The sequence below is a fragment of the Castor canadensis genome, chromosome 18 (genome assembly GCF_047511655.1).
Source record: "Castor canadensis chromosome 18, mCasCan1.hap1v2, whole genome shotgun sequence".
NCBI classification, from domain to species: Eukaryota; Metazoa; Chordata; class Mammalia; order Rodentia; family Castoridae; genus Castor; species Castor canadensis.
In genome coordinates, this window is record NC_133403.1 from 36,147,223 (window position 1) to 36,219,311 (window position 72,089).

At 46.6% G+C, this 72,089-nt stretch overlaps 1 long non-coding RNA gene across 1 annotated transcript; it reads left to right on the forward strand.

The window, feature by feature from the left end:
- Positions 1-22,065: 22,065 nt before the first annotated feature.
- LOC109700128 (uncharacterized) lies at positions 22,066-46,930 on the forward strand. Its single transcript, XR_002213678.2, has 3 exons — positions 22,066-22,409; positions 45,941-46,021; positions 46,725-46,930. It is a non-coding gene; the product is annotated as an uncharacterized lncRNA (long non-coding RNA).
- The last annotated feature ends 25,159 nt before the right edge of the window (positions 46,931-72,089 follow it).

The window sequence follows — 72,089 nt, forward strand, 5'->3', positions numbered from 1 at the left end:
AGCCACTGGCACTTGGCACAGAGGTCCTTAAAAGTAAAAAACAAGGGCAGGAAGAGAGGTCAGAAGGAACTAAATGTGGCCACTGAACTGCAGTGTTGCTGGCTTTGAGGATGGAGTGAGGTGGAGCCAAGGAACACGAGTGGCCTCTAGAAGGTGGAGAGGGCCAGGGAACGCCTTCGTCCCCAGAGCCTCCAAAAGGAACACCACCAGTCTGCCTTATCCTCACTGAGGCCATGTTGGAATTCTGGATTATAAAAACACCAAGCCATCACACTTGTGGTAATTCATTAAAACAGCAATAAAAAATTAAGCCAGGCTCATGCCTGTAATTGTAGCTACTTGGGAGGCAGAGATCGGAGGATTGAGGTTTGAAGCCAGCCTGGGCAAACAGTGTTGGAACTCTATCTTGAAAGTAAAGGGCTGGCGGAAATGCAGATAGTGCAAAGGAAAATAATGTCCAAAAGGGAGCTAGGCAGGACCTGATGTTTGCGATGGGGGAGAAACCACTGTTAGACATGGCGGCCAGGAAAATCCCTGCCAGAAAGTGATATTTGAAGAAGGCCGTGAACACAGGGATACAGAATCTTCAAGCTACACTGATGTCTGCAGAAAGAATCATTCAGGAAGAGAGAAGAGCTAGGAGAATGGCTGGGAGGTGGGGGTTGTCAGCAGTGTGCAAGGAACAGCAGGGAGTCAGCTGGGGTGGAACAGAGTGAGAACAGGGAGAACAGCAGGAGAAGATACGTGTAGGCCAAGGGGACACCAGGTTGGGAAGTGATTCTGATGGAAGCCGTTGTGAGACTTTGCACAGATGAGAGACATGCTATGATTGCCCCAAACTTGAAACAGCTAGAAGTTGGGGGTGGGGGGGTGCTGTTTGAGCAACTGCAAATACACAGACAAGAGGTGACAGTGGCTTGTCCACAGCTGGAGCAATAGAGGCTGTAAAAATTGACCAGAGTCACACAGACCTGGATGTGACTGATGCATAGAGGCTGGGAAGGGGCTGGCAGGAGCTAAGACTCAACAAGAAAGAGTAGCTGAAGTTCTTATGTCCTGAATAGTTGCACTAATGTCAAAATCCTCTCAATGTCTTTACATAGGTGACTCAACCCTTCTCCTTCTCCCCAACCCCATCTAGGGTTTCAACTTGTAGCCTTGTTCCTAGATCAGCTGCTTTCCGGGGACCACCCTGCTGTATCCATCCATGGCTGGGGTCCACCTGGGTTGTATGGGGCAGCCAAGTCACATCCCCACTGAGAGGCCACCCGCTGCTCTCAGGAAGTCAAAAGGTCCTGTATTTATAACTTCGAGCTTGCTGCTCAGCAGTTTCCAAAGGACTCGGAGCTGTCTGCGCCCTCCACGACGAGGGATTGCATCAAGGAAATGCATTAAGAAGGTTCAGCGGGAGGCAAGGGTACACTGGCCAGGCTCCTTACTTTTCAATTATTTATTGTACATAATTTCCAGCAAATCACTGGCTGTTTATTGGCAATCATTCATTATTGAAGTACTTCCTAGAGCCGGGGCCAGGTTTTCGGGAGCCAGAGCTGGGGCGTACTCTTGAAAGCTGTTAGACAACCCCCAGGGAGAATGGGGGGCCTCCAGAGTGGCCGGCCATCCGCTGAGGATACACCTTTTAATTGTTGGTTTTTGTGGGAGCTTGCGATTGGTCGGGATCCAGAGTGTGGTTTTACCATCGGTAATTGACTTAGCCGTGGTGTTTTAGAAGTGTGTGTGTTAAGTTGTCTCTACTAGAGGAATGACTCTGGACCCCCAAGGTGAGCTGTGGACTGTTCCAGAGAGCTCAGTGTACTGTCCTGGACTCATGGGTTACTCCACATATCATTATTGCTTCTTGTGACATTGTCTGGTTTAATAATTTGACAATTGAGTCAAAAAAGAACAGCAATTATAGGTAAATGTAGTCATCGGAGGACCTTCCTGACTCTTTTAAAAAATTTTTTTGGTAGCCCTGGGGTTTGAACTTAGAGCCTCAGGCTTGCCAGGCGGGAGCTCTATCACTTGAGCCACTCTGCCAGCCCTTCCTATATCTTAATAGACCACATTTCAACCTGAGATTTTACCTTGATTTCTTCCTTTCCCATCTATTTCAGGCACACCTCACCCATCAACTCAGCTCAATCAATGTTTTCTTCTTCTTTTTTTTTTTTATTGTTTGAGGCAGGGTCTCACTCTGTAGCCCAACTTGGTTTAAAAGTCTTGATTCTCCTACTTCTGCCTTCTGAGTGCTGGGATTACAGGTGTGCACCACCAGGCCTGGCTCTAAAACCAATATTTCTATATTTCACATCTGCCAACATCTCTACTTTTCTGCCACCATTACTTGGCTCTAAGCTGCCAGCACTGTGTCCCATTTGGGTGACTATGACAGCCTCACTTCTGGCCTCTGTTGACTTCCTTTAATCCCTTTCCTGTTGGCAACTAGAGGTAGAATCTAAAAATCTAAATCAGGTAACATTAGCCACATAGTCTGAAATACTATGGTGACATTCCTTTGCAATCCACACACACTGTTGTGTCTGCTTTATAAACTATCTCTTCTCCATTTCACACAGAGTCCTTGTCCCATGACCTCAGCCTCGCCAGTCTTTGGTGAGTTGCTTGAGCAAGCTCTTCCTGCACCAGACTTCTCACACAAGCTCATCCATCCTCCAATTCCAGATCTTCTCAGGGCTTGCCCTTTGTCACAGTTGACGCCTCAGCCTCAAGTGTCACTTCCTCAAGGTGTCATTTCCTGACCTTCCTGTCCTGGGAAAGTGGACTTCCACGCCTTTCTGTTCTCCATTATTCTGGCTTCTTTCTGTGCAAATCTTTATTATCAGCCAATGCTTTCATCTGTTGATTTGCTTGTTTTGTTGCAAAATTCTGACTCCATCACTAAATTGTAGACTCTAGCAGCCCAGCTGCAGAGCCTCACTTTTAAGGCTTGGTGTGCCACAGACGCTCAGGCAATATTGGTTAATGAATAAATAAATAAACAAATAAGGCAACTATTTATGATCCCTGAATAGTCCCCATGATTCCACAAGGGACATGCCATCTCCTTCTAGACTCCTAGTTTCTTTTCTTTCTTTTATTCTTTTTTTTTGGCAGTATAGGATTTGAACTCAAAGTCTTGCACTCAAGCACTCTACAAATTAAGCCATGCCCCCAGCCCTTTTAGCTCTAGTTATTTTTCAAATAGGGTCTCATACTTCTTTGTTCATGGCCAGATTTGAACCCTGATCTTCCTACCCTTGCCTCCTGAATAGCTGAGATTACAGACATACACCACTATGCCTGGCTTGATTTCTGAGATAGGATCTCCCTAACGTTTTCTTTTTTTTTTGCCCAGGCTGACCTCAAATCACAATCCTCATCCTCCTTCTAGCTCCACTTCCCAAATAGCTGGGATTATAGGCATGAGTCACTGTGTCCAGCCTAAGGTCCCAGTTTCTAATTACCACCCACTCAGTGCTACCAAATGGTGTTTCCATGGTTATTAGATTTTAGGATGACTAAATCCAAGAGATCTTCACTCCTAGAATATGGACACCATACAACAATCATCCATGATTGAACACTACAAGCCATGGGCAGCTCTTACCATGACCCATGGACACTCCTTTGTGGGATGATCTTGACTTCTTCAAGTTGTCCATCATCTTGTTTTATTTACAAACAAGATGCCCAACCAGGGGCAGTGGCTCACACATGTAATCCCAGCTATTTAGGAAGTGGGGACAGAAAGGTCACAGTTAGAGGGCAGCCTAGGCAAAAAGTTAATAAAACCCTTTCTCAAAAAATCCAGCCAGACGTGGTGTGCACAGCTGTAATCCCAAGTACACAGGAGGCAGAGGTAGGAGGATCCAGGTCTCAGGCTGGTCCTGGGCAAAAGCATAAGACTCTACATGAAAAGCAATAAATAAATAAGTAAAAGGCTAGGTACATTGCTTAAGTATTAGAGTATCTAGCAAGGCCCCGAGTTCAAACCCCAGTAGCATCACAAAAAAAAAAGAAAATGTGGACTCTAGCGTTTTCTCTACTTGAGTTGGAGGACTGGGCCCTTCACCACTAGCCATATGTGACTGACCTTGTGAAAACCTCAAGGTCATTACTTGTAGTATAAAAATAACATTATTATCACACCAGGTATGTAAGTGAGACAGCACTTGTAAAATCCTTAGCACAGATCCTGATTCCTTTGTCAAGATATTTTCTTCCCTCCTCTTTCTAGGTGAAAAAAAAATAAATGAAATCTAATCCCATCAATACAGATGTTTCTAAAATAGAAGCAAAATGTTCTCCTAAGAGCCTCCCTTGCCGAAAGATCCCAGAATGCTTCAAGACCCAAGGCATTGCTCTCAATATGACAAAACTATTTCTCTTCCCCCTACTCCTCCCTCCCAGACAGCATGTGCGGGGTTTAGCTCAGCAGAGGGAGATGGCTAAATAATTACAAGAGTAATTAGCCCTTCGCAATAGTTTCATTGTTTTAATACCCTTATAATTTGATGAACGATACAAACTCCATTAGCTGAATTACATTCTACTATTAAGGCCAGCTTGGCAAAGAAGCTGATGAAATTCTTCCTCCACATTCTCCTCTCTGCTTTTTCCTACATTTACATGAGAATTGACTGCAGAGACTTGTGTCTTCACACTGAGTTGGGGCTGTGTCTAGTTATGTAGCATTTAATGCAAAAAAAGCCTGTGGAAATTCAAATATAGCTTCCTTTCTCATTGGTTTCATCCTAGATCAGAAAATCTAATCCTTACCACCCCCCAACTTAGCACTGATAGCTGATAGGTAAAGAAAATACTAATTCAAGAATTAACTAATTGCTTTTTTTCAATTAGCTGATCTTTATGCATTGACTGGATTCCTAGTAAGTCTCTACTTAATCATATATGCATGACAGACGATGTAGAAACCTTTGATGTGAACTCTGTCTAAACTCCCATGAGTCCTCAGGAAAGTCCCTTAGGGCCCAGAAAAATCTGGCCAACAGGAAAGAGAATAAGCATTTCAGATTTTTCTCAAACATATACAAATGAGTAAGCAGGGGACCCTGGGTTGGTTTTGGTGATGTCGCAAGCAAAGAGTTGAGAATTGCAAATCTAAGTGTTCGCACGCCATCCTTGCATCTTCTTCCCTGCTTTTCTAGAGACTCTGGGATGATGGTCCCCAGAGTTCATTTCATCTTCTTCAGTGTGCCCAGGAAGTTAGTTAGTGCTGACCTATGACTCACAGCCCTGCTCTGTCTACCCTGAGGCAAGTGCCCCGGACTGACTCAAGGACCCGAAAATTCCAGAAGGGACAGGGCAAGGTCCACCCAACACTCAACTCTCTTTGGAGTTTTGTCATGACTCATGATGCCCAAGTGCTGGGCCAGAGGTGATGAAAACGCCTGCTCCTCCTGCCCAAGCATCTCTCCCTGCCCTGGTCTTGTCTCTCTCCATCTTGGCTTGCCCAGCTATCTGTGTAGACGCCTCCTCATCCCCGCTCTGAGTCTCCATCCTTTTATCTGGTCATCACCTCTCAATGCAATTCTTTGCTTAGAAAACTTCAGTGACGCTAGGCAGATCCACGTGATGGTGGACAGGAGAACCAGACTCCATGGGTTGAACTTGTTCCCTGGCTGTGAGATGCAGTGAGTTCATATCTAAAGTCAAACCCATGTCATCAATACTGAGCCAGTGGTAGGACCATGAATCTTGAAGGCTTTAGGATGCAAAGACACCAAGGTTGGGAAACTGAATCGAAGTATATCCAGAAAAGAGAAATGAAAGATGGCGGGCTGGGTGGCTAGATGATGAAGGTGCTATGGTTTTGATCAGGAATTTCCCTAAAAGCTCATATATGAAGGCTTTGTCCCAGAGGTAAAGCCTTTGGGAAGTGATTGGACCATGTGGATCCTGACGTCATTAATGATGTAACCCATTGATTCAGAATTTTTTGGTGGTACTGGGATTTGAACTCAAGGCTTCCTGCTTGCTGGCAGGGGCTCCTGACTTCAGTCAATCACCAACCCTCTTATTATAGTTATTTTTCAAAGACGGTCTCAATTTCTGCCCCAGGCTGGCCTTACTGTGATCCTTCTTCCTATGCCTCCCATGTAGCTGGCACCACCATGCCAGCTTATCAAGATAGAGTCTTGATAAATTTTTCTTGCCTTAAACCCAGATCCTCCCAATCTTCACCTCCCAAATAGCTGGGATTACAGGCATGAGCCACCACACCCAGCCCATTGCTTCATAATTTGATGGGCTATTAGGACGTAATGGAAACTCCCAATGAGGAGATGAAAACTGTTGAAGGAAGTTGGAGGTGCCATCCTTGGGGGACTCTATCTTGTCCCCAGCCCCTTCCTCTCTCTCTCTCCTGCCCTCTGCCTCCTGTCAGCCGTGAGGTGAGCACTATGTTTCTGCCTTGTTGTAAGCCTAGAAGCAGCAGAACTATGTGGACCATGGGACGGAAGCCTCCGAAACCTGGAGCCAAAATAAACCTTTCCTCCTTTAAGTTTTTGTCACAGGGACAGAAGGTGACTTTACGCAAGAGGGATGGATGGACAAAGCAAATGCAGTAAGATGTTGGTTGTGCTAGCTAAGTGGTGGGCGTGCAGGTGTCCATGGCTCAATTCTTTTGGCTTTTCTCTATTTGAGGGCTGATGGAGGGGCTCAAGTGGCAGAGCACCTGCCAGCAAGTTTGAGACCCTGAGTTCAAACCCCACCCCCTCCAAAAAAAGTCCTCTATTTGAAAAGTCCCATGATAAAATTTTGAGGAAAAAATTCAGAACCAATTAACCCATATAATCAAAAATACATACACCAGGGCATACGCACATGCATGCCAAAATCAATAAAGCCTTGTCCATTCACTTCCCTGCTAAAAACCCTGGCATGAATTTTGTCACCTGCTGCGTTCGCTCTTACCAAGCTGGCATGAGCTGCGGTCCACTTCCCTCTTCCGGTTCACCTCCTCTCACTCCCTGTCTCAGGGTACCCATTAGCACGTGGGAAGCCCTTGTCATTCCCCCAGCCATACACCGGTCCCTACCTCCACTCCTTTGTTCATGCAGGGCCTTCTAGGTGGGACACTCCACTGTCACGCTCCCCTCTCCTCCAGCCTGGCCAACTTGTACTCATTCCTCACAAGCCCAGCCTGGCTTTGGTCTTTTGCACTTGACTTTGGGAGTATGAAAACTTAACTCCATATATCCTGTCTACCTGGTTCTCCATGTCACCCTGCTGGTCTGTCATTCAGACTTCTCGCTGGCTCCTCCCACCTCTGGTCACAGCGCAGGTGCATTGGGCTTGGGCCAGTTCTTTGGTAACGATGGTTCCCTTGGTAACCATGGTGAGCCGGGCAAGATTGCTGATGGAGCCGTGTGGTCTGGTTTACGGTCACATTCCTGACTCTCCAATTCTCCTGTTGTCACTACCGGGTGAGAATTATTCACCCTGTGAAAAAGTGCACACGTCTGTATGGACACCCTTTCTCCATCCTCCCCAAACATGTCCTATGGAGGAGGACAGTCCACCATCCTCCTGTTCCAAAGAGAAAGCATGACATCCATGGAGCACAATGGGAACCCCCAGATGTACCCTTCTCGTAATGGCTGACTCGCCTTCCCCAAAGAGCAACTTCTGTGTCCCTCTCTATCATGTGCTCCCTGTGCCCTGGCTTGGCCCATGTGGACTGTGTCACTCCACCCCCCCCAGCCCTGCCCCCACATGTGCACTTGGGTGGGGCAGTGGGGGGCACCGTCAGGAGGAGAGTGCTCCCTGCTGTGGAGTTGGTGTTTGTCCCTCTCCGCTTCTCCAGCCCCTTCCCCTGCCCCTGGAAGATGGCAGCCCTGTCTCTCCCATGCACTCTGGATCTCCAAAATTTGCTCTGATAGACCTGGAGGTGGGAACACTGGGGAGGCCAATCCTGGGGCCATTGCTGCTCTGGTTGGTGTCCCTGTACCCAGCTGCACCTTTGTAAAGCTCTGTTATGTTGCTCCCGTCATATGACCCCATGTGAAGAGGCCATGTGTGCACTGCTGAGAGTCTGACCTCTCTCTCGCCTGCTTTTAGCCCGGGCTATTTCCTGGAGATGATGTCTGATGGGGGTGAGGCTTCTCATCTCTATGCTGAGACCAACGGGGGTCTGAATTCCAAGTCAGTGAATTTTGAGCCTAAGCTCCTTTGTGCTGCTGGGTGCTTCAGAGCCACCTGTGACGATGGCACATCACATTGTTTCCACAGATATTTTGAGGCCATCCGCATGGCTGGGAATGTGTGAGTCGATGAGCAGGTAATCCATGTGGCCAGGGGTTCTAGAATAACCCACAGCCTGGTGGGGGAGTATCAAATTTAAAAGTATAATCATAACACATCGAGTTGGATGTGCAAAGAGAAGTAAACAGTGTGGCCCTACACCAAAAGTCCCTAACTCACTAAAGAGAGGTTGGAACGGAATAGGAAACCTGACGGAGTTATGGGTATTTGACCTAGATTTTGACGGTTGAGTAGGAATTTTTCAAGCAGAAGGAATGACGTTATAAAGAGCTATGACAGCCCTGCACCCTTCAGTTCTAGACTGAGGGCTGCGCAATTGAGAGAGTGAACTCTAGGACTCATGCAGGAACTACTTGGAGAGATGCTCTTTTCTCCTGGGTGACAAGGACTGAACTCTGGTCCCTAAGGGAGCTGTCGGAGTCACCAGTGGGTGACTGTGCAACCAGAATGGCTGCAGAAGACAGAGTGAGGAGACAGAGAAAAACGGCACCCACGCCCCACCTTGGTGGAACTGCTGGATCAACCCGTACTTGAAGCCCACTGTGTCCAGACTTGTGAGTTACATGTGCCAATATATCTTCCCTGTGGTTTAGTGTTATTTACTATTAAAATATCTCAAGTAACAATGAGTATCCTTCCTAGGATGTTGAGCAACTATGAAGTAGATACACTCTGGGCACAGAGAGCAGCAACCTAAGTGAATATATGAGATTACATATACGAGCAAGACACAAGCCATGCATAAAAGAAAGAAGAGGCCCAAGGAACAAAGATAGACTTGACCAAGTTCTGCAGGCTCTTCCGTACCCTACTTAGCTTGGTGTTTCTTCCCTAGGCAGTAGGGAGCCATGGAACGTCTTGCACAGAAGGATGCCAGCAGCAAGTGTGGGTCTCAGCACAGTCACCCATGGGGTCCGAGCCGATGATGGCTTCTTCCATATAAAGAAAAGGCTATTAAAATGTATTCTATCGATTACCCTTGGTGTGCAGAACCTACGTGAAGGAGAAATTTCTCCCCAGCCACTGGCTCCTTTCTCCTGATGGGGGGGGTGGAGGTGAGTCCTGGGCACCGGGAAGGGGAGCTCCTCATTTTGGAGGTCAGGGGATGGGAGCCCCCCCAGCCCCTCCCCGATGGCTTTTCCTATCCATCAAGCCTGGCGGTTTCCTGTTCTAAATGTTTAACGGGTTGTTGCCGTGAGCCCCCCAGTGCAGGGCTTGCAGGGCTGTGATTTATGACTCTGCCTGCAGGAGGGGAACAGGCTCCATTTTCCTGAGTGGGGCTGGGGCCCAGCTCTGCTCTGGCTGCCTTTGAAACCAGAAGCCCCCCTCCCCGAGCCCCACTCCTGTTGGCCTCCCTCCCTCCCTCCCTGGCCAGGGACGGCTCTGGGCCATGGCCTTCTGGGGAGCAGAAGTGGATGAGGGGCTGGGGGCTGCATTTAGGGGGTCCGGCAGGTGCGTGGTCAGGTTTACATACGTGTCTGTGCTCCGTCTCTGGGTCAAGCATGAGGTTTTTTTGTTCTGTTCTTTATGTATTTTTGTAGTACTGGGGATTTGAACTCAGGGCTTCCCACTTGCTATAGGCAGGTGCTCTCCCACTTGAGCCATGCCATCAGCTCTTTTTGCTCTGGTTATTATGGAGAAAGGGTCTCACTTTTTGCCCAGGCTTCCTGGACCACAATCCTCCTATTTTCTCTTCTTCCTGTAGCTAGGATGATAGCCATGTGCCACTGCACTTACCCACGGGTTGAGATGGGGTCTCTTGTACTTTTTATTGTTACAGTTGGCCTGGAACCATGATCTTCCAGATCTCAGCCTCCCAAGGAGCTGGGATTACAGGTGTGAGCCTCCATACTCAGCTGTTTCTGAGTACCACGTTTGGGAACTTGTCACTTGTCACGAACCTCCCCGGCACATTTTTTTGGGGACAGGGTCCTGGAGCGGAAGAGAGACCAGTGTCTAGTGGCAGAAGTTAGCTGAGAGACGAGACAGGGTCTGAGCGTCCCACAGAGAACAGTGGGGCTCACAGAATTCACTTATGGAGAGAGGTAGAGTGGCAGCTCCCCAAGACCACGGCTTTGTGAAATGCAGAGTCGGTAGCAGAAGTGATGCCCCAAAACGCCAACAACCAGTATGGCACAGAAACAAACCAATCGGTGCAGACAGCAGCAGTTGGCACGAATGAACCTGTGAACTCTGGGATCCCCGGAGTCTGTGACGTGCACTGAACAGAAAGCATCTGGAAAACCAGGCTTGATAGGCTTATGACTGTCATATTGTCATTCAACAAACAGAATTCACTGGCTGTCTCTTTTAGATATAATACATTGTTATTCGTAGTAGCTAATATTTATAAAATGTTTACCATGTGCTGGGTACCATGCCAAGGGTGTTCATCTCACTTAATCCCCTCAGCAACGCAATGGAGTTATTATCTTTATTTTACAAATGAGGCTCAGAGAGGTTATGCGGCTTGGTCAATGTCACACAGCAAGAATCAGAGCCAAGAGCAAATCCACACACACAACTAACTCTAGAGGCAGAGATGGGCCACAGAGTGAGTGGCCATCAGGAAACAGAAACAGGTGTAGACTTACAACTACACCTCTGCCATCAGCCTGCTGTGCCACTTCACACAGGCACTTACCTTCTGTCACCTCCAGGCTAGTTTGTGCATGTCATCCTGGGGATCGAACCCAGGGCCCCAAGCATGCTAGGCAAGCACTCCACCATTCAAGCTACACCTCCTTCCCTTTGTTTTTTGTTAGCTTTGCCTGGGCCAACCTCAAACTTGAGATCCTCCTGCCTCTGTTCCTGAGTAGTTGGGATTACAGACGTGTGCTATCATACCAGGCTGGACCTCCATTTTCTCCTTCTTTCCTCTCTCTCTCTCTCTCTCTGTCCACCCCCCCCCCCCGTCTCTTTCTTTATGTCTTTCTTCTTCTTCTTTTTTTTTTGGCACCCGTTCTATCCCTTAAGCCACACCCCACCACGACTCCAGCCCTTTTTGCCTTAAGTATTTTTCAAATAGGGTCTTCTTTTTATGCCTGGACCAAGTCCTCCTATTTACACTTCCATGCAGCTGGGATGATAGGCTTATACCACCACGCCTAGCTTTAATGGTTGAGATAGGGTCTCAAAAGCTTTTTGCCCAGGCTGCCCTCGAAACCACGGTCCTCCTGATCTCCACCTCACCTGTAACTGGGATTACAGGTGCGAACCACCACACCTCTGTTTTCTTGCTCACAAAGTTGACCAAAAAAAAAAAAAACAGAGTTGTGCTCTTGGGTCACATCAAAAGAGATGCAGGCAAGTAGAATCAGGAGCGTACTTTGGCTCATTTACTCATTCATGTTTCCATCCGTGGGTTCAATACCAACCTTTGAGCATAGATACGTTACTATCTGTAGAAATCCCAAGTGCATATGAGGGTCGTGTGAAAAGTTTTTCTGAATCGGAAGTCCAGGCCAGCTCCCGGCTTTGCAACAAACACACTGTGTGACAAGTCACGGCTCCGTGGCTCAGTTTCCCTATCTGTAAAACAAGGGGTAAAACTGACAGGCCTCCCAACTGCAGAATTTCCCAAACTGGGTGTAAGAGATCTTTCATCTCAAAACCACTGGCGATGCTTGTTGAGTGAATATTCATGGCGCTGATGCAAGGCCTGCTCAATTTTCACTTCTGGGATGGTGACACCCGGCTGTAACCAGCAACCTGGTGAATCTATACAGCCAGTGACGTGAAAGGTTTATTCCGAACTGCAAATTCACGGATAGCCTTTCCTTAAAAAGCTATCGTTTTTCTGTACAAAAGTGGGGTACACAGCCACAGTGAGCTGGGAAAGCTTCACCCAGATCCCTTTGGGGCCTTGAAGTGTGTATTGGCACAGCCATGGCCCTGAAAGGTCCTGTGGTAGAGAAATCTGATGAAGCTGAGCACATACCTGCAATCTCAGCTACTCTGGAGACAAAGTCAGGAGGATCACAAGTTCAAGGCCAGCCCAGGCCAAACTGAGCACGACCCTGTCTCAAAAACAAGAAGTAAGATGAAAGGACTGGGGTGGGTGGCTCAAGTAGTACAGCATTTGCCTAGCATGCTTGAGGATCTGGGTTCAATTGCCAATGCTGAGAAAGAAGGAGAGAGAGAGAGAGAGAGAGCAAGAGAACTCTGTTGGAAATTTTCCTTGGGAGCACTTCGGCTCTCAAAATAGCATCCTTAATCCTCCCCTCCTGGCTCCAGGGCCGGCAGCGAGGGTGATTCAACATTTTGCTCCTGGTGAAACTGTTGACTTTGCCATCTGCACCGAGTTTGCTGAGCTCCACACACCAGGCGGAGACTCTGAGATTAGCTCCGTGACTCACGCCCTTGCCCTCCACTCACAGGTGTTGTCCTAGAACAGGATCCGGGCTGGCTGGACGGCGTGTGAAATCCCTGGGTGCTGCCCAGACCCAGCTGGTCAGGTGGCCTCATCAACGTAGCCATCTCAGGCCAGCCCCGAAGCTCACGGCTCAGCACCAGCCCGGACACCAAGGCTCTGAGTCATCATGGTGCAACCCCAGGCTGCTTGCTCCCCCTTGGCCTTGATCCTTCAGAGCTCGTGGCGGACCTGACTCAGCCTCAAGGGTTAGGCAATGACCTAAGCCCTGTAATGTGCAGACTTGGAGGGGAAAAAAGAGAGGAAATCCACCCCTGCTATTGCAGAAATTCTCAGAGGGGGCCTTCAGCATGGGTGTGGATATCCAGTGAATGGAGACCAGGGTGGGAAGAAGGCTCAGTCAACCCTCCTGCTGCAGCAAGATGGTTCCACAGAACTTCAGCATTGGTTGGAAGCTGAAGACAGACTAGCCATTCCCTGTTTCTCTCTCCAGCCCACGGATTCCTTAAGCTACAATGCAGCCTTCCAGAATCCAAGCTTTCTAAAACCTTGATTTTTTTTTCCTTTCTTTTAGCAGTATTAGGATTTGAACTCAGGGCTTCACACTTGCTAGGCAGGTGCTCTACTATTTGAGTCACTCCCCAGCCCTGTTGTTTTAGTCATTGCTCAAATAGGGTCTCATGCTTTTCCCAGGGCCAGCAGCAGCCACTGTCTCCTGTGTAGCTGGGATCACAGGCCTGTGCCACTATGCCTGGCTTAGTGATTGAGAGAGGGTCCTACCAACTTTTGCAGAGGCTGGCCTTTACCACCAATCCTCCTGACCTCTGCCTCCGTAGTAGCTGGGATTACAGGTAGCAGAATGCTTTTCTATTTAGTCATCACTGTGCGTTTAGCTTAGTGTCTGGTATACAGTAGATGCTCAACAAATAAATATTTGCCAAATGTGTTCAATCAACAACCGACAATTTGTTAGATCAAAGATGGTCATAAATTACAGGACACTTTTCCATGAAGAGGTGGTGTCTCTGTTCCCCAAGCCTGAGCCCTAGGACTGAGCATATGGGGTAGAGCATAGTGTCAGGACTTCATATGGGGGAGCTCAGAGCTCTAAGCAATTCAAGAGAGCAGTTGTAGGGTTTCTTATGACGGAGCCTGGGATATCCAGGGACTTACTTCCCCCACCTTCTACTGGCTAAGAGAATCTGGGTCCTGGGGAGGACCCATTCCCCAGGAATGTGACTACGTCCCCCTGGGGAGGAGAGGCAGGGGATCTGGGCACATCTTTAATGGACCCCACCCACCTTTCAAGGTTGTTGAGAGGATTAACACTGATGATTTATCGCAAATGCCTTTTTGCCCATTAGGAAAGGTCCCCCTTCCACTGGGTGGGGACAGGAACTTGGCAAGTTTGAGTTTGGATTGGGATTTAGTGGCTCTGTGCCTCCTTAGTGAGGTGGCCTTGGGCAGGACACAACCTATACAACTGTACACAGCAACCCAGCCCAGCACACGATAACTATTGTTAAAAATGCCGGATGCCATCCCTCCACAGGCATTGGCTGATTTGGCCAACCTAAGATCCTGTACCCTTTCCTGGTCTCGGGACACTGGCTTCCCCTCTTGGAAGCTGTCTTTGTCCACAACCAGGTTGTGTGGTCCCAGGAGGACAGTCACTCAAGCCTGATCTGTCTTAAGACAGGAGGTCAGAGGGCGACCCAAGTTGAGCTAGTGGATATTGTCACTCTGGATTCTGAATCTCAAGCAAAGTGACTCAGGGTGTTCATTCATCCCCACGGAAGTCCGTGGGAGAGACTGCCTGCTGCCCAGGCCCTGACTGATGGCTTCCAGTTCCTTCTCCCTCACTTCTGCATCCTATGAACCATTCTTACGACCACCTGCAGCCAGTCCTTTACCTCCCCGATCTGTCTGTGGCAGGCCCCACACTAAGCAGGAAGACCTTGGGAGAGTGGAAGGCAGTGGCTAAAAATACTGATTTGCATTTGCTGATGATCACTTCAGACTTAGGAAGGTCACCTGAGGTGGGGAGGGTGGTGCTCCATGGAAGATGGACTAGAGGAAGGGGGGATGTGGGGAGAGGTGTAAAGAGTTGCTGAGGTCATTTGGGAGAAGACAGGCAGGGCAGAGCCAGGCCAGTGGCCATGGGGAAGTAGAGGACATGAAGGAGGCCATGGTGTCTCCCCCCCACACCCAGAAAACACTAACAACCATCCCCCACTCATCAGGCGACCGTGTCACATCTCCCCTACACCCACAGAAACCATTAAGCTACAATCTCTTCCCCAGGCCCCAAATCCAGAGTCAGGGAGCCATAATCCCATCAAAGAAGCATTTAGAAGCAAAGGGTGGAGCCCAAGGTGCTTTTTACAAGTTAAAAGGGGTAAAAAAAAAAAAAAATTAAATTAAACACACACACGCACATACATACACCCTCAGCTACACCCGCAGGGAAAACATAGCAATTACTGTTTACTCCCCAAATCTGGAGTGATTTGTGGGCTGGTGAAGGAGAGAAATTATTTATGGCATGGGGCTGGGAGCGACTTTTAGCTCCCGCGTCTCAGAGAGGGTAAGTCATCCCTTAGCCCGAGGGGACCTTCTTTCCCTGCCTTGGAACCACCTCCCCCCAACAAGGGTATTAGTGGGAAAGCAAACTCCATGGGTGCCAGGGAAAGAGGAAAGAAATAAATAATTAAAGAGGAGCCACGAGGGCTCGTGGTTGCTGCTCACGTGGTGCCTGCTTTGAAGTCATCGGGCTGGAAGCCACTATAAATTTTCTGGTCTGTGACATGACGATCATCAATGCAGCTCTTAACCATAGGGTTTTTCAGTTCACGTGGTATCAATTAGCACCCAGGAAGGTTCTCTGCTGGCGCCCCGGCTTTCCCCAGCCTTCTCCAAGCCACCCCATATTTTAAGAGCAAGATACTCATTGCCACACTTGGCCAGGGGCCCAGAGATATTTTTTAATGGAGTCACTGCCTTGTGATGTTCTTCCAGCTTCTGGGGTCACACGTATCCAGGCTTTCAGGCTAGCCAGCTGTGGGGCTCGGGCTCTTTGAGTCTTGGGGTCACCTGTGGTCAATGGCACTGAAGAAGAAGGCTCAGATGGTGTAAAGATGAAAGAGCTGGAGGGTGGGAAAGGGGTGTGAAAACACTAAGTGCCTAATATATGCTTCTATATCGATCAAATCAAGCCCCCCATCCTGGCTCAGGTGTCCTGGAGAAAGCTTTCCCGGGAGTGTCTGCAGGTGTCCCAGGTGATTCTGTGGGGCCACTGTCTTAGCATGGCGGTCACCCAGCATGGTGGCTGCTGGCATCACCCAGGGTAGATCCTTCTCTGTACCCTCCTTTGTCCTGAACCAGCATCCCAAGAGGAGGAGCCTTGCACCCTGCATTCAGGGCGCCTTTAGGGCTCCACTCCCCCACCACGCGCTCTCCACCTGGCCATTTCCAATCCACATCCAAGCTTTTCCGGCTCCTCTCCCTTGCCCCTGACTGGTAATGAACAGTCTGCTCTCAGGGAAATAGTTCAGCTCAGGAGTCACAGACTCCATCATTACAAGCTGTGTGACCTTAGGAAAACCTCTTCACCGCTCTGAGCGTCAGTCCCTACTTCTCCAACAAATCAAATCTCAGGGTTGCACTTGGCATTGACTGACGTCGTAGCAAACATTTCCCAGGTTCGTGCTCTGCTTTGGATGCTAAGGCTTGAGGCTAAACCCCTTGAAAACTGAAGGTCATCCTGTCAGTTTGGTATTGTAACAGTCACCAGGATACAGGAATAGGTGGAAGAAACCTTTAGTCACTTGTGTGAGGTCATCAGCTAGTTAATAGTATTTGCAAAGCACCCAGCCCAAACACCTGGATGGCGACAGAACTCAACACTCATTCCTTTCCTCCCCCTCCTTGGCTCCATCACCCACTGCTACCACCACATGGGGGAAAATCAAATTTCTTGGGTGCTGATAACTAATGGCTCAGGAGTCCCTCTTCCCTGGCATTCTCACCCTAAACACCACTGCTTCTGGCCTGGAGGCCTGAACACAGCCAGGAAAGACCTAGAGAGTTCTGCTGTTCCAGTGGGGACCTGCTAATGGAGAGGGGTGGTCTCTTCCCCCCCATGCTGCCCGGGTCGATCTGCATTGATCCCTGTTCAGCTGAGCGAGAGCCGTCTTTCAAAGTTTATTCTGTTGTCAATTTTTATCGTTTCCCCCCCAACAGATCAATACTTTGCAAAACATTAAGGCAAACTTCGTGAAAGCCAATCGCTCGATGAGTTTTATGAATGGCTCCTAGCCCTGGTTCTAGGCATTTGGAAGTAAGTGGTACCTTTAATCAGATGAGTGACAGAAATCTGTCAATACACACTGCTTTCTGAGCCCCCGGGAGCAAGAAGGTCCACGATCACGGACTCTCTTGTCAGAGGAACTTCTTTTCCACAGCTGGGGAGGTGCTCACTTCCCAGCTCTGATGCTAAATAAACCAGTTTTTAAAATATGAAACACAAATAACAGCATGCATTTCACAGCTGAAGGAAATCCAAAGGGCCAGAAGATATAAGTGAAGATGTTTGTCATTAGTACTGGGCTAGGGGGTGCCAAATCTAAGAAGCGATTTTTTTCTATAGCCCTCTGGTAGGCAGAAAATGAATAAAATAGCATTGCTGAGTGACAGTTTCAGACTCTGTCACTGGTAATGTTGATTTCAATCTGATTTGTGGGGGGTGGAGCACAAGGGTTGGAAACGGGGTTTGAACTCAGGGCTTCATGTTGGCAAGGCAAGCGTTGTACTGCTTGAGCCACACCTCCAGCCCTTTTTGGATCTGGTTATATCAGAGATAAGCTCTCAATTTTGGCCCGGGTCAGCCTAGAACCATGATCCTCCCAATCTCAGCCTCCCTTCCACCTTAAGATGACAGGTGAACTCCACCACACCCAGCTATTGCTTGAGATGGGGTCTTGCAAACTTTTTTTCCCCAGGCTGGCCTTGAACTGCACTCCTCCTGATCTCAGCCTCCCAAGTAGCTAGGATTATAGGCGTGAGGCAGTGGTGACTAGCTTGACTTGAAGAGCGGCTTAGAATTGTCGTGTAAATCCAAAGTGTGAGTATCCTGTGACCCAGATAGACAGGTGTGAGAGACACTCCCGCGCCTGCCGCAAGGGACAGACACAACGCCGTTCGTTGTGGGGTTGTTAAAATTAAAGCAAAGTTGAGGACAGCCTTGACACATGTAATGAAGGAGATAATCCAGCCTGCGCTCATGGTTTGGAATAATGGAATACTGCACGACAAAATACATCCACAGGCGTGGCTTGAGGTCAGACCACTGAGTGACAAAAGCTGTGGGTGACGAATGTTTAACAGTAGGGCATCACATACAAAATGCCTGAAATTGCACAGAGCAATGTGCATGAATATACTCAATATAAAAGTGTGAAAGCACGTGTGGGAATATAGCTGCAGATATCAGGGTGGTGTTTACACCCCAGCTGAGAAGGAGAGAAGTTCGAGCAAGAGGATCTACCCATCAAGCTTATTTTACATTAGTAACCTGAAGTTCTTTGAAGAAAAGACCATTATTAAAGCAAATATGGTAAAATGCTAGTTCTAGACTTCTCCCCAATAACCACAACAGAGCCTTGCACATACAAAGTACTTATTGAATGTTTGTTGAATGAGTAAATGATGGACTTCAAAACTCTGCATTTGAATACATGCTACCTTTACATTTTTCTCTCTAATTTTATTGGCTTGCAGTATTTCATTGGGAAAGGGGGAAAGGAGAAGAAAGCCAGACAGGCTTGACTTCAAATCCCAACTCTGCTTAGTAACATGACTGTTTTTTTGAGTCTTTTTCCACTGATAAGTTGCAGGTACAAGATTTTTGCTTTTAAAATCAAAGGGCTGAGGGATGGGGTGATGAGTAGTGGTAAAGCAGACAGATCACAATGAGAGTGTGCATTTTTATTAAGTACTTAGCCTGCAGTGGCCGATCACCCGTGATCTCAGACCCAGAACGCAGTGCAAATCATTGAAGCCTTTTAAAAAATGTGGAAGTCTGGGTCCCAACTGGACTGATGTCTGAATACTCCAAGGAGTGGACCCCACGTGCCAGCATTCCACTCGGTCTCTCCTGGCCACGTGCAGTGAGGGTTGAGACCCACTGCCTTGGTTGCTCTTTTTACTCATCTCTACCTCGGGAGCACCTGGTCCACAGTGGGCGACAGAGTAGTCATCTAACATGTTAAAGAATGAAATCAAAAGAACTGACCCTCCTACGAAGCGGCCATTTCTACCTCCCTCCAACAGGCAAAGACACTTCAAAGCAGTGACCCACCCAGCACCGCACACTGCTGCCAGAGGCGAGGAGCCCAGACCTGACGCTAAGAGCAATCTGGATGTTTTACCACTGGAAAACGTCTTGTTTTTCTTCTTTTCTGAGCCAGGCACTGGTCCAGAGGAGTCTGACGTCAGCTTTGTTCTTGTGGCCGTCACAGCCTTGTGGGTAAGAGGTGACCCCACCCAGAGTGGGAGAGACGAAGGCTCTCCATCACCTCCCTTATTTTCTGTCAGGACATTTTTCTATCTTGAGAGTCTGTGCTGTGTCAAAAACACAAAGTGAGACATCCCCGTCCTGTCTTAGAGGGAAACCTGCAGAAAAGTGAGCAGTTATGATCCAGGGCCTGTCCTGGTTGTAGCCTGCAAACCTTTCTTCAGCACCTTTTGGTAAGATCTAGAAAGTACCAACAGGCCAGGCACTGATGACTTGTCTGTAATCCTAGCTACTTGGGAGACTGAGATCAGGAGGATTTCAGTTTGAGGACAGCCTGGGGAAAAGTTCACAAGACCCCCATCTCAGTCAATAGCTGGGTGCATGCATTTTCACACGCCTGTCAACCTGGGTAGTTGGGAGGCTGAGGTTAGGAGGATTATGGTTCCAGGTCAGCCCAGGCAAAACAGTTTGCAAGACCCCATCTCAATGGAAAAAAGTTGAGTGTGGTGGCACACGCTTGTCATCCCAGCAAAGGCAGAAAGCCTAAAATAGGAGGGTCACGTAGCCCAGATCAGCCTGATCCCCATCTCCAAAATGCTAGAGCAAAAAGGACTGTAAGTGTGCCTCAAGTACTAGAGTATTGCCTTGTAAATGCAGACCCCCTAAAAAAAGTACCAGTGATACCACTTGTAGAGTGGGTATTTCCTTAGGAGAAAATTCTGGAAAGAATAGGGAAGCACTTTCTTATGATAGTTTGCACGATCTGTGTCCTTGATAGAGACTAGAATCCTGTGAAAAACGCAAACATTGATCACTTTGATTTAAAGAGAGATCAGAAAAAACCTCACTCTCAGAATTGGAGAAATTTCAGGAAATTCTGAACCAAATGTATTTCATTTTTATTTCCCTTTTAAATTATGTATCAGAGACGTGTATGCTAAAAGCCAGAGCAACTTTGTCTCAGTAAATGAAAACTAGCTCTTCGAATGTATGTGAAATAAAAATTCTCTGTGGCGAGGGAAGGAAGCGTGAGTTGAGGTTAATTGAGAGCGCTGATTCTCGTTCATTACTGAGATATATATTGGAGCACCACAGTCAGGGGTCCCTTATAGTCTGTGAAATACGGTAGTTTGCCAGGCTTCCCCTCACCCCAAGCTGCAGGTCTAGCCAGCCACACTCACGTGTTGATTGACATCCCATCTGGCCAATCATCTATGCTTATTTTTCTGCATCATCAAAACAATAATTATTTCAATTTGATTTTATTGAACACCTACAAGTGCCACGGATCAGCAGCTCAGCCGTGGGGGAAAGCAAAGTAATTTAGACATGTTTTTTGCCCTCTGGGAGTTCCAAATGTCCAGAAAAACTTTCAAACAAGGCCAAGGAGCTGGCCTTAAAGCAGAGGTGTAAATAATGCCCTGTGTGAGGACAGAGGAGAGAGGATTTCTGGGCAGGAGGAGGAAAATTCCCTAGAGGAGGTGTGATCTTGTCTGCAAATAAATACAACATTCACCCATCGCGTTGGAGGCTGCTGTGAACCTCCTGGGGCTCAGCACCCCTGGGACACACCGTCCCCATGTGTCTCCAAAGCGATCGAGTGTCCTCACTGAAGCGTCACAAGGAGCCATTTCACTAGGATATTCCAAGCAGGAAGTGAGGGTTGCAGGAGGGACTGTGGAGCGTGAGGGGAAGAGAAGGTTAAGTGTAGAAAATTCTGAGTCCGAAGAACCAAGTTGACAAATTCTGGGTTCCAGAATTCATGAGCTGCAGGGTGTGCTTTATGCATAGCTCCCGTGCAAGCTGTGCGTGTGTGCTTTCCTACAGAGGGCTGCACAGGAGCAAGGTGCACGTGTGTCCAAGCATGGCCATGAGCGAATGCATGTGTAAGCATGTTTGCGTGTCTATCTGTGTAAGTGGCTGTGTGGGGAGCTTTGCTACGTGTGGATGCAAATGTGCACATGTGTATGGGAAGATACGTGTGTAAGTTTGTATACCTGTGAGTGTGCAATTGCTTGGATATCTCAAAACCGTAAGTCTGGTGTTTTTATGCCAGGCTCCGCTATAGGGACGTGAGTTTGTTATGTGCACTAGGTAGGCGTGTGTGTTTGCTATGTGGGTGTGCCTGTGGCCGTGTTGGGTGGGAATGCGTCTCAGAGTGCAAACGTGTACATAGGTGTAGTATGAAAAGTGGGGGGCGTGGATCCATGGGTGTGCAATGTGTGTTAGCGTGAGAGTGTTGCATGAGTGTGTGCAAGTGTGAGAGGTTTTGTGTGAGTGTTGTGTGCGTGACTGTGTTTTGTGTGAGCGTGTTCGAGTGTTGTATAGTGTATGAGAGTGTTGTGAGTGTGTGTTGTGTGTAACTTTCCATGGCCTGCTTTTACAGACACGGAAGGTGTGGCATGGGACTGCCTGGGAAGTCCGTCCTCAGGACACAGAGCTGCCTGGGAACTGGCAATCAGCGTGTCGCAGATCGTGCCACCACTGCAAGTGAGCTTTGCACGTGGTGATGGTCCTTTCCCTGAGTGGACGCACTGCACAGAACAGAGCTTGAGGCTGGCGTGGCCAAGCGTTCGGGTGAGGCTGATAGGACACATCGTCTGTCATTTGCCCGGCTACCGATGGCCTCTGTCCTCCAGTGAGGAACTCTGAGAACTGACTCGTGTCCATCCAAAGGTTAGCAGGGAGGGCTAGGGTGGCAAGGCCAGGGATGCAGCAGGGATCATTCCTTTGTTGGAAGCAGATGGCACATGGCAGAAAGTGGGGTGTGAAACACAAATGGAGAATGAGATCAGGGTTCAGATTCTGACTCTGTCACTCACAGGCTGCTCGACACTGGGGAAGATACCTGATCCCTCTTGGCCCCTCCAGCCTCACGTAGAAGACGATAGGCTGTTGGCCCAGTGAGGAGAGCAGAAAAACCTTTTCCCCAGCACGAAGCCAGTAGAGGAAAGTGACTGGATCAGGTCCCCCATCACCTCCACAGCTGGGGCTGACGGATTCCCTGATACCACCCCATTTGGACTGTGCATTCAGAGCTGGTCCCATGTTCAGCTCCTGTGCCTGGGAGCTGTGTGGATTTGGAAAGATTTGTCACCTCTCTGTGCCATCAGCGGGTGAATGAGTAAACGATGGTATGTATCCTTCTGTGGAAATCCACTTAGCAACTCCACGGAGCAGACCCATGGCCTAACTCTACCCCTAACTGCATGAACACGTCTCCAAAACACCACGGTAAGTGGAAAAAGCCCAACCCAAGAGACTGTGCACTGTGTGGTTTCGTTTTTATGCAATTCTAGAAAAGAGCAAATTTGTGTGGACAGAGAGAAGATTGGGAGTTGCCTGGGCCGGGGGTGAGGGAAAGGAAGGCCTTTCAGGATAATGACAGGACTATCTCTCTCTCCCATTGTGCTGGTGAGGTGACGAGTACCACAGTCCATGCAGGGGACAATTAAAACTGGGGAATTTTACTGTGTGTAAAATAATGCCTGATAACAAACAAGGGAAACAGTAGTGTGATATAACCCTAAGTGATAGGGACACTTCAGGAGGGGGTCCCGGAAGGTGGCTCCATTTGGTGCTATCTTCTCAGGTCTGGGTCTGGTCGACACCACCTCCCTCTGGTCCAGAGCCCAGTGGGGTTCTCAGGCTCCAGAATGTCCCTGGGCCACCCTATCTTCTTCCTGGAATTTTCATCCTCAGGCCAGAATCTGAGTCTCAACCATGAGTCACTCGCCCACTTGTCCTAGCCAAGGTCCTTCCTGTCCTGCTGTCCCTAGTGGATATTTTAGTGTCAGTGGAGATCAATGAATGAATCATGGATGGGAAACTGGATATGAATCGTCCCAGCTTTTCCGTCACCCCAGAAATCAATGTCACACATCAGGGCTTTGGATAGGTGGTGGTGGGAGCCATGGTGCCACACCTAGAGCTCGGTGGTCTGTCCTTCCTGCAGGATAGAGCTCTAGGGCAGGTGCCTGGGGAGGAGCATGACTCCCAGAGGCTAAGTGTCCTCTGCACAGAATTAGAGTGGGGAGGTGAGGGTTATGTTTCCAGTTCTGCCTTCTTTCCCAAGTCCCCCAACTTCAGCTGAGATCTGGTTGGCCAGGAGCAGGTAGATAGAGCAGGAGGTGTCTGTCCCAACCATCAGTTCTTGTGATCAACAATGACTGACTGTGTACCTATTGTGTGCCAAGCATTGTTATCAAAAACCATCAGCACTCCAGGTATGGTGGCCTACACCTATAATCCCAGCTACTCCGCGAGTGGAGATGGGGGCAGGAGGATGTCAAGTTCGAGACCAGGTGGGGCAAAGTTAACAAGAGTCTATCTGAAAAATAAACCAAACCAAATAGAACTAGGACATGGTTCAAGTGGTAACCTACTTCCCTAGCAGGCTCTCAATCCTCAGAACAACCCAGAAAACACAAAAGCTATCAACACATGATCACCCTTTGACCTGGTGGTCGCTTCTCTTCATTCCTACAAAGAAATTTGCATTCATCTTGGGCTAAAAGAATGCTTTTTGCAGTTTTGTTTGCAATGAGTATAAATGATGTAAAACTCCAACAATGGAAGATGTTTAAATTATCTATGGTTTTCCCACAAAAGAAAGTGAGCATAGGAGCCTGGAGAACTGACTTGTAGTCAGGGGGAAGGTTTCTAAAATACATTGTAAAATGTAATAATGAGTGCACACAGGATGCATGCCTGTATGTGCCTCTGTATGAGTGTCTGCTATGAAGTGTTCAGTGGTGACTAATACTGACACCATTCTTGCTCTCATGGAGTTTACATTTTAGGACATCTGTCGAACAGGAAAAGACTAGAAAAAATGTAAAACCTATTAACAATGGTTATGTCTGGGAAGTGGGTTCATATATCAGCATTTGTATAAATTATGTATCATTGTCATCTGTTCTTTGCAATTATAGTATATTTTCTTTCTTGTATTTGTTAGTATTTAATCAAATATATGTGCATGACATCTCTGATCTCCAGTTTCTATATAAATTCATATGGCATATATGTTGCTTTCTGTGAAAGAAATCACATTGCTTTTAAACAATGAAGAAATTTACTGAGGCAAACTGGGTGAAATCAAATGTTAAACATAGCCGGGAGACAGTATCTCACTCCTGTAATCTCAGTTACTCAAGAGGCAGAGATCAGGAGGACTGAAGTTTGAAGTCAGTCCTGGGCAAATAGTTTTTGAGAATCTATCTCAAAAAACACCACACACACACACACACACACACACACACACACACACACAGAAGGGCTGGTGGAGTGGTTCAAGCGGTAGAGCGCCTGCCTTAACAAGCACGAGGTCCTGAGTTCAAACCTCAGTACAACCAAAAACAAAAAAAAGAGTGTAAAGATAACGGCTTCCAGAATTGATGAAAACAGATATATAAGTCTAACACACACACACACTGTAAAATCAACACACTCACGATCCTCTCCATGACAACACAGGGTTGGCCCTTTCACCAGCATGTCCTGGGGACAGCCGTGCACAGTGCCAGCATGGACCTTCAGGATCCAGATGGACACACAGACACAAACCCATGTGCCTGATTGCAAACTGCCCACCTCCCTGTAGACCCAGCCATGGCCCTCAGTCCTTGGCCCGAGAGGCCCAGCGTGTCAGCACCGGCCTTTCTCTTGCCACTTCCCACTTCCCTCCATGCGGAAGAGACTGGGGATGTGGTGGCGATTGGGTGTCAGCTTTCATCAAAGCCCAGCTTGTGGACTTGTGGAGAAATGGCCTGAGCAGCCCAGCCTGGCCAGCAGGGCCGGGCAGCAGCCTGGATCGGTGCCCACTTGGCACGAGATGGAGGGGCTCTATGGGAAAAGGCACCCTCTAGCCTGCTCCTGCTGGAATCTCTGTGACTGTCCCCTGCCCTCAGAGTAGGCCAGGAGGCCAGGGGCACAACTTGCTGAGATTTCTAGAACTTCCCATTTGTGAAACCAGCCGGTTCCCACAAATCCCAAAATAGAGTCCCTGGCAGAGACGTGAACTCTGAAATACAGAGACAGCTGCACAGAAAAACAGGAGAAGGGAGCGGGCTGTCTGCATTTGCCTGGATCCTCAGAAGGATTTCTGGGGCGGCAGGGGCATGAGGAGGTCACTGCTCTTACCACCGCCCCCTTGTCTCCAGACAGAATTATGGCTACTTGAGAATGTATAAACTCGCTCAGTGAGTGCTAGAGAAAGGCAGGACATGTTTGTCTGAGGGACACAGGAACATCTGCAGTTTCTCCAGCCTTGCGGGAAGTCCTTTCTGAGTCTAACTGAAGGTCCCCCTACTCTAGCTATTTCCAGGTGGGTCTATCATACCCGCCCTGTGTGTCCACTCAGTCTCTTGCTTTGCTGAGGACACCAAGTCCAAGTTTAATTTCTCACTGAGTGGATCAAAGCAGCTTTTCAGTCTCTGGGCAAGACATGGTATGGGGCACACAGAGTCGCTCAATATGGCTGGGTCTGGAAGCACCCTCCATCTATATGGAGGGGTCAAGTATGAAAACTCCTGGTTGCCAGGCAACCAGGAAACAGAAGAAAAAGAAAAAACAGTATGCTGACATTTTATTACTACGTGTAAGTCTTCCAATTTACAAATGTTAAATGAATCTGATAAAACAAGCCAATAATTGTCATAACTGTTGTCATCTTTATTTTTATAGCTTTGGAAACTGAGTCACACACACTCACACAAATAATGAAAGAAACTTGCCCAAGATATCACAGCTGGAAAGCAGAAGAGCCAGGAGAAGGCCACAGGAAAGCCAATACTGAGTCAATTTAGTCACAGCTTTATAACGGGACTGGTCTCCTAACTCAGGTGAAGACCAAATGATACAATATTTATCATTCGGATGTTTCATGGGGTTTTCTGATACACAGAAAGTACTTAGTAATAATAAAGGTGGTGCTGTTTGTATCAGCTAGCTAATGCTGCATAACAAACAGTCCTAAGACCTAACTGTGCTATCACTCCTGAGTCCTGAAGTCAGCTGGGTATTTCTGCTGCCCTTGCCTGGGTGTGCTGTACAGTTCTTCTGGTCAGTGCAAATGGGCTTGCCTTCACATTGTACTGTGGCTGATCTGGAGATAAAAACCACTATGTCCTCCAGCAAGCCGGCCCAGCATGTTCTGTGGCAGTCTCAGGGGTCTAAGAGAGTGTGTGGAAATGCTTGAGTGCCTTCTCCAACCTCTTATCCTACTGCTCGCCAAAGTCCCATTGGCCAAAGAGATTCCTATGGTGGAGTCCAGATCAGAGAGTCAGAGAAGTTGCAAGAGCACAGGGACAAAGTGGCCATACACCCACGCCACCATTTAATAATAAACACTCAGAGCACTTAGTACCTGATGGTGTCCATGGTCCTAGTGATTATTCATTGGTACCCAAGCAGGTGCTATGAAGGCAGGGGAAGGACAGAACGAAAGAGAAGTTTCTCGAAAGAAAAGGTATTTTTCATCAATGCCTAGAAGGCCTAGCAAAGCTTTGAATTGAGGCAGGCACCAGCCAGGAAGGAGGAACATTCCAGGTGGAAGGCCCAGAGTGGGCAAAGACTGGACATGGGAAATGTGGGGAGATGCCCTCGTTCTGAGGACCCTGGGAGGAAGGAGGAGAGGGGAGCAGGGTGCCCACAGGTAGAGTCCAGCCATGGAGGACAGCATTAAGACATCCTGAGAAAGAGAGGAGTCTAGGCCTTGAGAAAAGCCACAGAGCAAAGCCTGGGTGGTTCCAGGAAACCAGACTCAAAGGAGGGGAGGGAGGAGGATACCCAGCCAACCAAATCACAGAGCATCAGAATCTCCTGGAACCCTGGGCTATGTGTGAGCATCCCCATTTTCCAGGTGAGAAAAATGGAGGCTGGAGACTAAATACAGCCCAATTACCCCCAACTCAACCTTCACACCCCCCCATGTTGCCTCTCCTCATCCACTACTTTTCTTGTTTTTTGGTGGGACTGGGGTTTGAACTCAGGGCTTCACACTTGATAGGCAGGCGCTCTATCACTTGAGCCACACCTCCAGCCCTTTTGTGTATTGGTTATTTTCGACACAGGTTCTCATGAACTGTTTGCCCAGGCTGGCTTCGAGCTGCAATCCTGATCTCTGGCTCCTGAGTAGCTAGGATTATAGGCGTGAGCCACCAGCATCTGGTTCCATTGCTTTTCTTATACAGTGAGGGGCTGGGAAGCCCCAGGATGGAGTCTCAGGTGGAAGGGACAGATGCACAGGGAGGAAAATGCCCCTGGTGCTCTCTTCCAACGCTGATTAACCCATAGGTGATCTCGGGCTAGGCTTGAAGCCTCTGCCACTGCCTGGCTGTTCCCTCCCAGAGGGCAAAGCCAGCTCTGGGGACAGTAGCCCCTTTGGCTGTCTGCCCTGCATCTCCTGTCCATAGCCTCCTCCTTGGGGTCCACTGGATTTCTTTTAAGACCACATATCAGCCCAGGAGCCTAGCAGAGTGAGGTCTGCCTTTAAGCTGAAGATTCTGTAAATCCAGCAGGAATAAAAACTCCCAAGGACTTCTGCAAGTTTACCCTTAAGTGGCCGCTGCTCCTGCCACTGTGTCAGGGAATGCAGGTCAGAGAGGGGCTGTGGCTGTCTCATAGGGTCACAAATGACAGTAGAAACAAACTCGACCTATGATTTTTGTCCAAGATTTTGGTCTGGAAGGAATAGGCCTCCTGAACAGAGGGGTGGAGGCAAGGGGGGAGGTATATTAAGAGCATATTAATGGTTGAGGTTTGGGGCAGGGCAAAGAAGGTAGACAGTAAGAACATAATATATGCATAGATCTGGTATGCCAAATATTGCAAAGTGTATATCTAGATCTAGATTGCTTTGGTTTGAATCCTGGATCTGTCATACATTCACTGTGTGGCTTTGGCAAGTTGAGTAACTTCTCTGGGCCTCAATTTTGTATGTGTAAAATGGGAATAATAAGCAAGTCTCCCTGGTAGATCTGCAATGAAGATTAAATTATTAAATGCTTGTGAGGTGTTAGGAAAAGAGGCCAGGTTTAAGAAACGTCAACTCCGGTCCTTATCAGAGAGGGGCGTGCACTTATCCAAAGCTACACAGCTGGTAACTGGCCGAAGCCACCTAAGTCTATCTGATCCCCAAAGCCACATTTTCAAGTGCAGCCAGGCAGCAGAAATAGAGAGGTCCTTCCTTTGTCCTCTTTGCCCTCTGCCTGCCTGCCTCAGCAGCCGTCCCTGTTCAGAGCTGGGAAGCCTCGTGTCGCTCTGTTCCCAGCCCAGGCGTCCCCTCCCTTCAGCCCCATTCTTGAATAAAGCCGGAGTGTCTGCAGAGGGAGTGGGTCTGCAGGCCGGCCAGGCCACCCAGCCTTACAGGACTCTGTGGGATTCCTTTCTCTCTGCTTTCCTCTGCATGTCAGGGTGACAGAGACCAGCCCAGGCCTGGCGTGCCTGGAGACTGTCTGCCCAGGCCTGCAGGCACATCATCCAACCCAGCAAGCAGCACGCAGGCTGGAGGCTGGCCCCAGGAAGACCACAGGGATTGCGTGGTTCACTGCTGTCCTCTTCATGAAGGGAACCTTGCCTAATCCACTCCATCGCAGGGAGCACCCTCTTATGGCTCCTTCTTACAGATGAGGAAACTGAGGCTCAGAGTGAGGTATTTGCTCCATGCCATTGTTACAGGGCCATTCCAAGTCAGAGCTGTTACCCTCTGTGCTCTGAAGCTACCTGGTTGGCAACTACACACCACTGACCAGCTGAGAAATGAGCAATCTCTTAGCATAGCCAATGAGAGACCACAGGGGCCATATTGCCTTGCCTGTCATTGGCCCTCGTGTGCCTGGCTCAGTATAATGAATGAAAATGTATGCAAATGATATGCAGAGTACTCCATGAGTTTTCTGAACCCCAAGGGTCCTTCAGAAAACTCTAGGCCAGCGATTCCCAAATTATAGACATTTAAGTACCACTTATCAACTCATAAAATCTGTGTGATCATTTACTAATATTCTTAAATGTAATTTATTTTTCTTTACCAAAATAAATATATTCAAAAGAAGAAAACTGAAATTACTATAAGTTGAAAACCATTACCACTTACCACCAATAGAAATGTAACAATCGACAAACAATAGTCACAAAACCCTACAATAATAGTAATCTTAGTTGGGTGTCACAGCCTTCCTGAAACTGTGAGCTAAAGGTCTCTCTCTTACTCTGACTTTGTAATGGAGGGGGTGTTAATTACCACAAACTTAGCCATTTACAACATCTCGTATTACAGATCTATAAGCCAGAATCTTGTCTGTTCCTTCCCAGAAGCCCTGGGGAAAACTGTTTTCTTGTTCACTCAGGTGTTGGCAGAATTCAGGTCCACACTGTTGTATGACTGAGGTCTCCATTTCCTTGCTGGTTGTCATCTGGGGGCCACTCTTACCCCCAGGCGGTCTCTCTCTGGTTCTTGCACATGGCCCCTGACCTCCCGGGACCAGCACCAGGTCATTTGATCCGCACACAGACAGCTTTCTGGTTCTCTGTAGCCCAACAGGTTCTCCCATCTTAGGGACATATGTGATCAGATGGGTCCCACCTGGATAATCCGGGACCTGAAAATGCAAAATCCTTTTTACCAAGGAAGGCAATGTATTTGACATACTCACAAAGTCACAGGTACATGGCATCTTTGGGGATCATTATTCTTCCTAGCAAATTTCATTGGTGCCAAACTGAGACATTGTTCTGGGCAGAATCAGAAAGAAAGTGTAGGGGGAGAAAGGAAGGGAAGGAGGAAGAGAGGAAGGAAGGAAGGAAGAAGAAAGGAAGGAAGGAAGGAAGGAGGGAGGGAGGGAGGGAAGAAGGGTGGAAGGAGGAGGAAGAGAGAGAGGAAGGAAAGAAGAAAGGGACAGGGACGGAGGGAGAGAGAGAGGAGGAAGGAAGGGAGGGAGGGAGGGATCCAGGAAGGAAAGGAGGGAGGGAAGGAAGAGATGCTGGGACTGGGAATAGAGCGACCTGAGGCTTCCCAGCCCTTGACCAGGGAGGTGGCTTCTGGGGCAGCCGGGAGGCATTAGCAGAGGAGCGTGTGCAGAAGGCAGGCGCTGGGGGCTGGCTTCTTTCTCTGGCAGGCCTGCTCTCTCGCCCTGTGCTAATTACTTTGATCCTTTGCACTTTGTAAAAAAGCCCCAAACCACCAATTGGTCCCCTCTGGCTTTAACCTTGCAACCCAGTGGGCCCTTGTAAAAAGTGGGGGTGGGGGCTAGAGGGAGGCCAGACAAGCACGCACACAGGCACACACATGTCCCCAGATCTGCCCTGGGTCTGTTCCTTTAATGGTTCCCTCCCAAGACTCTCACAAAAAAAAAAGGACAAATAAAAACCCTTTTATAAGATGGCAGGGCTGCGTGCAGGATTGACTTCATGGGCAGTGGTTCTGTCTCAAGTTCCTTTGCTTTTAACACACTGTCTTCCAGATCTCACTTCCTGCAACAGGCTGGCTCACCCCTGCTTCCCTCGTGCCTGGAAAGTCTCCTCTCCCACTCCCAGCCCCTAGTCTAGCCCACTGCCCTTGTCCTTCATCTGTTCTTGCTACTTTCTCCCATTCCATGAAGCTACCAAGTAAATTCACCATCTGGGGAGAGAGATGATTGCTTTTAAGAAACTGGAAAGAAGCAAGGAGCCTACTGGATTAGGTGAGAGTTGAGAAGGCAGCCTGGTGCATAGTCAAAAGTAGGAACCAGGTTTTACTCTCCTTGGCAAAGCACAGGTAAGTCAACTGGTCCACGTGTTTTTAAGACTTACTTTTCTGTCTTGGCTTGGTTGGCGAACACAGTTGTATCAGAATCTTTTCTTCTTAATTGCAAGATATTTCTTGTGCATAGTCAAGTCCTAAAAATGCAGAATGTTTATTTTTTTTAAAAAAAGTATAACTTATTCTAATTCAAAGCAATTCCTACCATAAAGTTGGCTGGACTCCCTTGTGCTTTTGCAGGCAGCTGTGGTGTTGACTGGAGGAGCAGGGGCAGATCCAGGGCACCTCAGCTGCATCTTGCCAGTCCTTCACATGCATGGTCTTGCACCCTTCTTTGGGGTTGTTCTCGTGGTGGTGGTGGAGTTCCAAGAGAAAATCCAAGTGTGCAAGGCTTTTGAAGCCTAGACTCACAACTCCCATTCATCTTTTGCTCTATCCTGTTGGCCAAAGCAAACCACAAGGCTAGCCTACATTCAAATAGGGAAACTGATTCAAATTCTTGATGGGAGGAGTTGAAATTCCTATTATCCAGAGCACAGATGCTGTGAAAGGAGGACTGTGGTCATCTGTATACTCTAACAAGTTTACTTCTCATTGTTCTTATCCCCAATTCCAGTCTCCAGAAAAGGTAATTGGTGTTCCAGGAAAAAAAAAAAAAAAGTGTGTGATCAAAATAAATAAATAAGTGAAATATTGGGCTCCACAAAGAAAATAAGCTCTCATGCAGGACTTCTCAGAGCCTTCCCTCCATCAGCAAGATGTGTGGTGTGTCTTCCAGAGGGGGAGACGGCAGGCAGTCTGGCTTATTGCATCATTTCCAAATTCCTCAATATATTGCCCGTTTCGAGGGAATGTGTCCCAGGATTTGTGATCTGTGGAATGTATTCTGGAAAATACTAGTGACATAACTCACGTCGTTAGCACGCAATATGTCCTTCAGCGTGAGGATGCAACCAGAATTTCAACCAGGCTCAACCGGAAGTTCTTCCTGACCTGAACCACTTCCTGGGTAAAGTGACCACCATGGCTTTGCTTTAGAGTTGGGACAATTGTGTCACTGTAGGGGTTTCCTCTGGGATAGGAAGGGGGCTAAGAAGGGGAATTAATCAACTTGATCACTAATAAAGCAATCACCAAGACTCCTCTCACCCAGAGTGACTGACTGGTGAGGATATTTCTTTCCTATCATTTTTTTTCTGTGCTGTTTATTTTCTTTCTCTGGTTGAGTTCACTCATTTCTGCCTTTCTTTTGAAACTCAAGCATTTTTAAAGGTTGCTTTAGTAGTAAGAAATTCAATATTCTGCCATAGAGATGTAAGTTGGGGATACTTAGAGGATAGGCTAAACTATCCTCTCTCTCTCTCTCTCTCTCTCTCTCTCTCTTTCTCTCTCTCTCTCTCTCTCTCTCTCTCTCTATATATATATATAAATACAGTCTGGCATTTCAGAATTGGGAGTTAGAGTTCTCCATCTCCAGAGAGTAGGGTTTGGTTTTTTTTTTGGTGTGGTCATTTTGTTGTGTCTGTGAGCAGAAAGCATCAAAAGGGCTCCTCATTTGTTTTTTATCATTTTGTTTATTTGCACAGTAGCCATGGTGGGATGGGCAGAGGATTAGCAGCACTCTCCATATTTCCATTGCTTGGGTCCCAGTTGGCAGTAGGAGAGAAGGACTCTTTGGGTTTTCAGATAAATTGTACTTGGGGTTTTGCCAAAGTGCACAGAGGATTCAGGGCTGGCGTGGGGCTGAGGTCTCACTCACAGCTGTTAAATCCACCCCAAACCACAAGCCAAAAGACCGTGTTTAAGGATTCTGAACCATTCATCTCTCTCCTATTTCTTGTCTACCTTGAATCCAGAAATCACAGAAGAAAGCCTATTATTGGAAAATAGCTCTTTTGGTTTTTCAAAGTTGAGAGAGTTACGGGGAAGAAGGGGGAACAGAGCTGGTTTTGAACTTGACTTGTGTAGTTTCACTCCTCTTCCTCCTCCCCAAGAGGTCAGACTTTCCAACAGTGGCTGGAGAGCTCTGTAGTAGTTTTTCACCAGTCGGAGGTGAAGAAGTCAGAATCCAAGGTGCCCAATTTCTTCAGTTCCTAGATGCCTTTGGGACTCAAGTCCAATGACCTCTGTGCTCTGAGTCTCAGTTTACTCATGGGAAAAATGGGGAGATTTCATAAATTAAGTGAACCAGCAGGTCACTATACTGAGCACTATTCTAAGTGCTTGGCACTTGAATAGGCTGGGCTCAGACCTGTAATTCAACTACTTAGTAGGCAGAGCTCAGGAGGATCATGGTTCAAGGCCAGCCCAGGCAAACAGTAAGACACCATTTCAATCAATGAGTCAGGTGTGGTGGTGCTTCTCTATAATTCCAGCTACTAGGGAGGCATATGTAGGATCATGGTCCAAGGCCAGCCCTAGGCAAAAACATGAGATGAGACCCTATCCAAAAAATAACTAATGAAAGAAGAGCTGGTAGAGTGGCTCCAGTGGTAGAGCACCTGCCTAGCAAGCATGAAGTCCTGAGTTCAACTCCATTGCCACAAAAAAAAACCCCACACAAACAAAAAAAACCCTGCAAACAAACACACAAAAATCCCTCTTTAAATCCTCCTAGCAACTCAAGGGGACACAAACCATGGTGACTCCCCATTGAACAGGTGAGAAAACAAAAGTCAGAGAATTGTAGAAAGTATGTGTACACTTCCTGTCACCCAATGGCCACCAGGGTCCCCTGCCACCCACTCATGATGATTGTCATTACTTGTTTAACTGTCTGACTTCCCATGGATGCAGCTCTGAGAGGACAGGCGATACATGCATGGTTCACCGTAGCCCAGAGTCCACTCCAGGTCCTGTCCAGAGTGGCTGAATGGGAAAATGAGTCAGTGAGCAAATGAATGAATTCCAAGTGTCCTGGCCAAGCTCTACCACCTCCCTGATACCACCTGGCCAGATAGTCAGGGTTTTGCAGGAAAATAACTCTATGAAATTCAAAAAGAAAAATAGGGGACACACACACACTCCCCAAAACATTGCTTCAATGTGGCCTCCTGTCACTATCTCTTCCCCTTGTTCTTGAACAGAAAGAAATCAGATTCATCCTTCCCATAAATGATAAACTCCTGCAACCAGGTGGATCAAATCTAAGTTAACAAAAGGAACCCAGATGCATGAACTATTAATAAAATTAAGAGATAAGAGCACAAAGAAGTTTTTGTAGACAGAAAACACGATAAGTTCAGTTCACTTTTCAGCCAATAAATTCTGGACTTGAGATGTGATAATCGGAAGATTTGATTTGTCAGAGCATGGAACGACAAGAGAATGTAACAGAAAGCCAGAGTCTTGTCATGGAAGATGCCAGCATAAGTTGGTGGCAAAACATTGAATATTCAATTTAGTAACTACTGAGCGAAAAAAAATGTCAGCCATTTATATATACACTGGGTGCCGTGGGATGTGTGGAGTTCACCACAGTGAACAGGACACAAACGCTCCCATGCTCTTGGGATGGTATCTGGAAGAAGCTACAACTTGCACCAGGAAAGGACAGACTGACAGAGTCAATGAACAAATCTATCCACCAGCTTTGGAGATGAAGAGAAAGTCCAGAGACGACTCTGAGGACAATCAATTATTCATTCAACATACATGTGTGTTAAATCTTAGCCATCTTGTAAAATGATGGGATTTTCTAGATTTTTCTTGCTTCTCGATTTCCCTGCCTCTTACCTGACCAACTTTGCAATGTTCTCTTGCCCTGTGTCATGTCCCACAATTTAAAAGTTGACCCCAGCTTTGTATCAAGGTATAGAGAAGGGGACCCTGAGGTTCAAGGGAGAAGGCACAGCCTCATGCATTTGCAGGATTAGTTACCAAGGCTGCGCCTGCATTTGCACTTGATCTTGTGTTTTTTCTAGGGAATTCACTGCAGAATTCCCAAATAGACACTGTGTGAGGACCGGGGTACAATTTCTCCTAGGACGTTTTTTGTTTCAGAGTCAGAATTTCAGAAAACCATCTATTAAGCTCCCGATGCATGCCAGGTGTGCAAATAAATGATCCCACTTTGCTTATTCCTCCCAGCAGCCTGGGAACCAGGCCTTGAAGAGCAGATTGGGCCAGACTCTTGGGTGGGAATGGAGTTGCCGGGGCGGACATCGCAGGCTGTAAGGGAAGAACACAGTCAAAAGGGTGAAAACAGGGGGAAATATGTCTAAAATGCCAACTCAGGGCCACCCCCTGCCCTCGGCATGAAATAAAACCGTGAACACCACCGCTAGGTACAATCGGCATCCCCATGCCTGTTGGGTACTTGAAGTTACCTGACCCACGCTGCTCAGCCAACCGATGGTGTGACCAGAACTGAACCCGAGTCTGCCGACCGCTGAAAGCCACACACTGATCACAGGGTTGGAGCACGAGGGTCCCGGGTGCCATTCTGGCCTTATTCTGTAAGGGAGTCTGTGGGAGGCCCCCTGGTAGTTTTAAAAAGGCAAAAGGTATTCTAGGTTTGGATAGAATGGGGCCTCAGCTCTAAAAGAATGATGAATTTTATCCTTATAAGGAATGACTGAGCTAGGTATGGTAGTACACACCTGTAATCCCAGCACTTGGGAGGCAGAAGCAGAGGGATCATGAATTTGAGGCCACCTTGGGCCACAGAGACTCTGATTCAAAAAAAAAAAAAACACAAAACATCAAAACAAAAGAGACTATAGACTTTTTCCTTATAAATCTCTCCCCAAACTCTGCGGTGGTGGAAAGATGAAGGGGAACTGAAGTTAAATGAACCAGTCTCTCAGAAGATCTTAGAAAGGCTTGGGTCCCCATCGTCCTTCCTCCTCCTTCCACACCAAGGGCCCAGTTGGGAGCTTTTCTTTGTTTTACTGACTGAAATTTGGACAGGGCAGGATGACAGCAGTGGGTCACCCAGGTGCAGCCTAGAAATGTGTCACCCTGTGTTATCACAGCACAATGTTACTTTCATAAACTCACTTTGCAGATAAGGCTTTATAAACCTCAGCCCACAAGGAAGGTTGGCAGCCTGGGAGACTCCATCTTGAAGTGTCGTTAAATACTCAGGGCTTAGTGGCTTTCCAGCCAGGAATGTGGTGGCATTTTGATGCTTTTTAATTCCTGACAATGACATCACCCTTGTTCTCAAAGTCGAATCAGACACTGGGTAGTTGGAAAGTGACTCCCGTGAGTTTGGTAAAGTTGATACCTTTTTCTTGGCCCCCAAGTCGCAGGCGGATGGTAATGAAGGCAAGCAGATAATCTTTGGTGTTGTCAGAGATTCTGATCTCTTGTCTGAGATGAAAAACCTGCTCCCATTTCCTTGGCTCAGTGGTCAGTAAGAATGCATCTCATCTCAAGGATCCATGGAACCCCCCGGGCCTTGGCCAAAGTCCAATCTACTGTGTCCTCTCTCAACTGGGCCCCAGATGGTATCAGAAACCTCCAGAATGTCGGAGGCCCTTTGAAATCATTGCCTTCATGATTTGCATCTGGGAGTCTTGCAGGCCCTGGAGGCTAACATCAATAGAAGAGGCTTTGGAGTCACTTTGTCAGTTAACAAGCATTACTGAGTGTCCATTGGGTTCTAATGCTCACTGATGATGAGGTGGTGGAGGACAACCTTGACTGACCCCAGACCTACCCCTTGGAACTTACGGGCTGGTAGGAAAGGCAGATGTTAACCCAAAACTATGACACCTAAAAATGCAAATCCATCTCAATGTGCACAGGCCCCTGAGACTTTCTGAAAGGACTTCCCAAGATGCATCAGGAGGAATAAGAAGGAGGAAGCCAAGAGGAAAGGCACTGGAGGTCAAAGGACTGAGTTGTGCAAAGACCCAGAGGCAGTCGGGAGCACCATGTGGAGGAACCAGAAAATCACCCAGTGTGGTTGGAGGAAAGGAGCTGTCAGATGAGGGCCAGGGCTGAATCCTCGGCCAATTCAGAACTGAGGTCCGAGCTCTGGAACCTTCCACATGAGATACAAAATGGCGGAAGGAACAAAACTGCAGATCCAACAACAAAATGAACCAATAAGGGCAAGATCCAGCCCTGCACTTGTGTTCCTCGGCCTTGTTTGTCTCCCACTAATCATGGCCCTTGTTACAATAAAACTTTATTTATAAAATTAAAGGGGGGAAGAGGGAGCTGCAGGCCATAGTTTGCCAGATTTGATTGTGTTCAAATTTTGCATTAAAATATGATTTACTGGTCACATGCATTCTATGTGTATTTTAGATATGAAGCTATGTGTCAAGTAGAGAGTTTTAAAATGTCTTTAAAATGTTGTTTACCTCGATTACTGAGGGTTCTGTTTTAGTGTCCTTTAAATTTTGTCCAAGGAGAGGACTGCCCCTTCTTTCCAAAGTCCTGTTCTGACTGTGTGAGTCACAGCTTCCATACTGGAGCCAAGACATCTTCCCTTTTGATAATTCTGACAACAATACCCACAACCTGCAGGGTTGCAGCAAAAATTACGAACAGAACAATGCATTTTACCCAGTGACCAGCACTCAGCACAATACATAGTGGCTCCTTGCATGGCGTCATGGATGTGGCTTTCATAGGAGTTTTCTTTCTCCAGCTAGAGGGAGTTCAGGGCCTTTCAGGGACTGGAACCACTTCCTGATCAGGGAACGAGGCTCATTTTGGTCCAGGGAAACTCAGAGCTGCCTGAGAAGAAAGAAATTGTTCAGCCGAGACCAGAACCAGGTGCCTTGTGGGTTCCTGGAGTTCAAACCCTCATTGTGGGGTGGCCCAGACTCTTGCTATGAATTTGAACTTGTCCTGCAAGACTGAAGTGTTTCAGGATCCAGGCAGCATTGTAAATCAGGGCAATTAAACCTATAAAACCAGGGTTTACAGGGGAATTTATAGTGTCAGAGGCTTTTTATAGCTTTTTAAGATTAGTTTAAATAGAGGAAAAAGAACAGGGGAAAAGAGAAAGAGAGGGTTTGAAACCTGAGGAGACTTAAAAGTTCAGAGCGAGGCTTTTAGGAAGCACTGAGGGGTCGTAATCATGGTGCATTTTCCCATCTTGCTGTTTTTGTGAACTGGCACAGAAAAACACTGTCAAGGCTTCCTGTCCAAAGGGTTCCTCTTTCTCCACATCCTTGGCTGTTTGGGGACTTGGAGATCCCCCTGCGAGCTCCCTTCTCCAGACCCAGGGAGGTCTGCCTCCACCTCATCAGGCAGGCCTGTAGAGTGAGCAGAGGACACGCCAGCCACGCCAGCCACACGGTGGCTCTGGGCCACATGGAGAATGTCAGCAAGGTCAGGACCTGGGCTGGGGACCAGGGATCACATAGCCACCTTCCTCCTCCTCTTCTTCTTTCTTCAAGGATCAGTGTCCTGCCTTTTCTGAACCTTAGCGCATGCGGTTCCTTTGGTCAAAAATGCCCTTCCACCCTGTTTTGCCAGTTTATTCAAATTCATCTTGAAGGTTTTGGGGTTTTTTTTTTTTTTTTTAACCAAAACAAAACAAACCACCTCTTCCAGATATTAAGTAAAATAAACAGGCTTCATAGTGGTGGGTTTTTTTTTGGGGGGGCAGTATTGGGATTTGAACTCAGGGCCTCACACTTGCTAGGCAGGTGCTCCACCACTTGAGCGGCTCCACAGTCCCATAGTTGTGGTGTAGTATGTTCTCACCGTACGGTGGAAAAAATACACACAGGGAGAATTATGGTGTTTGAAAATTTATAAAGCGCTTGAGAAACTAAGGCAAGAAAATTGTAACATTTGACTCTAGTGAGGACACCAAGGTGTCAGAAAAGCAAAGACGGAAGGAGGCTCAGGTTTTCCCTGTCTCCTCTTTTGTAAATTTTCACTTTTGTTCCATGTGCATATTCAAATCTCATTTTCAATTTTATTTTTAAAAAATACTTAAATTCAGCTGAGTGTGGTAGCCCACGGCTGTAATCCCTGCTACTCAGGAGACAGAGACCAAGGCCAGCTGGGAGAGGTTAGCAAGACCCCATGTCAAAAGCAAAATGCAAACAGAAGGGCTGGGGACCTGGCCTAACTCAGAGCATGCAGGCAGCTCTGGGTTCAACTCCCAGTACCCTGGGAAAAGACAACAATACAAACGTAAATCCCCTGGATGTAATCTGTACTGTGAATTTACCAGGTGTTGGCAGTGGTGGTGGAGACGGGGGACTGGGTGAAAGGTATTCAGTACAGTGTCACTATGTATTATTTCTTACCACTACTGGTGACTCTACAACCACCTCAAAACATTTAATTTAAAAACTTAAACTCTTTTGGCGCCTGTCAACTAAATTATTACCCTCCCTGAACGGGCGGAGAAGTTAGTCAAGCACTGATCAGTTTGAGTCACTGGTAAACTGTCCTGGTTGTAAAATACAGGTGTTCCTCCCTTTAGGATGGGGCTGTACCTCAATAACCTTGCCATAAGTTGGAAATACTGTGAATGGAAATCTGTTTTATATCCCAGTACCAGGAGAGGATCCTAGAACATTATCACAGAGCCATGAGAAGATCAGAATCCCAAGTTCAATGTCCAGCCTCTACTGAATTCATGTCCCTCTGGCAAACTCATGAAGCTGAATGTTCTTAAGTTACGCCACCAACCACCCTCAGGGGTACCTGTATTTAAAACTCATTTCCTCTAATTTATACTTTTGTGCCCAACGATGACTCCCCTTCCAGTTGCACTGGTCCAGTATTTAATTACATAATTCTTTTTCAATTTGTGTCTCTCCCGTTAGACTGCAAACTCCCTGAGAGTAGGAAGCCAGACAGCCATGTTTACTACTGTCTTCCTTGCCAGGCCAGGGTCTGCTCATTGAATGAATATTTTCCTGGGAGAATCAGTAACTCTGAGTTTTTGTCAACAATGATTTAAATTGAAGTAAGCAGGCTTCTTCTTCTTCTTCTTCTTTTAACACACCTACAATTCAGAAACCAAGTTGTGGCAGAGAGAACTGAAAGGCATGAATCTGGCCCATTTACTCCTATTGAGTATAAACCCTTCCTGTTGGACCAATTTGCCACCATTCAGTATGGAAGCTTCTTATTGGATATTTTTTGCCAGCATTCAATATGGAGCATTCCTATTGCCACAGGGTCAGGCAAGAGGTCATCCAGGGGCTGCAAACCAATTCTTCCTTAATGGCTCCCAAGACTGGGTTCTCTTATTTCACCCTTCAGTTGCCAATTTGAGTGCATCTCTTATCTTTTATGCATGGGGAAAGGGTGTTGTCCTGCCAGAATCTGTTCTGGCAGACATAGAAGGAAGTAAAGGTCTGGATGGTTCCAGCCCTACTGCAAAGTAGGCAAGTGGTGGGGGTCCTTTGAGACTCAAGTACCTGCACCGTAAATGGGGCTGGGAACAGCACTTGTCACATGGAGCCCTTGTGAGCATGAAGTGAGTTGGTACAGGTCAGGAGCTCAGCACAAGCCTGGCTCCGCTGAGCACTTAACAAATGCTAGCTAAAAGCACCACCACCATTTGAGGAGTCCTCGTGATCTGATGCTGCTTGACCCTCTTCCCAAAGCTGATCTAACTCAGTTTGAGATTTTGGTTCTGCCACAAAAGTCAAATTCAGATCTTTTGGTAAAGGGATTTAAACTCTGCTATTTCCTCTTCTAATTATAGGCTTATTTCCGTTGACGTAACCCTTGTTTTCCACTTAATATACTTAAGAATGTCTGGGTTGATTAGTTCTTTGGCTAGGGACCTACAAAATGATTGAATGTTTATTGAATTCAAGGAATTCTAGATGCTTAAGTAAATTATTTTATTTCATCACATTCATTCATAATCCTGATTCTGAAATAATATATTGTAAAAATGCATCAAGCACCAGGTATTATCTTATCTTGCTTAATCTTCAAAAGGACTGTGTGAAGTACACAGTGTTATTACATATGAGGTACAGTAAATTTCCTAAGGTCACAGACTGAGTAACTGATGGTAATGTATTTTGAACTCAGATGTGCCCAAAAGCTGCCACTTCCTTCGGTCTCCCTCCCTATTCTATGACAATAAAATGTGATATCAATTGTGCACCATAGCGGTGCATAAACATAATAACCAAAGCTCTTTGTGATTTTCTGGGAAGTGGGGATTTTGACATGCACAGTTTGGGCAGGTTATATTCAAAAGTGCTACATATATGAGTGTATGTCTGTGTTCTTTTTCTCACATGTATGGTTTTCCTCTGGTAGTTTTATTGTGGCTGTTTTTAAATTAAAAGTTAAACTCAACTGTTGGCTAAAAGATGCATCTATACTGCAAATTTCTTTAAAAACTGCATTGCTAGATATGGTATCTCATACCTGCAATCCCAGCACTCAGGAGGCTGAAGCGGGAGGATCTCAGGTTCCAGATCAACCTTAGCTACATAGTAAGACCCTGTCTCAAAAACAAAACCAAAAACACTCCTATATATCACTTGATTTTTTTTTTTAATGGCACTGGGGCTTGAACTCAGGGCCTCACATTTGTGAGGCAGGAGCTCTACCACCTGAGTCACTCTGCTAGTCTTTTTTTCAAAATAGGGTCTCATGAACTATTTGCCCATGCTGGCTTTGAACCTTGATCCTCCTGATCTCTGCCTCCTGAGTAGATGGGATTACAGGTGTGAGCCACCAGTTCCCAGCACATCACTTGATTTTTAAAAAAAGTTTAAGGAGAATTTTCAAAGTACTTACTTAGAAAATTATACTAAAAATATGTATCACTCATTTTTGGAAAATTCTATGTAATTTTATGATTTTGGAAGAAATTTTAAGTAGAAGACTTAGCTATTAAAAACTGTAGTTAAAGAATAGGTATCAGTCATGGATTTGTAAAGTAGATAAAGTTTTAAGTAGTAGATTCAGCTATTTTTAAAAAAAATCATGATATACAATTCGTAGAAAATATAAATTTTTAATATGCAGACATTCATCACCTGCACATACATCTGATTTTATTTTTTTTGCTAGGATTTTTAAATATTGGGCCTATCACCAATGTGCCCAAGTCAGGAAGTTTAGGAGCAAGGGTTCATTGCGTATTTTCTCTGCCCACATATCTTCAAAGTCTCTATAGTACTAGTGAATGAAGTTGTGACTTTTCAGTGCAGTGACTCAAGCCAGCCACATCCACTCCAACTCCATGAGCGGATTTGGCTTCTTTGTGGTTTCTAATATCTCCCTTTCTGCCTGAGCCATTTTTCTGGGCAGGAAACCCAAAGAAACAGCAACCTGGAGGGAGATTCTATCCTGTCTCCAGCTTGGTCTCGGTGGAAGTGGAACAATTCAACTAGGTCTGGATGGAAAGCTCAGTCACCCAACGCGAACAGGCAGTCAGGAAGCCAAGTCCACTCAGTGTTCATTTTTCTGTCTGTCTGTCTGTCTCTCTCTCTGTCTTTCTCTCTCCCCCCTCCCTCTCTCTCCCTCCCCTCTTTCTCTCTATCTCTCTCTTTCTCCCTCCTTCCCTCCCTCCTCCCTCTCTCCCTTTCTCCTCTCTCCCTCTCTCCCTTTCTCTTTCTTTCCCTCTCATCCTTCTCTCACCTCATTCCACCTCCCCCTCTCTCTCCCTCTCTCTCTCCCTCCCCCCTCTCTCTCCCTCCTTTCCTCTCTCTCCCTCCTTCTTTTCCTCTTTCTGTCTCCCTCCCTCTCTCCCTCTCTCTTTCTCTTCCTCTCTCCTTCTCTCTCCCCCCTCTCTCTCCCCATTCCACCTTCCCCCCATCCCTGCTGTCTCTTTCTTTTCTCCTCTTCTGTCTCTTCCTTGCAAGCTGAATCGTATGGAAATAAAATCTATCCCCACCAGAAGAAGAACAAACCAGGCTTATTTTCACAATTTTTGTTTGGTTATGTGTTTTTGGATCAGAAACACAGGACTTCCAAATCAAGTTAAGTGAGTCCCAGATGTGAACTCATTTCAAATGAAAAACACACCCCATCATTCAGGCGGAGCTGGCTGGCGGGGGCACCGGTGATTGCGGGGTGAGAGTTTCTCCAGAGAGGTCGTCCCAGACTGGAGGGAAGAGGAGTGGGGAGATGCAGGGAGCCCAGGGGGGATGTCCCCAGGGTGGGGGGGATGAGGGATGGGAATGCAGGTTAATTGGGTTTAGGGGTCACTTATGGACCAATCAGGACAGTGAAGAAGGATGCTTAGGATTGAGGTTGCCATGTGTTGAGGACTTTATTAAGAAAAAGTCACTAAATGGACCTTACACATGCCGAATGCATACCTCCAGGGAAAGAAGAGAAGTAGGGGCACTGACAGCATTGCTCCCAGTTGGGGACATTCTAGAGAAATCCTTTTCCAAGGGACGATGGCAGATGGCAGCTGGAATGCAGAGAAAAGACCAATTCACCAATTAGTATGTTTCTTTAAATGACTGAGAGAAGAGGGCCTTTTGACGGCTTTTGGGTTCAGACATTCCATTTCAAAGACTGATCAAGACACTAACTTGTCACATGAATTTTCTCCTGGTGTTGGGGCCAAACAAGAATGTTGAACCGTGTAACCAAAGACATGTCTTGGTGAAAGATCTTCCTTTTGGGGACTGTAATTCACATTTTCATTGACATCATGCCACGCGTAGATGAAAACGGTCATTGCTCTGTATTTTTTCTGTCTTCTCGTAATGGGTTTGATTTTACATTTCTTGCCATCTGGTTTGTTAAACAGAAATGTGGAACTATTTTTTTTTTACTCTTACTGTGCCCCTTGTGGGGCTTGATCTAAGTGTAGTCCCATCCCCCCCCTTTTTTAAACCAAACTAGGCTTTTTTTCTCCCACTCCTAACAAAACTGGAGGCCACTAGGGGTATTTCAGCCAGGCTCTTAGCCTTTGGTTAGCAGGACCTGTCAACCCAAACTAACCGCATTTTAAGGGGAGTGGCACTGTGCCCAGCCCCGTCTTCCCGAGTGCACCCTGTTTCCACCTAGCTATGCGTTCCCACAGCACAGCAAGTGTACCCAACTTCACAGAACTGGATGAGTTTATGCAGTTCTTCAATAATTCTAGGTTGGTCCTGCAAGCCAACGATTGCTGGGGTTATTAAGTGTCGTCATTCTGCTCCAAGCCTTGCATCTTTATCATTTAAACTTCGTGAAGTTGTTAACGTGCCCATTTCCAAGAAGAGGAAACTGAGACTTGGTGGGTGGCAGGGCTGGCATTTGAAGCAATTTCCATTGACAAAGTCTCTTCGATGTCACTTGTATTCTGAAATGCTACTCAGGGAGCTAAACACTTGGGCAGGACTGCATCCCAACTTTTGGGGAAGGTTAGCAAAGGCTTTATGGTGTGCAAAGGCCAAGTTCATTGTTAGTTGTGGCTCTGATAGAGGCACATGAAGTCAGACATGGGTTGGGCCAACTAAGGAGATGGGTGAGGACCTTGGGTACCCAATCTGGTACCCCAAAGATACAGTTTCAACTTCTTCTCCTTCTCTCCCTCCCCCTCCTCCTCCTTCTACTCCTTCATCATCATCATCATCACTATTATTATTTGGTTCTCTGAGAACTTGAATTCTCCACCATGGATGGATGAGAGCTGTGGAAGGGGGAGGGGGTATGACAAAGGTGGAATGGCCCAGGGGAGGGGTCTCCACAGGGTGCCGAAGGTTTCAGTCCACCCCTCACCCCTCACCCCGTATGTAGTAAGCAGCAGCTCATTCACAACTTAAAATGTCCTAGGTATGAGCGCTGTGTGTCTGTTTCCCGTGGTTGCTGTAGCAAAATGTCACAATAGCAAAAATTACTCTGTTATGGTCTAGAGGCCAGAAGTCCAAAAATTCAGGTGTGAACAGCTCTGTACTTGTCTGACAGCTCTCCCAAAGAACCTTCTCTTGCCTTTCAGGTATCTGGTAGCTGCCTTCCTTGGCTTATGGCAATGTAACTCTAACTACTGCCACCATTTTCACGTCTTTCTCCTCTGTGTCTGTGTCTTCTCTTCTGTCTCTTATAAGGACACTTGTCACTGGGTGCAGGGCCCACCTGGGAAACCCAGGATGACCTCATTTTGACATCGTAACTTGAAGTACGTCTGCTAAGACCCTTTCCCCATGGAGCTCTTTGGCATTAGGACATGAATGTATTTGGGGACTACCATTCAACCCACTGCAAATATTAGATAGCAAAATCAGACATTAAAGATTATGAAGGGGAATCACTAAAACCTAGGCTAACCCAGTGGTGTTCTATTGAGAACAAGGCTCATGAATGAGTACTCATCCATTTGTCCCCATGCCATACCCCAGGGGGCCCTATAACTGCCCTGTGGGGCCAGTGTCACCCAGTAGAAATGGTGTAGACTTTGGAAAACCCTGGTAGAAATCTTGACTTGGCCATCGCTAAGTTCTGACTTCAAGCAAGTCATGTTACCTCTTGAGTTTCCGTCTTCTCTGCAGAAGGGGGCTGATCCCAGTGCCTACCCGGCAACGGGGTGAGGAGGTGGTGAACAGGGGTACCAGCTGCACACAGGATACCTTCCCCCCATGACAGTCATGGATATTTCACTTGACATATACATATATTTCCCACAAGTTTATTGAGCGCCAACTGGAGATGTCCACTGTTCAAGATGGCAATGATACAGCTGTGAAGGAGAGCAAAGGGCCTGCTCTGATGGTTTGTATCCTAGACTGAACAAAGATAGGAAGTAAATACAAACTTGAACATAACGTCTTCTAAAAAGACCATACTGGACAATGATAAGAGGAAGGGAGGTTTTCAAACATGATGCACTGTGGATCTGGGGATTTAGAGGGTCCCACAAAGAGGGTCCAAAGAGGACTCTGCATGACAGTGACAATAAGCTGAGGTGAAGCAAACCAAACAGCACAGGCAAAGGGAAGAGCAAGTGCAAAGGCCCTGTGGCCCTGAAGGTTGGCGTATGGAATTATTAGCAGCACTGAAGCCTTTCCAGTGGTCTATGTTTATAAGATAACATTTATAAAAACAATAGTCTCCTCTATGGACTAATTTTTTAGTGGACATTCACTAATTTTTTTTTCCCCAATTATCTTGGCCTCAGAATGTCCTGGCTACCTGACTCTTGGTGGGGCATATGACTATTTCAGACAGAGAAGAGAGTGGAAGGAATGTGTCATTTATGGTAAGTACCTTAGCTGACCTTGGGACGCCCATCAGAACTCTTCTGCTCTAGGTCAGATGGTGGCTCATCCTTTATCCTAGGAGCCTGAGTGACTGTGATGACTAGAGTCATGCTGCTGGTCCAAGAGTGACACATGGAGTGAGTGAAGGGTGCAGAGTAATAACCTCTAGCTGTTTGAAGTCACTGAAATTTGGGGTTTCCTTGTTGCTGCATTGGGACCAAATCTATTCTGATACCTTCCACATCCTACCGGTGTTAAGTCACAATGAAGATCAAAACTTCATTGCAAACCAATCTGCTGGTCACACAGGAAGGTCCCCATGCTTCTGCCAGACAGTGATGCTGGGAATCCAGAGGGATTGTGTATCGAGTAGCAGCTCAGATAAGACAAACAGACTCTCCAAGAAAGCAGCTGCCTGCTTCGCCCCCACTAGCCTGGGCATCCCTCAGCAGGGCAGGGCTCTGCAGTGCCTCCTACATACCCACACTCCCTCCTTCCCTTTCATGAATCCTTTAAATACACCCTTTGTGGGTTCACACAATCCCACTGTTGCCAACCGCTGGATCCCTGGTCTGTGGAAGGCACTTAGAGGGCATTAACTTACTCATTCCTGGGATGGGAACAGATTACAAGTGCATCTGGTGTTGGGAACAAAATGCCTAAGCAAGCCTGGAGTGGCTGCTTTCATCTTTTTTCACCCAGAAGTCTGCACCTCAAATGCTTGGAGGAGCCAGGCACCAAACCAAAGTGAGTGAAGTGTGCCAGGTGGGGCCAGTGACAACTCATGATCTCATGCTCCTTCTGAAGGACAGCTACAGCTTGGTGTCAATGGTCACCACTGCCAGATCACCCAGTTCTCTGCAAAGAAGCCAGATAGCTGTATTTCCCTAAAATATTTGGTTATAAAGTATGTGCATCTAAATAAAGAATACTTAAGCACTGGGGTTTTCATTGATGCTATTTACTGACTGGTTCTAGAATGGTCCCCGCCAAGAAGGAAGGTGGAATTGCATTCCTCTGCTCCCCTTGATGTCATGCATGGCCGTGTGACTTGTCTTGGTTGACAAAATGTGAGCAGAGGTGGTGCACACTCGTTCCAGATGAACGGTGTAAAAGCCAGTGCTCCATTGACTAAGGCCTCCAGCTGAGTTCTTGAGTTATTATAAGAACCAAAGCAACCCCACTGATCACACCACCAGAAACACGATGGACACCAAGCATGAGCAAGAAATAAATGTTTGTTATTTGTAATTCTAAAGTGGAGGGCCATTTGTTACTGCAGACTAGTCGCACTTACGACTGATACAATCACTGAACAGATGTCCACAGCCAGATCTCCAATTTGGAACCGAAAGAGAACCACTCGCTCATCTTTTTCACTGTCTTTTTTTCTGATGTGTCCTTTTGCCCTAATTGCTATTTATTTGTCTCTCTCAGCAAGCGTTTTTCAAAGACTTTACTTGTGGGGTAATGGAGATGCAGCAGGAAGTGAGACAGACCTGTTCCTGCCCTATGACACATTTGTAGGAGAGAGACTTTATACGTCAGACAAGAAGGCGGGAGTCCTTATGAGCACAGGTTAATCCTTTTAAGACTTTTGTTGCTAAAGTTCATTCAGGGCAAAACTATTCTCAGTTTCCATGACTAAAACGCCCAACTGGTGTGGGCCAATCACTAGCTTTATAACGTATAGGAAGTTACCCAAACCAGCCTTCCTTTCTTCCTGCCTGCCTTCCTCCCTCCCTCCATTCTCCCCTTCCTTCCTCTCTCCCCTCTGTCTTTTCTTCCTTCATTTCTTTATTCCTCTCCCTTCCTCTTTTTTTTCCTTCCTTAAAAAATTTTATAGAGAACTGCTGCTAACCTCGCCATTGCTCACTTACAACTATAGTTTTCCTGAGCAGGCAGACCAAGTGGAGCAGTAGAAAGGACACCTAAAGCCACTTGCTGCCCACAGGACTACTGCACGGTCCAATACCTTCTGCAGAACACAGTCGGGCACGCTGTCAGCATGACGTCATGTTAACTCTGAGTCGTAAAAAGCTCATGTGGGGTGTGCATGTCACCGTCATTTTTCGTGATGCAAAATGGTGGAGTATGGTGGAAGTAGTGAGAAGGGGGACTGGCCTCGGCGATCCAGCACACACTACTCCATTCGGCGATCCAGCACACGCTACTCCATTGAGCCTCATGACATCCCTATAAAGGACTTCTCACTACTTGTGTTTGACACACTAAGGCTTAGCCAGGTTCTGTCCATTGGCCCAGATCTCCAAGCTGGGAGGGGAAGGGAGGGGAACAAGTGTGCACCTTTGATAGACCCAGGGCTCAGGCATGACTGGTCACCTCCCCAGCTAAGGCAGACGCAAGAGCTTGAACTTGGGTCTGTTGTGGTTCTGAAAACTGGTCCTGCCTGCCCTACCCCCTCTCTCCTAGACAGCCAGTGCCCAATAAAAACAATGATTCATAGCTGGAAACAGCTTGGGCCTTCAGGAGGTGGGCCTCCCGCCCTTCCCACTAATCCCAGGTTGGGAGGGGCCTTCGGAATTTTCACTGTGGAAAGACACCATAGACTTTGGGGGCTCCATCCCCACTCCAGGCCTTTAGTCAGCTGGAGTTGAGAAGCAAGGAGCTCTAAGCCCAGCCCTTCAACTGGCCTCAGCCAACCACCTCTCCACCCTGGGGGGTTACTTCCTTCTCTGCATCTGGCAGAGGAGAGGCCAGGGGCAGTTAGAAAATGATAGGGTGACCTGCTCCTGCAGCCCTGGAATGAAGCTGATGTGTCTAAGCCACCAAAGGGAGCTCATTAGTATAATTCCTTAGCTTGGCTCTCAGTTTTTCCATCTGTAAAATGGGAAAAACAGTATTTATAATTTAAGAGCGTTGATACAATTTTAAAAAAATAATGAAGGATTGCTGGGCAGAAAGTGTGCTCTCGGTAAGAACTGCCAGTGTCCTATCCTAGCAACCTTTCCATAGCAACCCCAAGGGCAATACCAACACCAGAGGAGGCTGTCACCGTCACACAGCCAGTTCCCGTTTCATGGTCCATCAGGCAGGGGTTGTGCAAACCCAGAGTGGTCCCCCAACCCCTAACACACTCTGACACCTAAGTCCTGGCATGGTTTGCAGATTCCACACAGTCTTGTTGGTTTTCAGACCCTGACAACCCCTTCATTTCGTATAACACAGGCTTCTCAGATGTAAGCTTATTTTGGAATCGTGCCTACTTGGTTCCATTTCCTCCTTAGCCACGTGCCAGTTGGGTGTCCCTGGAACTCACGTTTCTGCAGCAAGGTGAAGTGCATCCAAGTCTGCAAGGTTCTAGAGGAGGACTGAGTATAACTCACAGCATGCATCCTGAAGGGTGTCTGGCCTGCAGGAGGACCGTAATTCATGGCAGCATTTTTTGTGGGGGGAGATATGTGTAGACAGACACAGAGAGGTAGTTACCAGGAGTCACTTTAAATCAGATGTATGATTCAGTATGGGATAGAGGTTTAACAAGCACAAGGGCTCTGGAGCCCAGCTGCCCTGGTACAAATCCTGGCTCTGTGCTGTTGCACTCTGGCTGTGTGACAATGACGAAATGCTATCCTTTTCGGAGCCTCAGTTTACTAAGCTGTAGAATACAAAGGATCACAGCAGCGTTGGTCTCCTCTGGTTTTGCTCTCTCTCTCCTACCAGGCACAAAATAAATGTTAAAACCAAGCCAGCTTTTGTGTAGCTGTGAACAACTCTGACAGCACCCGTTCCAAGTCTTGTCTGCTGACATTGGACAAAATCTTGGGGAAGGCGTGTGACTGTGCAATCCCCCTCTTGCAGCTGACCGATTCACCGTCTGACAAGGTATCATTGTTTCTGTCTGAGCTGGGGACACATGTTCTTTACCTTCGAAACACCGAGCTGGAGGGTCTCACACACATCACAGGTCCAGGCTGCCCTGGAAACTCAGTCCCCAGCCCCTTCCCTACCTCTGTGTAGGCCTGGGCACATCTATAAATCATTTTTAATGACAGTGTGAGAAGAAAGAAGTCGCAAAGCAAATATTACATGACATTCTCATCACCAGCGGTTTTTAATATCCTAAATCAAATGCTTTACGGCGCTGCATCAGGGGCGTTAGGCGAAATGAAGGAAAGCTATTATTTTCTGCCTTTGTGTGCCTTTGTGCCTTTCGTGCGTTTGGGGTCACTCACTTTAGGGAATTCCTGGCTGTTATGCTGGGGAGGGGCTCATGCTGGGGGAAGTCAGAATGGTTGGAGGTCGGTCCACCAGGATTCTTGAAGGGACTTTTACACAATGAGGTAGCCTGTGCAGTGGGATCCAGGGATGGTAACATGAGTAAGTTATGAGAATGTAAGCCAGGCCTGATCTGGGGTTCCTTGCCGTTCACCTGAGAGGCCCCTTCCCTTCCAGGGAAGTCGATACAGTGAAAATCAAACCAAACCGACAGCAAATAAAAACAGGCCCTCCCCCAGAGCTGAGCCAGACTTAGGCATAAACGTGAACAGGGCCAAGTTGAGCTTCTGTGCTCCAGTTTCTCCCATCTGAGAAGTGTGTGTCAGAGCGTCTGCAGAATGCCCATGACACACCCAGTCATGAACTTGGCGGAATTCTTGAAGTCAGAGCCCTCCCCGTACTTCCCCAACCCGCATTCACACCTTCCATTCCTGTCTCGGGTGACTCAGTGCAATTCTTCTATGTGTAGTTTAGCTAAGCTCAGTCATCAATGTTTAAGCACCTACTGCATGCTGGGAGTTGGACTTGTTCCTCACAAGGAGGGGGGACTGGTCTCAGGTTCCAGTCATGGCTGAATCAAAGACACAATTGTGCAAAACGTGTGTAGCCCGAGATTGGAACTCCTTGATACTCCTAGAACAATGCCTGCCAAATAGTAAGTGCTCAATAAATGGTAAGTGAATGTGTGATTTGGCCAAAGAATGGACAATAAAAAAAATTGATCAGAATAATACTAACGACTAGGACAAGGTTGACTGGAAGCGAGGCTCAAGCAGTAGAGCGCCCCAGTCCCACCCAAACAAAATTAAACAAATAGGACAAGATTTTTGCATGGTTCTGGCCCCTGTTCTCATCTCGTCCACAGGCTGTAGGAAGAGGGTCTGGGTTACAGCGCACTCATCCAGTCTACTACCGAGGAGATTTGCTCCAGTAAGAAATCTGGAAGACTTACATTCGTCTCTTGCCTTTCATTTCCTAAGGAGTGAGACACTGTCCCGACTCACGTGTGTTCACAATGGCTTTGGAGGAAGATGACTGAGGTCCTCGTCACGGGCTGGCCTTGCATTTAAATGTGAGCGGGGACCTGTAAGGACAAAAGAGAATCCTTTGCTGGGTGGCTGCCAGGTGCAGACAGGGAGCTCAGACCTCTGCATGTCTCCGCTCACAGATCTCTGTACACCCCTGCAAGGATCAAAGCTCCAAATATCTCCGACATCCCCGAGGGGCGGAGGACAGACAACTAAGTGGTGAGGCTGAGTGCTTATTGCACACTAAAAGCTCAGTTAATGGCAACGTCTGATTATTCACAGGAGGAAACTGAGGCTCAGGAAAGGAGGGGCAGGAAAGTGAATTAAGGTTAGGGAAGTAGTGAGTGTCCAGAAACCTTGAGTTTTCCAACTGTGCAAGGAGTTTAACCTTCCCCTGGAGCAGGATAACTGTGCATAAGTTGGTTTTCCTCTCTGAGATTCAACTTGTAATCATTGAATCATAGGAGGTTGTTGGTTTCGTACGTTAAACATGTTCGAATCCCATCACTTCATAAGGTTCAATGGACTCCAGTTAACTTGCTTCCTCACAGGGTTCGTGTGCTTGTTAAAAGATGTGTGACAGCTGGGCTCAGGGTCATACCCGGGAGTTAGTGTAATTATTGGGTCCAAAGCTTTACCGGATAAAGGACCGCCATCAGCACTGGAAACTTAAGCTTCTACCTTATTTTCCACTCCTGGACAAGCCTGTCACCTCCCGGGCTTGGTGAGATGGGATCAGCAATTTCCTTCACCTGGCCATGCAGGTAAATTATTCACCAGCTGGGTAGGGGACTCAGGCCCCACACCTTCCTTTGAAACAACTGTGGGATTTTTGTTGGGAACTTTCAGTCACCTTTCTCTTCTTGTCCTGGGGAAGCTGGGGGCTGGGGCTGGGGCTGTGGCAGGCCAGAGTGTAATGAAGGAGAAGGAGGAAGCTTCCAGTGTCTGTGTTAACTAGAACTTGACTTCCCCACAGCTGGCGTCCCTCAGAACCTTTCTCATCTTCACCTTTGTCACCATCATTGTCATTTTCATCATCACTGTCATCTTCTTTCCCCTCAGCTGCTAGTACTGGTGCTTCTCCTTCTCCTCCTCCTCCCCTTGCTCCCCCCTCCTTTTCCTCCTGTCTTCTCTTCCTCCCTCCATGCCTCTTCTTCCTCCTCCTTTCATCCTCCTCCTTCCCTCCCTCCTCCTCCTCTACCACTGGACGATAGTACTGTAATCCACACTCCTGGCTACGCTATGTTGGTTCCCATTCCCCTTAGGATTGGGGAGGGGGTCTCCCCTCCACACCTCCATCAGGATTTTGCATTACTCCAAGCTTTAGGCTGTCTCTGTTCCCACTGTCCCCTCACCTCTGCTGTCCTCGCACCCCAAAACCCAACCTATAATGGGTCCAATAGGCACACAGACACCTGTGGACCCAGAACAAGTTATGGACTAACTGTGCCCCTTCTTGAACTTCAAAGAAACCTGGGGCTGGGCAGATCCAGGTGCAGAATACATTGAATCATTGTCATGATGGCCACCAGTGAAAGGATGAATGTAATAACAGATCAAAATGAGGCATGAAGGAAACTTTTCTCTCCTCAGTGCTGTACCAACAAAACCAAACCAGGGAACACTCAGGAATTGGGGTTGTCTCTCCAGCTCACACTCTTAACCACCAATTGTCCCAATCCATACTAATGGCCTCCCAGAAGGCCTATCCCCATCCTGACCATAGTTGATTGGATTAAAACTAGCCCAATCTGGGCCAATTAAAGGCTTTTTCAAGGAGTTTGGGGTGGGCACTGCAAGAGGAAGTCAGTGTCCCTGTGAATTTGAGGGCATGACATGAACACGTGCATTTCACCTATCACCTGAACAGGGAGTGTGAAATGATGGTGGTGGTGGTGATGATGGTGGCAGTGGTGGGAATGATGGTGGTGATGGTATTGGTAGTAGGGATGATGACGACATTGATGGTGGTGGTGATGGTGTAAGTAATGATAATGATGGGATGGATATAGTGGTGGTGGTGATGGTGGTGGTGGTGGTAGGAATCATGGTGGTGATGGTATTGGTAGTAGAGATGATGAGGACATTAATGGCGTGGTGATGGTGGTGGTGATGGTTGATAGCTAAGCTGTCCTAAGCACTTACTCTCTGTTGGTCACTTGAATGATTTACATGCATCGGTCCTTACAACCCTATAAGCCAAGGAAGGAAGTGAGGAACGTTATTCTTACCTATAGATAGGAAAAGTAGGAAAATGTCCCAAACAAACAGAATTCATAAGTGCTGGATCAGGGGATCCAGTCATCTCAGAAAGTATGGGGCAGGTGTGAGAGGTGGAGAAAGAATTCCCTGTGGGGCTCCAGTCTAGAACTTTCTTCACCATACCTGGGTCCCTGTCCTTGAATTCTATGAGACACTTCTTCCCATTTTCCTTAAGGGATCTATTGATTTAGCCAGGTGAGAGCTGGCAAATGGAGTCACTGTTCTCTCTGCAGAGAGGTTGTGATTCGATTCATCCTAAGAGAGTGGATGATCTTTGACCCGGAGCCAGAACTAAGGTGACAATGAGACACCCAGGGCACACAGTCCCAGTAGGTGGTTGGTCTGAAGCCCAGTCCAGTGAGGGGCTGGCGTTTGCACAGACTCGAGCAAGCATCAACTCTTGCTTTGCACCGCAGACTCCTCACTCCCCCGTCTCAGCTCAGCTTTAAATAACCCCCTCCCTTTCTGGTCAGTGTTTCCCCAGTGATAAAGGAGGACATGGAGCCCAAGATCACAAAGAGCCTTGGAGACATGGAACTCTAACTCTGGAAAATAATTGAGATGCTCGCTACAGCCCCATGTCCTGTGTCTGTGGCAGACTTAGCTCATCAACCAGGGCCTCTTCTTTTTTAGGTTGTATTGGGATTTTGAACTCAGGGCCTCAGGGTCTCTTCTTGCTGAGCCTGGATATGGCCTCAGAATCTCTCTGGATTTACTGCTACAGATGGGCAGTTACTGCTCACATGAATACACACATGCATGTACGCACACATGCATGTACACACATGCACACACAATTCCATGCACAATATTTTATGACCTACATATAACTAAGGCCAAATTAACATATTTGAGGCCCCGAATCATGGAAAGATAAAGATCTCTCCAATCCTCAGAAATCTCAAACTATTAAGAGCCCAGAAGGCCAAAAAGTTCTTGGTTTTGCCCTTATTTTTAAAGTATCAAATAGCAGCGTCCTTGACGGAAGGGGGTGGGGACCACAGTGTCTGATTCGCTGGTGCCCGAGCATGCCCTGAGAGAAAAGTGGCACCGAGAACAATTTCTTGTACATGAGTGTGGTCATGCACACACATAATCGGACACTCATGCCACGTGTGTGCATGCACACACCCCAACATACGTGTGTGTGTGTGTGTTTACTTCCATAGATCTGCACACATGCACGGCCGTGGCAATGCCGCATCCCTAAAAATGCACAAGGTGACATACATGCCCCGGACGCACTGACGCAGACACACAACCGTCCCCTTAGGCCTTTCCACGTGGGCATTTGAACCACACAGCCACACGGCACACACATATGCACCCATTGGCACATATGTGAGTGCACACTCCACACGACCGCATCCATGCCCACAGATACACCGAAACACACACTCCCAACACACAACACATGCATGCACAGTCTGCAGCCCCCAGCGTACCGACCCCCCAGAAGCTGCCTCCCACCCCCCTGCAGGCTGCGCTCTGGGGAGCTGGGGAGAATCACTGGAGCAGCCGACAGTGAAATAATTTCCAGAGCCGGCAGAAGGGAGCCTCATCCACAGCGAAAGGTGGCCAGGGCAGGCGCCTGGGCCTGCTGCCTGCCAGCTCCACTAACGCAGCCCAGCGTGGGGAGGTGGCAGACTCTTTGTCCCCTCCAGCCATGTCATCTCCTCTCTCGTGATGCCAACGTTTTGACAAAGCTGAGCAACACAGCCGGTAGGTGTGAAGTTGGAATTAATTTTCCTTTGGAAGGTCAAGTGCATTAATGAGCTTTTTGCTGGCTTGCATTGTTCTTCCCTTTTGTATTTTTTGCAAGTGGGGCAGGGAAGAGAGAGAGAGAGCCAGAGAGAGAGAGAGCCAGAGAGAGAGAGACAGACAGAGAGAGACAGGGAGACACGTTTTCCTAGAGCTGTTCTGGTCTCCTTCCTTTGGAAGAGTTGGCCTTCAGGAGCCCAGGAAACCCCTGTGGGCAGACAGCTGGGCTCAGCTCTGGCCTGCCCTGGACAGCGAAACTCCCCCCACATTTGGAAGCACTAGACCTGCCTAGTGCAGGACAATAAAATATACTCCTTGCTTTAAGGACACGAAGAGTTTAGAAAATAAGATAGGCTTCAATGCCAAGCCAGCAGTGTCAGGCTGCAGCTGTGTGGGAAGCCACAGGGCCACCTTCAGGCTCAGTGGCGGGAGGCTCCAGATCCACTGGCAGTGCCTGCGTTGGCCACAACCCACAGCAGGGGCAGCATCCAGAAATCCAAGATGTTTTGGGGTTTTCACTGTTGTTTGGGCTTTGTTTGTTTTCTTTTGTTTTTTGAGACAGAATCTCACTGTTTAGTCCAGGTTGGCCTCAAACTCATGGATCCTCTAGCCTCAGCCTCTCAAGTACTGGAATTAAAGGGATATACCACCAGGCCCAGCTCGCTAACTAAAAATTCTCTCTCTCTCTCTCAATCTCCTGCCACACACCCCCTGCCATTTTTTTTAAAAAGAAATGCCTAGGTTGGGTGCAGGTGACTCACGCCTGTAATCCTAGCTATTCTGGAGGCAGAGATCAGGAGTATCAAGGTTCAAAGCCAGCCCAGGCAAATAGTTCTCAAGATTACAGAACAGGGCTGGGGGTGTGGCTTAAGTGGTAAAGCACTTGCCTAGCAAGCATGAGGCCCTGAGTTCAAACCCTAGTACTACCAAAAAAAAAAAAAAAGCCTGTAATTCAACATGCTAAAGATGAATAAGCAAATAGGGAAATAATATTTAAAACCTTAGGAATAAAGGGAGTTGACACAGTGGGAAGGAACTGGGATTGTGAATGCTGTTAAGAGCCAAGGTGGTGTCATAGCTGATTGATGGCACCCAGGTGTGGCCTCTGCTGAACTCCAGAACGCATTTCTCTTTGAGACAGGGAGGTTGGTATTTTGTTCAACCGATTTCTACCATGGAGGAAGGCAGGTCTAATACTACATATCCACCCTTTTTTTTTTTCAAGAGAAATCAGAAATCTAAGTGTTTTTTCAGTGTGAAATCTTGTGAGTTTTACCATTGCTAAAAGTTTTTTCTCTCGTGGCACTGGGTTTTGAACTCAAGACTTTTGCACTTGCTAGACAAGTGCTGTACTACTTGAACCACACCCCCACCACTTTTTGCTTTAGTTATTTTTCAGGTAAGGTCTCATGCTTTTTTGTCCAGATCAGCCTGGATTTATACCTCTTGTGTAGCAGGGATTACAGACGTGCACCCCCCTACCTGGCTTATATTGTTGAGATAGGGTCTCACTAACTTTTTTGCCCAGGCTTGTCTTGAATTTTGGTCCTCCTGATCTCTGCCTCCTGAGTAGCTGAGATTACAGGCATGAGCACCACGCCTGGCTTTTTATGATTGTTTTAAATTGTTGTGCAGGCTGGATTTGTCCATAAAGAGACACTCTGGACCAGTCTTTTATAGTACACCAGGGGACTAAGAGAAGGCTCGGGGGTTGGTGTTTTCTGTAATTTCCCACCAAACTTCCCACTCCCTGCAGACAGGATCCATGTGCATGGGTGTGCATGATCTGTGACTCTGTGCTCAGCACATGCCTGCCTGGCACACGCTCACACTCCATGTGTCTGTGCTAAATAAATAAATAAATGGTGACCCAGATCCCACCCTGACACACACAGTCAGGTTAGGTAAGCCAAATGTTTCCCACCCTGGAAGGACCTGACACCCTTTCTTCTTTCATTCTTGGGGGGGGAGGGTAAAAGATGTCTCCTCCCGTTCTGCCTTCAGTGGTGTGCTCCACTCTCTCTGGATGTGTGCCCCTGCTCTGCCTCTCACATCCGTGTCACTTCACTTTTCTGATCTCCAGTGTCCTCATTTGTGACATGGGATTTCTGGTAGCACCTACCTCCCAGGGCTGTGTGAAGAGTAAAGTAAGGGAAACTGTGATTGTCTTGTAAACAGGGGAACTTGGAGAATGAAACAACACTGTTTCCATATGCCCTGGACCTGGTGTGCACGCTCACCTTTCTCTACAGCACTCATCTCAAGCAACCTGGGATGCACGCACACTCACCTTTGCTAAATAAGCTTCTCTGTGAGAAGCACTTAGCACAGTGCCTAGCACTTAGGGATCATGACATCATGACATGCTGGCTGGCTTCGTGACATCCTGTCCACTGTCAATCTTCTGCCTCTCTCTATCAGACCTTTGCAGTATGGGGCCTTTGAAGCCTTTGGGGCTTCAAGGTCTCAGTTCTGCTTCTGTCTAGCTGAACACCTGTGCTGGAGGAAGTGGCTGGGGGACACACTGAAGGTTGCCAGTGATTTTGACAGGCAGTCAAAATCTGCATGGAGGCAGAAAAGGGAACACAGGCAAGGAGTTCAGCCTGAGAGAAAGGCTGGTGCTTGAGCCGGTCTCAACCAGATCCTCCAGGTAGGAAGAGCTCATGAGTCTGAGAAGAAAAACTCAGAAGACGGGTGTGTGGGCTTGGGTACATTTCTTGGCTTTTACATCATCCATGATAGACCTTCCAAGAGAGGACTGTGCACTGAGACGCCAACATGAAAATAACTTATTTTCCTGAGAAGAATCTCAAGGACCAGTGATCTAGACCTAATTAACAGGTCATATGTTAAAGGGATGTCATAAAATTCCCTTATTAAAAAAGAGAAGAGGAGATAGTTCCCATCAACCCTTCTTTTATCACTATTATTACAGAGTTTCCTCGACAGAGAAGGAAAGCTTCAAATAACAAATTCTCCAGAGAAAATGAAGTTGCCTTTCTAATATAGAAAAACACAATGTGATTTAATAGCTCAACTCCTGGTCTCCTGTCTCAGTGACCCTCCAGCAATTGCTTTGCAAGTGTGACATTTCCTTGTGTCCATCCTCCACACCCTGTCCATCCGTTCCTGTCTTCCAAACCAAAGGATACTGGCAGAGTGATGTTTTTGATCAGAAATCTCTGGGTGTCCCTCAAACACTGGACTTTCAGCACAGGAAGACACCAGGGCTTCTGGGTAGTGGGTTTCTTCCAGCTCTTGGGTTTCTCAGAAAGAGGCCAGTCCAGAAATTCAATGGTTCTGAGTGACTATCTAGTCTTGGAGATGCTTATTCTTGCAAAGAACATGATGTCCTCCTAAAGGGGTCCAGATGGAGGAAGTAGGTCTCTGGGCATGAGCCCTGAGGGCTTGTCCCAAGCCCTTTCCTATCTCTGTCTCTGCTTCCTGTCTGCCATGAGGTGAACAGCTCTCCTCTACCACACACTACTGCCACCATGATGTTCTGCCCAAGTGCATGGAGCCAAGTGACTATGTACTGAACTTTCTCAAACTGAGCTAAAATAAATCCTGTCTCCCTTAGGCTGTTTTTGTAGGTATTTTTTCATGGTGACAAGAAAGGTAACTAGTACACTAGCTCATTTCATTTGTCCCTTCCCTGAGTGAGCATTTGATGAGTATCTACTAGGTGGAAGACCTTGAACTTTGGGGACACAGCAGTGAACAAGGGAACATCCCTGTCCTCATGGAGCAGACGCTCCCAGGCTCACTATACACCCCTCTATGTACATCTTCCTGGCTAGAATTGTAGATCCAATTCTGTGTAGACCACGTCTGTACCGCCACACAATTCTGTGACTCCCAACTTGGAAAATCCAATTCCGTGGATTTGGATTTCCGCAACTCACACTTAGGAAGGGTGGTCTGGGTCTGACAGTGAGGACTTGAAATCTCATTCCTTTACTTCTATGTGTGCAAACTCAAACAATTGACTTGGCTTCCCGTGCCTCTAATTGCTCATCTGTAAATGGGAACCATCAAGCCTACCTCACAGGCTTTCCCTGAATATTAGAGGAGATAGTGGATAAGTTGTCCATTTTTCTCAGTAACTGGGACACAGTGAGGACTCAAAAATACCAGCTTTTGATAGCCTTTTACTGAACAAATTTTAACTAAGCACAATGGTAAATATTGCTGTTATTGCCAGTGGCTGGTTCTCCCTTCTCTGCTAAACAAACAAGCTACTGCACTTCCCAGACTTGGTGCAATTAAGAAGTGAGTGATAGGTTGTGAGCAATGCATATCAATACAAGTAACATGTGTCACTACCAGGATGCAATAATAAAAGCTTCTTGCACAATACTCCATAGTCTTCTCCTAAATACCTTTCCCCAGCACATGGGCCAGAGGTACACTTCAGCTAAGTGTGGTTGGATTTGGTAGTTGCTATGAGTGCTGACATTTGGCTGTACCAAAATCCATACCTGTGGTCAACAGCATTTGAGTCTAGAACTATTGTTGGGGATTTGGGGGAGGCAAGAGACTCAGTCTCTCACTCAGCAAGACTCCAGACATGACTTAACTTGGCCAATAATGGTGGTCTGTCTTTGCAAGTTGGAGGGAATACCCAGAGAAAAGAACACAAGTCAACAGGGTGGCCATGGTTTCTATGTGTTAATATGGCAGAAGTAGTTGAAAACTTTTTTTAAATCTGCATCCACGTTTGTTCTGTGTGCAAGAAAACTGATTCAGAGGGATGAAGTCAGATGGCTTGATGGCTACATGGTGGAGCTTACTTCAGTCCCAAGTTTGTCTGATGACCAAGCCCCTTCACCAAAATGTCTGCCCTTGAACCCACTCCTAAAAAAGTGCAAGAGAAAATGATGACCACTGTAGACTCTGGGATCTTCCAAACCTAGGTTCCAATTCCAGCATCACTCTGAGCTAGCTGTGCGACCTTGGCAAAGGTCACACTGAGACTCAAGCTTTTAGTCTGACAACTGAGACTTTAAAGTCACTCTTCTGCAAGGAACATGCTTAGCACAGGCTTTGACTTGTAAGGACTACCATGGCAATTGAACTCACTTTTTCCCCTCATTAGGACAAGAAGGGGACAGAACACTCCCTTCCCTCCTGCTCATCTCCCTTGACCACCAGAAGCCCAGAAAAGTGGGAGAGCCCCTTTTGAAAGGGTCTCCTGTTTGGACCACCATCTTTGAGTCACTAGGCTATCATTTGGAACTTGGTGTTCACACATCTATGACAGGTGAGCCAGGAATATAAACCCCTTGTTGGTGTTTGAAAGCATGGGCTGGAACTGGGAGGAAGGAAAGACCAATGTTCTGTATTTTAAACAGAAAAATAATAAATACTTCCTAAAGTGAGAGAAGGAGGGCAGAAAAAGAAGCTGTCAACTCCTTACAAGGTTATTTGACCTGCTCGGAAACTTTAATTGCTTGTGATGGCCAACCTGTTAGGTGGTATTTGATTAAGGCTAATAGAGTTTTACGGGTATTTCTCACTTTGCTCTCCAAGAGCCTCGGGAATTCATTAAATATTAAAAGGTAGTGCTGTGGATTAATGATGCCCTCCTGACGAGGTTTCCCGCAAGTCAGGGACCTGGAGAAAATAGGCGAACACAGGATGAATGTTTACTGCTAGCCTTGGCAGAGTAGATAATAAAATCATAACAATCACGGGTGTTTACTGGGTGCTTACTAATGCCAGGTACTATGCTAATTACTTTTTAAAAGAAAGATACAATAACCTATAGGAAGTACTCCTAACATCTCTGTTTTACATATGGGGAAACTGAGGCTTCCATTTCAAAGGTTGTCAGAGCAGAGAGACAGGTTAGAGAAATGCTGGCCACTTGGATCAGGCCTTCTCCAGATCTCCTTCTGGTTAGCTGTGTGACCTCGAGCACGTTACTCAGTCTTTCTGAGCCACAGTTTCTTCTTTATGACTCGAGGGGTTATCCCCATTTTACAGGTGAGGGCAGAGGTCAGAGACTAACATATGGGAGAGTCAGAATTCGTGCGATGGTCTCAGATCTGGTCCAGTTACTTGTTACTGGATCAGGCACAACTCCCAAGCTGAGTGATCTAAACTAGTCATTTCATTTCACATGTGATTTTGTAGGTTGAGAATCTGGGAGACACTCGGCTGAGTGATTCCCCTGGGATCCACATAGAGTTAGCTGAGGTAGAGAAGACTGGAAAATCCACTTGCAAGATGTCTCTTTCATTCCCACATATGTGTCTCTTCCTCCTCATGGCGTCTTAGCCTCCAGGGCCTCTCCCCAAAGTGTGTGTTTACCTCCAATACGTTGATGTGTGGTGGGTAGGAGACAGGAAGTGGAAGTATTACTTCCGCCATTATCAATCGGTCAAAGTAATCACAAAACCACCACCCTCTCTTTGACTCAGTGGAAGGGGTGTAGACTCTAACTTTCCATGGAAGGAACAGGAGCAACTTTCCAGCCATGTTTAATCTGTCTCCCTGAGGCATAACAAGAAACAGTAAATGGGATATTTTCCATAGAAAATGTCTGGAAAATAAAAGCGGCTAATACCCAGCCACCCACCCAATGTTACTGGGAGAATTAAATGAATGGTGTATTAATGGGAAGCTTGGTATAAAGCAGGTGAATAATGAAAGCTCCTTCCTTTCCTGGGCATGTTGACTCATGCCTGAAATCCTAGCTATTTGCAAAGAGGAGGTTGGGAGGATCATGGTTTGAGGCCAGCAAGACCCTCATCTTAACCAGGGAGTAGGCACGGTGGCATAAACCTGTCATCCCAGCTGTTCAGAGAAGCACAAATAGGAAGATAGTGGTCTAGGTTGGTCAGACCCTATCTCAAAAATAACCAATGCAAAAAGGACTGGAGGTGTGGCTCAAGTTGTAGAGAACCTGTCTAGCAAGCACAAAGCCCCAAATTCAACCACAAGTGTACAAAGGGAGAGAGAAAAAGAGAGAGAGAGAGAGGGAGGGAGGGAGGGAGGGAGGGAGGGAGAGAGGGAATGAAAGAAGGAAGAGGGAGGGAATGAAGGAAGGAAGGAGGGAAGGAGGAAGGAGGGAAGGAAGGAAGGAAGAGGGAAGGAATGAGGGAAGGGAGGAAGGAAGGAAGAGGGAGGGAATGAGGAAGGAAGGAAAGAAGGAAGGAAGGAAGGAAGGAGGAAGGGAAGGAAGGAAGGAAGGAAGGAATGAGGGAAGGGAGGAAGGAAGGAAGGAGGGAAGGGAGGAAGGAAGGAAGGAGGAAGAAAGGAAGGAAGGAGGGAGGAAGGAAGGAAGGAGGGAAGGAAGGAAGGAGAGAAGGAAGGAAAGAAGGAAGGAAGGAAGGAAGGAAAGAAGGAAGGAAGGAAGGAGGGAAGGAAGGAATGAGGGAAGGGAGGAAGGAAGGAAGAGGGAGGGAATGAGGGAAGGAAGGAAGGAGGGAAGGAAGGAAGGAAGGAAGGAAGGAGGGAAGGAGGGAAGGAGGGAAGGAAGGAAGGAGGGAAGGAGGGAAGGAAGGAGGGAAGGAGGGAAGGAAGGAAGGAAGGAAGGAGGGAAGGAGGGAAGGAAGGAAGGAGGGAAGGAAGGAAGGAGGGAAGGAGGGAAGGAAGGAAGGAAGGAAGGAAGGAGGGAAGGAGGGAAGGAAGGAAGGAAGGAAGAAGGGAAGGAGGGAAGGAAGGAAGGAGGGAAGGAAGGAAGGAAGGAAGGAAGGAAGGAGGGAAGGAAGGAAGGAGGGAAGGAAGGAAGGAAGGAAGGAGGGAAGGAGGGAAGGAAGGAGGGAAGGAGGGAAGGAAGGAGGGAAGGAGGGAAGGAGGGAAGGAAGGAAGGAGGGAAGGAAGGAAGGAGGGAAGGAGGGAAGGAGGGAAGGAAGGAGGGAAGGGAAGGAAGGAAGGAAGGGAAGGAAGGAGGGAAGGGAAGGAAGGAAGGAGGGAAGGAAGGAAGGAGGGAAGGAGGGAAGGAAGGAAGGAAGGAAGGAAGGAGGGAAGGAGGGAAGGAAGGAAGGAGGGAAGGAAGGAAGGAGGGAAGGAAGGAAGGAAGGAAGGAAGGAAGGAAGGAAGGAAGGAAGGAAGGAAGGAAGGAAGGAAGGAAGGAAGGAAGGAAGGAGGGAAGGAGGGAAGGAAGGAAGGAGGGGAAGGAAGGAAGGAAGGAAGGAAGGAGGGAAGGAAGGAGGGAGGAAGGAAGGAAGGAAGAGGGAAGGAATGAGGGAAGGAAGGAAGGAGGAAGGAAGGAAGGAAGGAGGGAGGAAGGGAAGGAAGGAGGGAAGGAAGGAAGGAAGGAAGAGGGAGGAATGAGGGAAGGAAGGAAGGAGGGAAGGAAGGAAGGAAGAAGAGGGAAGGAAGGAAGGAAGGAAGGAGGGAAGGAAGGAAGGAAGAGGAGGAGGGAAGGAAGGAAGGAAGAAGGAAGGAAGGAAGGAAGGAAGGAAGGAAGGAAGGGGAAGGAGGAGAATCCTTCTCTTTGAAACACAAGGACACTCCAGTTGGCAATGTGACAGCACACCAAGTGTAGGTAGGGTAGCTAGATAAAATACACGACACCTAGTTAAATTGTGCTTCAAATAAACAACAGATATGTTTTTTAGTATAAGTGTGTCCCATACAATATTCAATATATTCTTTCATGAGGAAATTTGTGTTCATTTATCTGAAATTCAAATTTAATTGGTCATCCTGATTTTCGTTTGTTTGTTTGCTTCGTCTGGCATTCCTGCCAGTGTGTAGATGGCAGAGCAGCACCAAAAATCCTGAGTCCATCCTTAGGCCCCAGAGGCAAGGAAGATTGAGTTTAAAGGTGGAATTGGATACAGACCACACTCCATCCAGACTCGAAGCACTCCTTCCTGCAGTAGTGCTGAGAAGAAGCAGAAGAGGGATTAAGGAGACACTTAAGGTCTCCCAACCATCCAGTCATCTCGATGCCACCAGAAGGGAGGATGTCCATTATTTGACACATTCATCTAGTCCTCATGTGGCCCTGGAGATGTGACCGAACACCTGGATACCTCAATTTTCTCATCTGCATCATGGAGACAAGGCTTACAGCAATGTAACCCAAAGAGATATTGTGAAGAACAGTGACCTAAAAATTGAGAGAGCATAGAACAGTTATTGACCCATGACTAATGCCCAATGTCAGCTTTTACTAATATGGGTGACGAAGCAGACACGAAGACTCTGATCACCCAATTCTACGGCAACTGAGCAAACAGAACTGGTGAGACATGGAAGAGTGTGATGGAGGGAAAAGCTTTGCAGAAGTATATTACTAAGTAGGGTTGTGATGGATGAAGAGGAGTTTGCCAAATAGAGAAGAGGGAAGAGCTTGTAGACAGGGGAAGGCAGCAGATCCAAGGAGATAGAGAAAAAAATAAAGAAGTGAGAGGAAACTCTAGTTCAAAGTTGACGGGTATGGATGGCGCCAGCAGTTCTAGGCACAGAGTGGCAGGATGGGAGGTCAAACTTTCCAAGGTTTCAGAGACCATATGCAGATGGGCTCATTTCTGGGTCTTTATAAGAGGAAAGGACCAAAATGAGCTTTGCATTTTGGAACTTTTGCAATGGGTAAGAGGTGTGGGAATATTACAACCGGAGATCAACATACGTTTACATTGTTACGGACACCCAGACTCAGAGGCGAAGAATGCACGAGAGCGGAAAGAGATGTCAAAGGGGTGTGCAGAAAGTGGGCTTTCCAGTCCCCGAAATCTGACTTCCGTAGTAAAATGTTAGAAAATACATTATGTGTAAGTATCTCCTGAATTCACAGCTTTGGCGTGAAATACCTAAAATTTGAGGAAGTCAGAACTTTTTTAACTTTGGGGTGCATTGGGGCAACCATTTCTCTCAAATGGCCCTTTAACTTTCCAATGGAGGGTGCTATGAGCTCATCCTAAAAGGAAGAAGGAAGAGGTCAGCAAGAAAGTAGTAGGCTGTAGTTGTTTGCCTAGAAGTTCCTGATCTGACACTAAAACCAAAAAATATTAATAATCCAATCTCTTGCCATCCAGAACCTAATGAGAACAGCTCCGAATCCAGTCATTGCTCTGTGCCAAGCATTGAGTTAAAGGCTTTAACTCACAGCAATCCTGTAGGAATTAGTAAGATCATACCCATTTTACAAATGGAAAAACTGAGGCTATGGGTTTTCTCCAGATCACTCAACTGTGACTGGCCAGCATCCAGAGGTCTGTGAGCATGGACTCTCTGCTCCTAAGTACCATGCCAGAGTTCAGCATTCCTCAAACACCAACCCATTATTATCAGCTGCCCTTCAACCATACGGTGACCATTTTCATGTTATCTTTAATTAAGTAAATGTGGACTACCTTAATTAATAATAGGCACAAACCTATGGACATTAAAACAGGGTAGTCATTCAAATCAGTACTGTCTACAGAGTACCTGCATACACAGATCAGAGAGGTGATTGTCTAGAGTAGGCAGGGGTGGGTGGATAGACAGGGAAAGGACAGGAAACCTGGTAGGGCACTGATAATGATTTAAGTCTTGATTAGGTTGTTGGTTACCTAGGTTGTTGAAAGTCATTGAATGATAGCCAGGAGCAGGGGGCTCACACCTGTAATCCTAGCTATTCAGGAGGCAGAGATCAGGAGGATCGGAGTTCGAAGCCAGCCTGGAGAAATAGTTCACATGACCCTATCTTGAAAAACCCATCACAAAAATAAAGGCTGATGGAGTGGCTCAAGGTGTTGGCCCTGAGTTCAAACCCCAGCACTGCAAAAGAAAAAAAAAAAAAGACATTGAACTGTAAACAGAAAATCTGTGCATTGCATTGCAAGTAATTATACTTCAATAAAAAATGACTCTTCAAATGAGTTTAAACATAGGCTCACATACATGTACTAACTTCATGTAACCCTAAACAGGTGTGTCTTCACCAAATATTTGTCATACATAGTGACTGATCATTTTGTATATGGTGTCGTTGTTCCATGTTTCCTTTTTGTATACACATTTTAATTTTTAGGTGCAAACATTTAAAATATACCACACTTTTTTTTCTGGTGATGGCACTGGGATTTGAAGTCAGGACTTCACACTTGCTAGGCAGGCGCTCTACCACTTGCACCTCTCCACCAGCCCCAAAATGTGCCACACTTTCATTTCAATAGAAAACGTTAGTTAGAAGCTGTGCAACCTTACACAGCCTCAGTTTCTTTGTTGGTAAAATGTGCTGATGACAGTGAAAGCATCCCGGGTGAATGTGGTACATACAAATATAGCTGGTAGGAAAATGCCTTTCATACACGAAGATCATACAGGAATGTGGTTCCTTACTTAAAAGCCAGTGATTGTCTGATTACCTGAAACTTGTGGCCAGCCATTTGCTCCTCTGTTTAGTGTCGACCATGTGCCAGAAATCATGTTAGGTGGGGAATTACTCTGAGGCAAGGGAACAAAGGACAAGACAACTGACGGTAATGACAGTTCAGTGTGATGGAGGTGTGTTATCTGTATGCAAGAAAATGTTACAGTGAAACCCGTGATTTTGTACAATTAATACAAGGGACAAAGGCAAAAAAAATAAGGGAAGTATGGAAAATACCAAAGATGGTAATTACAATCTTTGCATTCAATCATGATTGGATTCAAATAAATCAAAGATCATGAGTTTTGCTTAATGGTCCCTCACCTACAAGTCCTCAACCCCTTCCCTTCTCTTCTCTTGTATCCTTAATCCAAATATGAAATTACAACATGAGCAACAGGTCTTCTTTTGAGAATCAATTTCCACTCAACAAATGTTTATTGAGCCTGTATTGTGCAGCCGACACTATTCTAGGAGCTGGGACTTCAGTAGTGAACAAGGTAAAATTTCCAGGCAAGGATTTTTTTGCTTGATTTTGCAGCCCAGGCTGGCCTCAAACTCACAATCTTCCTGACTCAGTCTCCCAAGTACTAAGATTTCAGGTGTGCACCAGCACACCCAGCTACACAAGATAAATTTAAACACCCTGCCTTTGTGGATCTTGCATCAGTAGGGGAGAGAGACACCAAACAGATAAGCAAGCAAAAATGTTCATCACGCTGCTTGTTAAGGAGAAAGGTAAACCATGGAATGCTCATATGGGGTGCTTGGGTGAGAGATGGGAGAAATTTTAAATAAGGATTCATGAACAGGTGAGTTTGAAGTTGAAACCTTCAGCAGGTTGAAGAATTAGCCAGGCAGATACTTTTGGGGAAGAGTTTTTTAGGCAGAGAAAGCAGTAAGCACAAAGACCACTGGGACCGAGCAGGAGGAGGCTGGTGGGCTGGAGCAGAGGAAGGGGAAGGGGATGAGGTCGGAGATGCCCTAGACAATGTCCACCACCATTGTCCTATACTGGGTCTTAGCTGCCCACTTACAGTAACACCCACCCCACCTGCTCTTCCAAATGCTTCCCCCATGACAGCTTTTAAACAAAAACCATGAAACTACTTTGGGTCTAGAGCTGAGGTTCCCAGACTAAGTGTCAAGGTCTCTGGAAGAGTTCACAGAACACACAGGTGTTCACAAGCATTTCTAGAGTCTGTGGAGGCATACTTGGCACCATGAGAAAGTTCACCTACCAATGAAGTAGACTTTTTTTTTTTTCAGTAGATTTGCTTCATTTTGCTCTGGAGTCTACTTTTTCTGATGTTAGTATGGTCACTCCTATTTCCTTTTGATGAGGTTTGTGTGGTGTATCTTGTTACATCCTTTAACCTGCCTATCTCATGGTATTTAAAGTGAGTCTCTGTCTTTTAATTGGTATGTTTAGTCCATTTACATTTAATGCAGTTATTTATATGGTAAGATTTAAGTCTGACATTTTATGACTGTGCTGTGTTTATCCCCCCTGCTTTTCTTCTTGTCTTCTTGAATACATTTTAGTAATCATTTTAATATATCTATGGCTTTTTTGAGAATATCTCCATTAATTTTTTAATGGTTGCTCTAGGAATAAGTATATATTATTTCTTTGTATCTAGAATTTACTTCTGACATTTATTTTCTTCTGGCACATTTGTTTCTTCTAGTGTTACAAATAAAACACTTCATTCTATCCTCTCTAATTTCTGATGAAAAACCCACTAACATTTGAATCATATTTCTTTATAAGTAACACTTCACTTCTCTTTGGTTGCTTTAATTTTTTTGTTTGGTTGTTTCATTAGGTTTCAGAAGATTGATTATGAAGTGTATTTCTGGGTGTGTATTTCTTTAGACTTTTTCTGCTTTGGTTTCCCTCTGTTTCTTGAATATGTAAGTCTATGTTTTTTGTTAAATTTGTGACATTTTCATGATTACTTCTTCAATATGTTTTCACTTTCACACCCTTCTGTCCTATGGAACTTTGATGAAACTGATGTTAGGTGATGTTTTGTTATTGTCTAGAAGATTCTTGAAACTGTTCCTTTTAAAAGAAATCCATCTTTTTCTCTGTCATTCAAATTATCTAATTTCTATTGACATGCCTTCATGTTCTCAGACCCCTCTCTCACCTCCACTCTGTCACTGAGCCCATCAAGTGAGCTTTCTATTTAAGCTAGTGTGTTTTTTAGTTCTGAATCTCCTGTTGTTCTTCTTTATGTCTTCTGTTTCTTTGCTGATGCTTCCTGTGCTTCCTTTGCTCTAAGTAACTGCTCATTGAAGCATTTTCAAGATCACTCTTTAGGGTTCCTGTCTGACAATCCCCAACATCTCCACTGCTTGTCTTTTCTCATTGAAGCTGAGATTTTCCTGGTTCTTGGTATGATAAGTGATTTTTTTTTTTTTTTAGAATTATGTTATGCAGCTCTGGTTCTTATTTAAATCTTATATTTTTGCAAGTAGCCAGCATGCATTCTGGCTGACTTCTGTGGGCTCTGGTTTGAATAGCAATTTAGCTTTCAAATCCTTTGCAACACTATCCTGATATCCTGTGTGCTACCTAGAGACCAATATGATGCCTGGGTGGTATTTTCCTGTACAGTTCAGTTCTTAAAGCTTTTGTTCCCCTTTTTTCTGTTGTTTCTGGTTAGTTTCATGCATGGGCTGTCTGGGGCTATGCCAAGGACCTCATACCCAGATTTTTTTTTTTTTCATTTCATACACAGATTTAAAGAATTCCTTTCAATGGCCCCTTATTTCTGTAATCCTTTCCCCTCTTCATTCCCCATTTGGGAGAGGATGGTATAGCACGTCTTTGTCATCATTTAGGGATAGTGATAGGGTCCCACCCTATAGTCTCTGTTGTCGAAGCAATAGGAAGGGCAGTACCTCTGCCATCATTAACATAGAGCAGGGACGGTTACCAGGGAGGGTCCACCCCATAGCACTTGGTGGGAAGGGGAAGGAATGCTTCCATGTTAATGCAGGTAAGTGGTTCCCTATCCTCTAGCACCTGGTGGCAAAAGGAAGGGATGAGATTTCTGTCATGGACTTCACCTAGACTAGGGTAGGTACACTCTGACCTCTGAACTCCCCAAGTCCTTTAATCAGAAATAGTAAGTTTCTTTTGGAGTGTTTCTTTTCTTCTTCTTCTCTTTGCCCACTTCCTCCTCCTCCTCTTCTTCTTCTACTTCCTTTTCTTCCCTCCCTCCCTCTCTTCCTTCTTTCCTTCCTTCTTCTCTTCATTCTCTTTCTTCCTTCCTTTCTTTCTCACTCTTCTCTCTCTCTCTCTCTCTCTCTCTCTCTCTCTCTCTCTCTCTCTCTCTCTCTCTCTTTCTTTCCTTTGCTATCTACATTCAGTAGTGTTCCTGGGCTGTTCTGATGTCCAAGTTAGGACCTATGGAAGGCTGTGGTTTCTAGCCAATTTGTTTTCCTTTACTCACCTTTTAGAATCTTCAGGTAGTTGCTTTATGTGTAAGGTCCAAGGATTTCAGCTGTATTTAGCAGGAGTGACAGAATAAGGTGAGAGTATTCTCTCTTGTCCCATGCATTCATTGGGATAATTCCACATCTTGAAAATCTGAGTTTATGAAAGTGTCTGTATTAAGTAGCAATATCTCATGGAAAGCAGTATGGAAGGAGAAATTAAAGCACTGATAACCCATCTGATTCCAACATTTGAGAAATTGGGCATCATCCAAGGCACATATGTCTCATAAGTGTGTGATTCACCTTAGTTATGATAGAATAGTACTTTTTTTTTTTTAAATCTAAGTGTATTATTTTCTCAGACAGTACTAACTTGTCAGGGCCTAAGTATTTAATACGTTTTTTTTTTGGAGTTAGTGGCTTCTTAAGTAGAATTGTTTGGGATTTCATGGAAGCAATTACTAAGGTACTAAACTTCACAAAACTCCACAAACTAGAAAGTTTGGGAACCTCCAGTCTAGGAGAAAGACCTATCTGAACCCAGAAGTAGATTAAAGAATTAACCCAGAGAGAAGTTGGAGGGCAAGAAAGACTTGACACCTCTCTCCAGTGTTGAGAGAGGAGGTGAGGGAAAGAGGAGACACAGAAAAACACAAAACCAACCTGGTGTGCTGGCCCATTAAAAAAACCCAAAATCCGCTTTGAGCTTTGTTAATGCAAAGCTTTTTATCTGAGGAGCTCAAAGAGCTTTATAACAGGTAAATACCCTTGTCTCCAACTGCTAATAGGAGAGGCCAGGCCCAGGGAGATTAGAAGAGAATGCCTATTTAAGGTCACATAACAGTAAGTGACAAACTGGAGATTCACAGAGTGGTCTGTAATGGGATTTGTCTGCTGTCTGTTGTATCAGCCTAAGATGCTGCTTGTGAGAGGCCAAGGCTCCAAGGCAGAAGCTTGCAAGACACTGGCATTTTAGCAAAGTGCTACCACAGAAGCGCCATTTGGGTGACTGAGTGTGGCCGCCTTTGTTTTCTGGACCCCACACCGAGGCCCCAAGAGAGCAAGTGATTTGCCACATTTGCACAGCTTGTTCATGGAAAAGCCAGGAGAACAGCAGGCTCCTGACCCACACCTAATTCTCTGACTCTTCTTGGTCAAGTGATTTGTCTATTAAGGAAATTTAATTTCTTTGAAGCTGGCTCAGTAGAACTCGAGTAAGATCAAAGTTGGTGGCCAGAACCTCAGGAAAAATTTGGAAGGAAAAAGAGAAATGGAGTAACACAAACTCAGGGTCAGAATCTTGCCTCTGTTGAGGACTTGTGTGGGACCCAGGTCAGGTCATCTGCTATCTTTGTGCCTCTGTAAGAAATATTAAGAAATCTGTCTCATTGATTTCCTAAAATCTACCTATCGATTGTAAGATAGCTAGACCTCAGTTTCCCTTTCTGCAAAATGGTGTCTATCTCATGGAGCCCACAGAGAACACATGTAAAGTGTTCATGCCTGGCTTTAACCATCAGTGTTGGCCATTTTTTAACCCTAGGAGCAGTCTGCTTGGATTGATCCAACTCGAACTGTATGGAATGGGTCCACCTGATCCTCTATAAATTATAGTTTCGTCAAAATTCATGCCAGGGCTTAAGCTTTTGATTCAACTAGGATTTCCAGGGAAAATATAGCTCACCCAGCTAAATGAGAATTTCAGATAAATAACAAATGAATACCTTTAGTGTAAGTAAATGGCAAATATTTCATGGGTGATGCTTATACTAAAAATTCAGCCTTGTACTCATCTGTATTTAACCTTACTTCATATATTGTATTTATTTTGTTAATACCTTAGCAGTGAACCAGTCTTGAGTCTAAAATTTGAGTTGTGGCAAAGTGGTTCCCTGATCTCCTGTGTTCCATCTGGAGAGTGAAGGAAGGAAGGATTTATTCTGTGACTGATTTTTTTCTTAGAGTAGGAGTGGGGTCAACAACCGTCCCTCACAGCTCAGCCACCCT